The sequence below is a fragment of the Vigna unguiculata genome, chromosome 11 (assembly GCF_037176805.1).
Source record: "Vigna unguiculata cultivar grain cowpea cultivar isolate G323 ecotype 2 chromosome 11, ASM3717680v1, whole genome shotgun sequence".
Classification (NCBI taxonomy): Eukaryota; Viridiplantae; Streptophyta; class Magnoliopsida; order Fabales; family Fabaceae; genus Vigna; species Vigna unguiculata.
The window spans coordinates 7,868,070-7,940,158 of NC_140802.1; the positions used below are offsets into that span (position 1 = coordinate 7,868,070).

Consider the following 72,089-nt stretch of genomic DNA (forward strand, 5'->3'; position numbering starts at 1 on the left):
GCGGCGACAGCGTGAGCAACTCGAAGGAAAGGCGGAGACAGCGTGATCAAGTGTTTGGAAAGGTGAAGACAGCGTGAGGAAGTCGGCGGAACGGCTGAGAGAGACTGGGATAGTCGGAGGAAGTCGAGACAGAGAAGTTGTGGGCAATCATGAATTAAGAGGAAAAGAAAAATAACAACAGTACCACAATTTATGTTCCAACTGAGGCGTCAAGAATAAGTTCATGTGGAGTGGTCATGAATATTTTGGTTTTCGTTTCCCAATGTTTGTGTTCTCAAGCAATGAACACTCTGAAACTAATGAAATTTTATTTGCTGGTCAGAACGATGATCTTTAAGGGGTAGTAGAACCATCAATTACGTTACAAAGTGAGGAGTACAACTACCCCAATTGGGGAGTGCTGTTATATATTCTGGTTCACAATACCAGTTTTTATAACCATCTTAGATTTGAAAGTTTTGTTAAGCAATTAATTTTTTTTTTATTATGACCAATTCAAATTTAGAATAACAGTTTTAATAACATTTAATTTTTGGAAGGAAATAAAATGTTCTTTAAACTATCAATTACGTTACAAAGTGGGGAGTAGAAGGACCCCAATTGGGGAGTGTTGTTATATATTCTGGTTCACAGTACCAGTTTTAATAACCATCTTAAATTTCAAAGTTTTTATAAGCAATTATTTTTTTTTTATTATGACCAATTCAAATTTAAAATAATAGTTTTAATAACATTTTATTTTTGGAAGGAAATAAAATGTTCTTTAAAGTATCAATTACGTTACAAAGTGGGGACTAGAAGGACCCCAATTGGGGAGTGTTGTTATATATTCTTGTTCACAGTACCAATTTTTATAACCATCTTAAATTTGAAAGTTTTGTTAAGCAATTAAATTTTTTTTTATTATGACCAATTGAAATTTAGAATAACAGTTTTAATAACATTTTATTTTTGGAAGGAAATAAAATGTTCTTTAAACTATCAATTACGTTACAAAGTGGGGAGTAAAAGTACCCCAATTGGGGAGTGCTGTTATATATTCTGGTTCATAGTATCAGTTTTTATAACCATCTTAAATTTCTAAATTTTGTTAAGCAATTAAATTTTTTTTTATTATGACCAATTCAAATTTCGAAAAACAGTTTTATTAACAACTTTTTTTTGTAGGAAATAAAATGTTCTTTAAAGTATCAATTACGTTATCAAGTGGGGAATACAACTACCCCAATTGGGGAGTGTTGTTATATATTCTGGTTCACAGTACCAGTTTTTATAACCATCTTAAATTTCTAAATTTTGTTAAGCAATTAAATTTTTTTTTATTATGACCAATTCAAATTTCGAAAAACAGTTTTATTAACAACTTTTTTTGTAGGAAATAAAATGTTCTTTAAAGTATCAATTACGTTATCAAGTGGGGAATACAACTACCCCAATTGGGGAGTGTTGTTATATATTCTGGTTCACAGTACCAGTTTTTATAACCATCTTAAATTTCAACATTTTGGTCAACAACCCCAACCTGCTTAAGCAATGACAAACACGTGCCAACCACAAACTGCTCAAACTCAACTTCATGCAATTGAAATTACAAAATTTCATAAATGGGTCAAAACCGGGGACTACAAAACAATTTCCTAGGGACTTACGTTCAACATTGTGGTTCACAGCCCCATCATGCGTAAGCAATGACAAATACATGCCAACCCCAAACTGCTCAAAGTCAACTTCATATGGTTGATAATTCCTGGCCTCCAAAATATAATTCCCCAGTAGATTCAGTGAGGACTTCTATTACATATTTTTTATCTCACAGCAAAATGGGGAGTGAAGGGAAATTAAGTGGGGTGTTGTGTTAAATAATTTGGTTATACCACCGACAACAAACAAAAAAATATTACTGCTGCGCAAAATAAAAGCGAAACATCTAAAAACCTGCAACATACATTTTCACAACAAAAACAGATAACAGAATCATGGACAGACTTTGTCCTGTAAAATCAATCCATAACAAACATTCATAAATAACTCAAAATAAAATAGCAATGGTGTTTTCAAATTAACAACATCAACCAATTTGTAGTGATTTCAACTTCTTCTTTCCATAAACAGAATATGGTATTTTTGTGGCAACACTCTTGAACCGCATCCGAGGTTGGACCTTCATATGATCATACATATTGCTTTGTTGTGCATCATCATCTTTTTCATCACTCATTACATCATCACGTGGATCATTGAAAACATCATCACCAACTTCATCTCGGACCTCATCCTTCGGCTGTTGACCATTCCAATTTGCAACCAACTCATGATCTTCTAGTAAACGCTCAACCTCTTCCTTGTCCTTCAAATCTTGGGTTTTGTATTCAGTGCCAAATTGTTCAAATGCTTCTCTTACAATAGCATGATCAAGTTCTTCGTTTGACACCGCCACATCAACAATAGCCTATACAAGAAAACACATGTCTGACTTCAATAAAAACTTACAAATTTCAAACATAACTAATATAGTTAAACATGTCCACACCATGTCGTAATCAAACGTAGTCTTCATGACCTTGTCACGCACGCTCACATTCATCCAATACAACAATCGTGGGAACAAGTTCATCTTACACTTGAACGTTGACTGGCAAACAACCAAATGATCAAATGACCATAACTGAAAACATAAATCATTAATAAAATCAATTTATGGAAAATAAAAACCATATGTAAACAACATTAAAAAACATAAATCACTTTACCTCAAGCAAATAGGCACATCCAACCACATAGAACTCAAATCGACTTGGTTCGTTCTGCAATGCCAACGAAGCACTACACAAGCTAAACACCAAATACTCATACACTAATGTACCCCAATTATATTTTCCAATATTTTCCATGTCATCAACAATTTTAAAAATAACGGGGAAAACACAACCCTTTTTACTTGCAAGCAAGAACTCTGATATTCCTAACACAACATATAGCTTGCAAAATAATTCAACATCACCAACATCATCATCAAATTTCATCAAAAAATCATATATCAACTTAACATCAACTCTTTGACGCCCAAAAGTATTCCACGTCTCACTCTTCACAACTTCCTCATTTAAATCAATTTTTTCTCCGACCACCCTCAATCCTAACCCTAAACAAACGTCTAATAAACTAAAGTCCACCACTTCACCACCAACATCAAAACCACCCTTTCTTTCAACCCATTTAATACATAACTGAGATAAAACATTTCTACTTATCTTCAATGATTGCTTTAACATGGGAAACCACCAAAACGGGGTGCTTGCAATATACTCCTTTTGTGGCACAGTTAACTTTTCGTTCAAAGCACCAATGCACTTCGCTTTACAGCAATGACGAAAATGCATCTTTGTAAAAAATCATAATGTTACGAATTTCACAATAATTATATACATTAAATGAACAATTATTTCAACACCTCAATCAATTATTTCAACACCCAAACTGCCCTGTTCTGTACACTGATAAAAACAAAATCAGCAATACACCTAAATGGAAATTTGACTTTACTGAACCAAAAGCTCAATACATGATTCCATGATTGGGAAACCCTACAGATAAGTAAAACCGAATTCAAATCGGACAGTTTCTGCCATATAAGAGGTTATTAAAAAAATCAACGATTAACAAATACAATAAGGCCAGAAAAAGGTTTCTAACCACCGTGGTCGTTGTTGTGTGCCGGAAGTGTTGGATTTTTGGAAGCCCTAGTAGCCGTCTTCTGAAAAAAGCACTAACTCTGAAAACTACGCCGTCGATGAGTTCTGGTCAGACACCTGTTCTCCGGCAACCACAAAAGTCTTCTTCTATGGCTTTTGATCTCTCTCTTTCCCTGTTTCTCCAACAACTGGACTTTACCCACGTGTTCCTATCTCTCTGTTTGCAACGCCTTCCTCTGCCTTTGTCGCACAAACAACACTTTCTCTGCCTCTACTCCGACTTTCTATCTCACGCTAACTCCACCCTGCAAGGCCTTCCTATCGCCTTTCTCTCTCCCTGTCTCACCAACACTACCAAGTTTTCCATTACATCTTACTTTCTCTCTCCACGTCTGCTTTAGTTTTGCCAAAAAGAATTTACAGTAAAAACTTCTGCGCACGTGACCATGGGTTTAGTTTTATTTTAAAAAAATAAAAATAAAAGAAAAAAAGGGTGCCACGTCATCTATGTAAAAAATGAGTTTGAATTTTATGTTCAAATATCATTTTCGTTTTTTAAAATTAATTTTTAATAAAAAAATAAAAAACATGTTTGCTTGGGAGGTCAATAAGTAATGAAGTATTTAAATAATCGTTTTCCTTTAAAAGAATATGGGGTGTAGAAAGAAATATTCCCGACCACATGAATATTAAGTTTATTTTGTCATTTTGTTTATTATATAAAAATAAAAGAATTAAATATGTGATTATTATATATTATATTGAGGTTATGGTGCGATAAAAAAATTACGTGTATAAAATTAGACTTTCTAAACATTAATAATTTAGTTATACTTTAAATAGGAACAATTACTTTCTTTTTTTTATCGGCCAATTACTTTCTTAATCTTCTTAATCTGTGTAAAGTTTTTACCTGTTATTTCTTTTCAATATATATATATTTTTAAAATTTTTTTATAGAATATTAGTGCCCAAATTAATTTTGTATTATAACTTTAAAATAGTAAAAGAAAGAGGAATTCGTTCCCTCTGTATAAATATTTAACAAATAAAAAACGTCTATTACAAATCTTGATCAAACCAGAGGCCAAGTATCGGAATCAGGCAAGACTTTGCTATTACTGAGTTTTCCCCTTTGCACTGCCATTCGTGTCTATTATTCACAATAGTCGCAGGTATTCGTTGAATCAATTTCCACCTAAGTCAGAAGTGATGAGTGAGTAAAAACTTGAAGACGCTATTCCGTGATCGTCATTTCTTCCATGGCGGGAACGGGATTTGGCGCAGCGGCACCGACGTCGCTGGTTAGGTCATGGAGAACTGCGTTTTTGACACTGAGGGATGAAACCCTAACGATTCCTCCTCGCAATTCCAATGTGCAATTGCTCGACAATCTCATTCTCTCACACTCAAACGCTCTGGTGTCCGCCGCGGTTGAACTTCCCTCTCACGAGGTATCTTCTTCGTTTTCTCCTTTACATAAATGCTTGCGAGGTTTTAGAGTATGTTTGGAAGCGGATGACGGAAAGTAGTTCTAGCTTTCTCGTTTTTCCATATTATGGAAGTGCTTTTTCGGCTTGCAAACATGCTTTAAATTATGCACTCTCTTCTCATTTGTTATAAATGTACACCTGATTTATTGTTTAATTTCTGTTCTTCAAGGTTTTGTCCGACCTTTTGTTTATGATGGAATTGGTTGCTGCAATTTCTTCAGATGAAGAAGATTGTACTCGTATTTATGCACAGACATCACGCCTGGTAAGTGTTTTCTTAGGCCTTGTATAAACTTGTACACTGGTGACATATTCTTATAAGTGAATTTGTTGCCTGTGTTCTTATTGCAGATTCATGATATATGCCGATGTGTCTCGTTCGATTTAAATTTCAACTCTTATACCAGTGTCTTTAATTGTTTCGGGAAGGTGCTGAATCTTTTGCTTACAAACGTTGCTACTAATGGCGATATAAGTGGAATTTGCAGTACTACTACAATAATTCCTGCCATTGAGTGCTTACAGGCTGTCAGGTTTGCTCATTCTCTGAAAAAGAATTGATCCATGATGTAATCTTGCCTAGGCACTTTACATACGTCCACTTTTGGGACTGTTAGGCTGTAGTAATGCTTTTACTTGAAAAGCAAGGTAGACAACATGTTTTTGTGATCAATACAGACTCTTCTCTACTTTTTGCCTTACCTATTTGAAAATCTCGAGATTATGTATTTTATTATTTTTTATCTGATACCTTGTTGCTTTTCTATTATATATGATAAAGATAAGACATGTGACTTTTCTTTTTCTCTTCAGTAATGTTGAATTATGTACTCCTTTATTTAAAATTATAGGAGTAATTTTTGTTTTCTCCATTCTAGTTTAGATAAGTTTTGGATTGTGGTCATTGTGCTTTATTTCTTTTATTTATCCTAATAGTATATTATTATTTATTAGTTGCTAGTTATGGCCTGGGTATGCTGACAACCTAAGCTCTTGAGTGCCCATACTTTGATTTTTAGTATAGGGTTCAAATCCCCTACTACGACCACCTGGTGGTCAGGGTACCATCCTTTTTAATGGGGATTAGCTCTACACCTTAAGGGTTTGGAGACGCTTTGTGCTTGTCTCTAGAACTTATTGTAGGATTTTATTTTCTTGAAGATTTTTTCAAAGTGATAATGTGGCATTTCATAATATATTTTAAATCCTAGGAATATGCTTCTGTAGTTTGCAATTTTCCAAGTTTCTGGTGTATGTATTTTAATGCGTTTTGTCATTTTATGTTTTTAAATATGAATGAGAAAATACTGTTTATTCAATAACATATGTTGACCTCTATTGCTTGAGAGGGCTAAATGGTGTTGCTCCAACATTTGAATTTATACTATTAAAATGTTTTTTATTTTGCTGCTTTTGCTGCTAGTACTCTCAACTTTTTTGCTTTAGTAAATGATACTTTTAATTGACACTTCAAAATCTGCTCGCTCTACAGATTTATTATTATATCTCATCGAAGATGGTTGCAATCTGAAGATATTATATTGGTTAAATTTTTACTTGACGTTATCGATTGCTCTCATGGTGTGTCATTTTGGATGCCTCATTCAACTTGTAAAGAAAAAACTACTGGGATTAATATGAGATTTTCCACAGAAAGAAGTTCCAGTGAATTACAGACAGTGGCTTTTGAGATGCTCAGTGAAGCAATCTCAAGGGCTGGATCATTCTTCCCTGTTGACATTTGGAGATCAATTCTTGAGGTGTATGTTAATTCTGTGTTTCTTTTTGTAAAACTATATTAGTTGTAGAATTTTTTTTTTTGAACTAGTCTCTTTTGAAACAGGTGTTCAGGAAAACAATGGATGTCTTGGCATTGAAATCCCCTGTTGTGGAAGATAGTGTTATGTCCAGGTAACTTGTATGTTGGAGGAACTTATTAGAATTCAATGATGAAACTCATGCGTTGTTCATACTTTGGCCATATGTCATTATTTTTATATTTTTGCTGCAAGTCACATGCATCTTTTCTGTAGGTTTTATGAATCTTTTCTGTGCTGTCTACATCTTATCCTCATTGATCCAAAATGTGCAGTTTCCGATCATGTAAGTTAAGACTTTTTTATTTTAATACAAGGAATAAAGAAATGTTATACCCCTAATCATTGTGACTTGTTTTATCTAGGTGTCAGTTTTTGTTGCTGTTCTGCGGATGTTCTTAGTTTATGGCCTTTCAGGTAGAACACCAGGTACTTGTTTGCTTGTTGGTCACAAGGAGAAGGAGCTTAGTAGTATGAGTCCCAAGGCAAGCAGGGAACTCCTAAAAAAATCAGATCATGGTACATATAGGCCTCCACACTTGCGCAAAAGGGACAGCTTGAATGTGAAGCACGGTAGTGTTAGGCATTCCCAATACATGTCAGATAGCGAGTCTTCCACTATTAATGTTATGTCTTCAGATTCAGAGTTTAGTGATGGAGATGGATCAGCTAATGATAGTGGCAGAGTGCAGAACTCTAGGGTTAGAGTAGCTGCCATAACTTGCATACAGGTAAATTTGAAAAACTGTCTTGTTACTTAAATTCCAGTCTTGCGTGAAATTTAGATTGTGAAAAGTCTAGAATAAGTGAGTAACAAGTTGGTTATGATGTATTCTATGAAGAAATTAGAACCCAACTTTACCTTTTTGTCTTCAACTTCTTCATTATCTCATTGTTGTTGCTATGGTTTTGTTGGATAATTTTGAAAACCTTTGATCAGTTAAGTGTAGAGATATATATATGTTTACGTATGTTACAAATGAAGGAAAAGGATGGGAAGGGCAGAGTAGGAAAATCCACTAGGTTTATGAGAGGAAGAAGTGGAAACCCATCACTTGGGGGCCCACAAGCACACGCCCTTGATTGGGTAATAACCGAATGGTTGACGTGGTTGGAGGAAAATGGGTGGGAATCTTTTCGTTAGAGGAGAGAGATTAAAGAAGGGAAGGGAACTGTTTTGGAAGGGGGAGGTTGGAAAGGATCTGGGAACTTTTCGGAGCAAAGGGACTCATTTCTCTTAGTTTGGAGATGTTTTTCATTGTTTCATTACAAAAATACTGATTATAGAAAGTCATAATTTTCCATTACATTATTTCTATGTTATTATACGGGCATTCTTACCAAGTGGTATCAGAGCACTTGGTTTTGGGAGTGTATGGTACTAACTTGTAGTACAATGGAACAACGTATGGAGGGGCTCTAGCAATAGGTGGCTGAGTTGAAGAATCTGATCATTTTTCGTAGTAGGTCCTGAAAGGGATGACCTCGCATGCGCCGTTCACACAAGAGGAGGGAGCCTTACAATGCTGTTGATGGCGAGGTGGAGATTGAAGATGACGCTAGCTACACGACCTGAACTAGTAGTTGTGAGTCTTCCCGTTATTTCGGAGGGCGGAAGCTTAAGATTCCAATATTTAGAGGAGATGACTGGATCGTTAGGGCTGAACGATATTTCAAACTCAATCTGTGGATGATGATGAAAACTGGATACGATGGTAATAGCCTTGGAAGATAAGGCATTAAATTGGTACCAATGGTGGACAACAAAGTCAAAAAACCATATGGGAGGAGTTTAAAAGTGCGTTGATTAGACGCTTTCAACCAGGGCTGGTCCAAAATCCTTTTGGCCCTTATTGAGTCTTCAGCAGACCAGTTCAGTGATGAAATATAGGGAGAAGTTTGAACGTGAGTCCGCATTGTTGAGCAAGGAGGATAGAATAATGCTGAAGGGCATTTTCCTCAATGGATTGAAGGAAGAGATTCAAGCTGAGTTGAAATTATTCACGACGGGGTCTCTTAAGGAGATGATGGGTAGGGCTTCGTTGTTGGAAGAGATGGATAATGCTTTGCACAAAGAGGGACTGATGAATTCAGAAAAAAAATGGATGGAGAAGACAACGAGAAGGCATACTCGAGGTTTCACTAAGTGGGAGCGAGGAGGAAATAAGGAGGGAATGAGCGGCAAGATGCAGGAAATAAACCTTGGGGAGAAGTCCTTAAGTGGGGGGAAACTATCCAAGCGGAATTGAGAGAAAGAAGTAGTTCCTACTATCCAAGGTAAAGGCTTTGTTTTAAATGTGGAGAAATATGGGGTCGGGATCTTGTTTGCAAATTGATTTAAGGATCAAGGCGAAGAATCAGAAGGGAGTGAAGAAGAGGAGGATAAGGGCGAGCCTCTCATCAACAAGGTACTGCAAATTTCTCTACAAAGCAAAGAAGGCTTAACTTCTAATAGATCTTTCAAGGTGGTGGGCATGGTTAAGGGCAAAGAGGTGATAATTTTGGTAGATATGGTGCTTCAGCTAATTTCATTTCAAAGGAATTAGTTAAGCAACTTAACTTAAAAGTGAATGAGACGAAGGACTATGAGGTGGAGGTAGGAACAGGCGACGAAGTGAGGAATCAAGGAATATGCAAGCACATGGAAGTTGAAGTAAAAGGAATTCCTATTGTTCAACTTTTTTGTCATCATGGAGTTAGGAGGGACAAATTTGGTGTTAGGATGGGTTGGTTGGCTAGCTTGGGGAATGTCAAAGCTAACTTTAAACATTTGATTCTGACTTGGGGAGACAAAGGTGCGAAGAAGAGTATGCAAGGTGATCCTTCCCTATGCAAATCACAAGCATCATGGAAGACGATGGTGAAGGCTCTTAACTAACAAAGAGAAGGATATATGTTGTCCTGTCAAGCCACTATGATGTCTGATGTTAAGGAAAAGGACCCTATCAACCCCACCATGGCTGATGTAAGTGCAGCCTATGAAGATATATTCACCAAGCCTACTGTCTTGCCTCCAAAAAGGGACTGTGACCATGCCATTCATCTTAAAGGAAGCTCCAACATTCCGAATATAAGGCTTTATCAGTATCCTTACTATCGAAAGACAAACATTGAAAAGTTTGTGTAAGAAATGACGATTGGAGGGATCATTAGACCCAATAACAGTTCTTACAGTAGCACAATCATTTAAGTAAAAAAAGAAAAGATGGAGGATGGAGGTTTTGTGTGGACTATCGGGCTTTAAACAAGCTCACCATACCAGACAAGTTCCCTATACCCATCATAGACGAATTGTTGGATGAGCTGGGAGGAGCTCATATTTCTTCGATGCTGGACTTGAAATCTGGGTATCAACAAGTTCAAATGAGAGACGAAGATGTAGCAAAATTGCTTTCCGGACTCATGAGGGTCAACAAGCCTTTTCCCACTAGGTGAGGTTGGCTATGTTGATCACAAAATTCTATTTGGCATGGATAAAAACCAAGGTTTTAGGAATATTTTTTTTTTTGTTTTAAATAGTAGATTTTAGGATAGAAATATTCTCAATATATCCATAGTAATTAGGAAAAAATATCTTTGGAATCTTTCTATTCATTTTGGTATATTTTAATTTCCTTATTTATAAGGTTTTGATTATTACAAATAGAGAGGATGAAAATGCAACTTGTGTGATAGTTATCAATATAATAATTCTTTTGTTCTTACATAGTTCAAGTATTTGATTTGAGATCTCCTTTGGTGACTTCCTCAAATGTTTTGTTAGAAACCAATCATTTTAAAAATTGAAAGCATTAAAGCAACTAGAATCATAGATTTTCTCTTAAACATTATAGGTTTTCTTAGTTGGTTTTGGCCTAGTCCTCTCACTTGCATGATTGTTTTATTTGTTATTATGGTACTTGGGTGCTGCAAATGATTGTTGTTATTTGGGGTACCAACATAATTGAGATGCCAAATAACAAAGTGACACTTTAATACTTCCATTATTTAATATAGAAAATTAGAATCATTCTCGAGAGCACACTGTAATTATTTCCTTTTACATTTTCAAATGCAAGGGAACCAATTTCTAGTTCCTTAATTTTTCAAACATTTTCAGAAGGAAGAAAAAACCTATTCCAAACTTCGAGTTTTTGCTACCATTTCTTGCTCCAATAACTCAAAAGGAGGATATAAATATATGATTTTTTGTCTTTACTGTTTAACTTGCTTGGTTACCATCATCTATGACATATAAGCTTTGCTAACTTTGTGGTGATTGATTGTTCTTTTTCTTATTATTCTTTTATATGTTGGGATGGGAAGGATCTTTGTCAAGCTGATTCTAAATCTTTGTCCATGCAATGGTCCTTGCTTTTGCCAACTAGTGATACACTACAAGCAAGGTATGGCCAAACGATTCCTCCTTTTTGTGAATGCAATCAAACTTTAATCTTTCTCTCCATTTGATATTGTTTTGTAACTGTTTTTTTTAATTTGTATTTTCATAGGATGCATGATGCAACTTTAATGACAAGCTTGCTGTTTGATCCTTGTTTGAAGGTAATGACAATGGCCTTGATTCTTGTGTATAAATGTCTTGTTCTAAATTTCTATTTGAATTTTAAGGGTCACATATTTTGATATAATATTTTAGATGCAAACATGTGATATATGATGTTATTCTGGCTTGTTAGTTGTAGTTATTTTATTTAGAACTTGGAATTAGGACATAAAATTGGGTGCCTTGCTCATTACCAACTTATGAGGATTGAAAATCAAAGACAAGAAGCAAAATGAAAACAGTACTATTGAGATGAAAGTCTGAAGTGTTGAAGAAAAAAGATGAAGCAGTTCTATGCTTCTATGAGGCCTAGTCTCTCACAACTTAATCAATTGTCCACTCTTAACAAATACACCTCTCTGTTGCCTATTTTCTCACGACACTCTTCAACATTTTGCCAGCTTAGCTGCTAGTTACACTCTTGTCCCCTCTAATTTCACTTAGGTTCACCAAAGTTTATATAAATGACAACATTCCAATGATCAATACGAGGAGTCTGCACTATTACACTTTTGCCCCCTTTATTTTCACTTAGGTTCACCAAAGTTTATATAAATGACAACATTCCAATGATCAATATAAGGAGTCTGCACGAATTGACTCACACCAACTGCGAAAGGCAAATGCAGTCTAGGAATAGTAAGATTAATAAGTTTTCTAACCAATTTTCTATATCTTTCTAGATCAGAGAAAAATTCACCTTGATTTGCAATTACTTTTTGATTTGGATTCATACGACTATCTACTAGTTTATAGTCAATCGTACTTGTCTCTTTTAGAATATCTAAAGCATATTTCCTTTTGAGAAATTACAATAACTTTTTGTTAAGTTACTATAATGCCCAAACAATATGGCACTTTCAAGATCCTTGGTTTGATGATGATTGCATAAGTTCTCCTATAATGGAGAGATTCTGGTTTGTGTAATTATTATATCAAAATTTTCAAGGGAGACCACAAAGAGAACAACATAATTTACAAACAAAACTAGATTCCACCAAAGCGACAAACCCAGGGGTTGCTCTATGTAGACTTTTTTCTTTAGATCAACTTACAGAAAAACATTTCTAATATCCAATTGATAACGTGACTAATGACGAATGACTGCCATGGCAAGAAAAAGACATACCATAGTCATTTATGTTACTGGAGAGGAAGTATCACCATAATTGAGTCTATTCATGAGTGTATCCTTTGACCATCTATTGAAGCTTTGAGACAATCAACTTCACTAGTGGTCCAACTTTTATGCTATAGACCTAATGATAATCAACTATCCAGATAGAAGAAAAAATAACTTCCATATACTATTGGTTTCAAGAACTTGCATTTTTGAAGTCATGGCTTGTCTCCATCTAGGATCGTCAAGTGCTTTTGTCACATTTTTAGGAATAGTAATTGAGGATGCAGAGGAAATAAAAGAAAAATAGGAAGGAGAGCACTGTTATCAAATGTTGGCTATGGCGGTGCCATGGCAGAAAACGGTCGCGATTTCCCAACCTGCCGCCACAATAAGGTGGTGGCGAAGCAGGTTTTCCGTGGCGGTCCGTGGCGGTCCATGGCAGCCACTTTTTGCATGGCAATTGGCGGTGGTGAAATGGTGATGGCGAAAATAGTGGAATGGATAAAGATAAGCAACTACAAGTGGAAGAGATAATGCAGAAGCGGCTGGGAGAACAGATCGCAGTGCAAAAACCCTAATTGCATCTTTCAATGTTTTGTTTTCTGAGTGTTTAATGCATAAGCTTTAAAATTGGACAGGCCCATTATAACATTATTTAATCTAAACCTACAACCCCTCTCTTATTCTTTTACCTCTTATTGTCACCTCTCTTATTCTGTTACCTTAATGGTGCAGTAAAATATTATTAACCTAAACTCATACACTCAATCTCTCTTCTATTTTGCCTTTGCCCAATGTTTTGTGTTTTTTGAATGTTCAATGCATAAGCTTAAAAATTGGGCTAGACCCATTATAACATTATTTAACTTAAACCTACAACCCTCCTCTTATTCTTTTACCTCTTACTTCCACCTCTCTTATTCTTTTACCTTACTCCTTCAGTAAAGTATTATTAACCTTTAGTCATTATATCATTTCTTTTGCATTAAAATTATGTGGTAGTATTATATTGTTTTTTACCGTAATATTTCCACCATAACATGTTATAGTTTCCTTTATAACTTTATAAAGGTTTTTTGGGTCGCCGATATTGTGTTATCCGATATCGATAACAATTGGAAGGAGACAAATTGAGCGAGAGAATTGTATATAGGATGTGGATTATGAGTTAAAGGAGTATGTTTTCGATAAAATGGCTAACATGAGTCATCATTATTGGGTGCTGTGGTATTGGGTGATGATTGAGTAGGACTAGCCATTTGGTTCGTGCATTGATCGATAGTAAAAGGTGGACTAGTCATTTGGATAGGGTGGATTCCATACGAAATTTAGGGTGATAGGAGCACGAGGAACAAAAGACTTAATTATTAACATAGGCAGGATATCTTAGAGAAAAAAAGTATCCTTTTATAGGAGGGAAAATGGAGTTGTTTAAACAAAAGTTATACTAGCAAACATAAAGTATCTCTTGGTTTTATGAGAGTAACATGTGGGAATCGGTCTAAACTCGAAGACATATCATTAAAGTATACACAACCAAAACCATGAGGATAATTATACAAGGGGTTTCTTTGGAAATAGAATGGATTAAGAAACTTTATTGTAAAGTGAGGAAGTTGGTAGTTTGTTAATAAGAAAACAAGTAGTTAGGATAACATCACCCTATATTTGCACTAACCAATAAAGTGCGATCAATTTCATACATCTACTATATCGTTTTGATAAGGTGTGTGAAGGTAGGTAGACTGATGTAAAATGCTATAAGCCTAATGGTGTATAGAAATGAGAGGTAAAATATTCTTTGGCATTATCACTTCATAAAATTTTGATTACTTTGCCAAATTAATTTTGGATTTCATTAACGAAAGATATAATGATAGACAAAAGCTCACGATAGTCTTTCAATTTATTTTATATATTTATTACAATACCATTTGAGTGGATTGTCTCGGCTAATTATTTTATAGCAATATAATTAAAGTATTCACCTATTTTACGTAATATTATTATAGAGATTGTAGATGAAAATTAGTGTCAAGCTGCATAATTTGATAAGCAAACAAATTAAACATTCAAACTATGCAAACATTATTGAACAACATTATCATATTGTTGACCTACATAATTATAAGTAGTAAATAATTGTAATAAGAAATTTATATAAAATGGTATAAAGCTAATAAAAGGTTGTTGTTGGGGGGTTGCGGATCAACCCACCTTCAACCTGGCTTGAACTCGTTTAATTTGCAGGTTAAGTGAGCCGATCCAATTTGACCTACATTTAAAAAAGCTAAATTTTTTCCAACCCAATTTGGTTCGAACCCTTGGTGAGCCGGGTGGCTCACGGCCTAAAGCCCATTTTGACATCTCTAATCAATATCTAGTAAAGGGAAATATTTCTTAAGATTTTTTCCTATCAAATCATATCATATATCCCTGATTAATGTAATCTAATCATATCTCTAACATATATCTAATAATTAGAATGGTATGGCTACTTCAACAAGAGTGCCAAGAAAGTTGGATTTGGATTGAACTATCCTAGCATTGATATTGGATGAGAATTTTACCTCTATCTTTTGCTTGAATTCTAGTATGATACTAGAATTCCCTTCTCCATTCATCATATGGTAGCTATTCTAGTATTTTGGCATTCATTCAATTTTATTCTAACAAACTTTCTTTTGACATGTTTTATGTAGTATGCAGTTTTGTTCTTTTTTCAATTTCCATATGCATGTCCTTCGTATGCATGCAACTAATTAGTTTTACCCTTTACATAATACTCAACTATACCCTTCACCTCCCATGAACAAGGGTTGTGGTTTTATTGTGTTCTTGATTTCTTGGCTAAGAAAAGGTTGTTTGTGTTACTCAGGTACGTATGGCATCTGCAACCACGCTAGTAACCATGATGGATGGCCTGTCTTCGATTTTCCTACAAGTAGCTGAATATAAGGAGTCTAACAAATTTGGATCTTTTATGGCACTCTCAAGCTCCCTTGGCAAGATTTTACTTGAACTTCATAGAGGTATCTATAACATTAGTATCTGAATAGATTGTGGCCTAAAGGCATATATTATGTGCTTTTGATTTTTTTCTTGTCTCTTCATTATTTATTTTCATATTTTGCTTAATTTTGCAATTTTTGTCTCTTTTGCAATGATGTAGGTCTTCTTTACCTAATAGAGCATGAAGCTCATACTAAATTGTTGGCTTTGTTATTCAGGATTATCAAGCTTTTGATATCATCTACACCGTATGTTTCTTTGCTTATTCTATTTTTCAATTTAGTTATAATTGAAATGGTACATTTTTCCTTTGTTTCTTTTACTCTTATAAATATGTATAATATTTGTTGAATATATAGAAAATAGGATTTAAGATTAATCTCCCTTGTGTATAAACCACACATAGGGTATTTATAATAGAGGTACAACTAAAAAGAGTAACTAAAAATAAATAGAAAATAGAGGATATTGTTTGATATTGTGATTAATAATATCTAACAATATCTTAACAATATCAAACAATATCTAACACTCCCCTCAAGCTGGAGCATACAAAGTGTATGTGCCAAGCTTGTTACAAATATAATCAATTCTAGACCTCTGTAAAGACTTAGTAAAAATATTTGCTAAGTGATCACTTGAGTTAACAAACTCAGTTTTGATGTCTCCCTACATAATCTTTTCCCGAATGAAATGACAGTTAATTTCAATGTGTTTGGTCCTCTCATGAAAGACAAGATTAGATCTAATATGAAGAGCAGCCTGATTGTCACACAAGTGTCATTGTGAGAAGTTAGGTCACAAGATTGACAAGTGTTATGCATTACATGATATCAGAGCTATCGTTTAACAAAGGAAAAAAGAAAGCCTATCCTAGCAAGATTTTTTGGACATTTTTTTTCCACCCGCTATCGGGCCGCTAACGGATCACCAATTAATTTCTAGTCCCATGCACGAGATGTATATACCTCAGCGTGAGGGGTGTGTGTTGGAAGTCCCACATCGACTAGAGATAAGACAATTTTGTAGTATATAAGTGATGTGCAAACCTCACCTTACAAGCCAATTTTGTGGGGTTGAGTTAGGCTTAAAGTCCACATCCAAACAATATTCTTTTTGGTTTTGGTTATTGGTTCTCTTATAATTTCATGATCAGAGCCATAAAAGATCTTGTTAGATAATTGTAAAGGGGGACTTGAGATAGAAGTATGGAAAAAATGCTTAAGAGTGTATTTCATCTCTTAGCTCATACATCCATATATAGGAGTTCCTCTATCAAATATCTAGAAAAGCAATGATTAATCCTACCATATAGATAGATAGGAAAGCATGCATAAGTTAACTTGTTGTACAATTGTAACACCTGCTTTAGCTTGAGCAAGTAGTTTGTATGTACTGCTTTAGCTTTAACATATAAACTGAATTGATGGTCATCTCCACGACTCGAACAAAATCAATTTCTTCTACTATTAATTTTCGGTTTCTGTCCATTGGATTTTCCGCACATCTACAGTCAATTTTACTTCTTTCTTCTAGGATTTCTAAGGCATATCTTTTGAAGATTTAAAATACCTTCATTTGATTGAGTTTGTCAATAATTCGAAAGTATTTAAGATCATTGGTTTGAAAGTGATTGCATATTTTAGTGGTGTCATTACCTTTGATGATTATATCATCAACATGCACAATTAAGTATATAAATCAAATGATCAACTTAACTATGTTTTAGCCCAAAAGTTTGTACTTGAATTTTCCAAACGAGGACCAGCACAATTTATACACTAACCCACAAGAAACATAGGAGGTAATTTCATGTAGATTTTCTTCTCTAGATCTTCGTGAAGAAATACATTCTTGATATCCAACTGGTAGAGAGGCCAATGGCAAATAGTGGCCATGACAAAGAAATGTCTAATAGTGGTAATCTCGGTTACACGGGGAAATGTCACCATAGTAGTTGAGACCATATATCTAGTTGTACCCTTTGACAATTGGTCTTGCTTTACGGTGAGTTTGGATTTGATGATTTACTATTTGCAGAGACAAGCAAAGAAAGTGCGAAAATGAAGCAAAAAGTGGATGATAAACTTTCTCTCATGAAACAAGAAGATTTGCTATGGAAGTATATAAAATAATCATAAATCTTCTCTTTGTCGAACCATTTATACGTAAACAATAATAAAATATTTATTAACATAATCGATCGTATGAGTTTATGTTATCGTTTATATTAATAAATATTTTATCGTTAATTACTTTTTAAATTATAAATGGGTAACTTTTAATAATTATAGTGACACATTTTTATGAGTAAATAGTCGGTTTAGTAAAACAAGTATTGACATGTTTCGTTTTTAGTACAATAAGAGAAAAAAGTTACAGCCTTAGTACAAATATTCTATTTCCATGAATTTAGTTTGAACTCTGTAAAGTAGTTAAATATATGTTTGGTCTTTAGTAATTGTCACGTGAGTTTATTAAAGGAAACATTAATATTAATATGCAGTTATCCTTGACGGAACATTAAGGATTTTAAATTTACAAAGCAAAAAACGAAGGACAATAATAGTGATATTATTTTTGGAGACGAGAATGTTAGGAAAATACATTTGAGAGCTCTTGAAGATAACTTGTCTAATATAGGGAAGATGTAATGAACAAAACATATACACTAAAAAGCATGGGGAGACACATGAAACATGTTCATTGGAAAATAGGATAGAAAGCAAATGTTATTGTCAGAGGGAGGAAGAGGAACTCCTGTTTATGTGGAAGCAAGCTATAAGAACGGCACCTCAGTGGTGAATTGACACATTTGCTTCAAGGAATAAGGTACAAGTTGTCTCAACAAAGTGTCTATCTTTTTTCTTTGCTTTACCATTTTGCAAAGGTGTATGAGAACATATGGATTATTGTAAAATGCCATGTGCGCTTAAAAGAGTAGAGAAGCTAAATGAAAAGTTCCTTTGGCATTATCACTCCTAAAATTACTGATAACTTGGCTAAACTGATTTTTGTGTTTCATTGAGAAAAGGCCAATAAAGACAATTTTTCAGATCAATCTTTTCGTTTAGTAAACCCTAGTACAATGAGAATATTAAGCAATAAATGTAACAATTTCAAAACTAAAAAAGGTGACTTGGCTTGGCCCCAATTTTCAAAATGAATTATACAAAAGGGAAAGTTACATCTTGCAACAAGTCTCCATGCAAAGGAGGATCGAACTTGTTTGCTTAGTTGACATGTTTCACACTCTAACCCTAGTTGATGTGTGTCTGATAAGTGTAGATGCCTTAAGTGGCGGTGCAAAATTTTGGAGGAGAGGATGCAAAACAGGACATAAAAGATTTGGTTTGAAGACAATAGAGTCCTTTAGCTTCTTTTCTCTTGCCAATCAATTGACGTGTACCTTGCTCCTACATATAACAGAAGAATTGGAATGAAAGATTAATGAACAATTTAATCACATAGTTAATTGAGTTAGAGAAATAAGGTTTAAAGGACAAGTGAGGACAAGAAGAAAAATATTTCGAGTGATGGAGGAAGCAAAGGAGACTTGACCAACTCCATGGGAAGCAACTTTGGACCCATTGATTAAAGTAATAAAATGAGGAACTCTAGGAGAAGAGTTCCTAGAAATTGAGTGGTCAGGGACAGATGACATTACAAATCAAATACAGAGACGACATGAGTAAAAGAGGATCTTTCAATGTGTTTGGATCCAAACTCCAATCAGTGGGAAAGGCCGGAAAGGAGGGTGGAATGGGGAGAAGAGAGGCTGGTAAGAGCAATAGAGGCAACATGACATCATTTTGGTGCATGCACGCACCTAGGTTAGTCGCACAAAGATGTGCTAGCAGCTTGTCTAGAGGAAGGTACCTAGGTGACCAATGGTTTTATTTGTTGCTTTGAGAGGTGCTTCATATCTGGTATCGGAAAACGTATTCAGGTCTATCATTCGATTGCTGATGATGATGATGACTATAGGTTTTGCATCACTTGATGAGACTAACAAAACTAGGTGCTCAATGGAGAGAACGATGGTGGCCTGTGGCAGGCATTTGTGAACTCATCTGGCAGTGACAAAGTGAGATTGACCCTCTCTGATACCAAATGATGATAGGTTCGCTGAACTTTGTATTTTCACTTAGGAAGGATTGCATTTCTCTTCAGTTTCAATAGAGATGAGATGAGAGATAGAGAGATTAGTAGAAATAAGGGAGAAATATTGTGGAAAAGTAGTTGTGAGACCCATTAACTACTTCGTTCTCCCTTCCCAGTTCTTTCCTAGAAAACACATCAAATCGAATTCATTGCCTTTATTTCCTTTCTGTCTCCTATCAAACAAGCCGTAAGGGTGAATTTGAGGAGGCTACAAAGTTGGGCATCAATCTTATTCCTTGAGTTCTGTTCTTTTTTCTTCCTTTATACTCTCTAGTTCATATTCTTCTAGTTTTTTTATTTAATGTTTTCATTTCTGATTTTAACATAATCTTTCATTTTTTACTAGATTATTACATTCGTAATTGCTCATAGATTGATGGCCGTTTTCTATAAGCTGTGGCTTATTTAGCTATCATAAATTTCTTTAAGGTTTAGTTCTGTTTTGAGTATTCATATGTGTAGCATAATAATTGTTCAGTTTGAAATAATATAAAATTGAAGGTAGTGATGGCCCAGCTTCCTTTTGTGCATGTTTAGAGTTGGTTTCCACACGATATTTAAGATTAATATATAGTTTGTATAAAACACAGTCCTTCTTGTCCTAAGTTGTAGTGTAAAGTTAAGAAAATGTGGGAAGGAATTATTTATAACGAGGATACATTTTTTTATAGCTGCTTTTGGTGTTATTTTTTAGTTAGACTATTTTCTCGTTGAAATAAACATTTTTTTTCATTATATTTGATAAATTTCTAATTGGGAGCCACACAAGTTCTTTACATAAAAATAATATTGTAATCTAGTATAATTACTTTGCTCAGAAGTAACCAAAGGAAACGTTAAATTGTTCATAAGTGGACATAGTTCTCTCACTAACAAATCTTTCTATTTCTCCACAAAATCCTTTCAAAGCCATTCTTAGAAAATCACCTATTTTCTCAAGTGCTTTTAAAATTGTATTATTTTTGTATAATAGGAATGGAGATACACAGGTGAGAGTATTTGTGTTTCTTCTAGATAGAATAAAACAATTAATTAAAGATAATGATATTTATCAATTTAACTGTAGGCTAAATATTTAATTGCATAAATTGCACTAACACCATTTATGCTTCTTGATTCTTTAATGCATATTAGGTGTTATATTTCCTTCTCTGTTTCTGAATGTAAAGTAGGTATGTCTACTGAAATCATTGTTTTGACAGATATTCAAGAATGCCGCCAAATTTGTTGCCTATTGCTGTTACATCTATTAGGACAAGGATTGAAGAAGGATTTTGGTTGAAAAGTGAACGAAGTGGTCTGCTGGTTAGTTGTCCGATTAATTGTCTAAAGTTTTGTTTGTCCTTCTCTAACAATGACAGTATAACATTGAATTTTGATGGCAGGCAGCTGCTATTGGTTGCTTGACGTTAGCATTGGCTACCTCGCCATCTTCTGCTCAATTAAGGAGTATGCTCTGTGACGAGGTTTCTTCAGGTGACTTCTGCTACTATTGATAATAAAAGCACACGTATAAGTTATTACTTAAAATTAATGAAAGTCTAAAACTTTAACATCTATTTTTTCAAAGTTCATGGTTCTAAACGCAGATTTTATTTTATCTACATTCACTCAATAGTACTAACAAATATTTAATTACAAAATCTCTAAGAAAAAAAATAATGCAATGGTAAGATTAAACTTATTGTTATTATTATTTGTATTTACTTAATTATTTTCTTGCTGACCTAAAGCTATCTTTTAGTTGAATAAGCTTTTAATTAGGCCCTGGTCGGAGATACTTAGTAAGTTGCCCCTGTAACTTTTTTTCTTGTGTCTGATAAGTTCTTGTCTGAGTTGCTTCACTAGTGAGAACAAAAGCAATTATCATATATCTTAATCTAATTCCCTTGGGATTGCTTGTCCATTTCGATTAAGTTAAAACTTGAATTGCATTCCTGACTAACAGTGCCGGACCTGCATTTACTTTCACAAGTAAATTCTCATTGTGTGCCAAATTAAGTTAGACTAAAGATGATTAATCCTACTTAGTCATCAGAAGGCCCGAAAAAGGATGTTATCATTGTCTAACAAAAATAATATTTTATTTTGTGCCAAGTGTATGGTTTAGAGTCTAGAGTTGGTAGAATCTTAGGGAGTCGAATCTGTTTGGGACAATCAGTCACTAACTGATTGGCATGATTGATTTATGTGGATTGATATTTTGGCACTAGACATTACTGGTTGAATTGTGCATATTTGGTTGTCAGGCTACTGTTTGTTGGTTTGGCCTTATGTTTGCATTTGTTGGCTTTCCTTCAGGTCATATTGAGACTCAAAAGAAGTCTGGTGTTCTTTCTACCTTATTTGAATATTCGATGCAATCAAGTTGCCCAACCATTTGCCTTGAAGCCCTTCAGGTAATCTTTTTGGTGTAGATTGGTTACTTGTTTATTCAGTTGCACCTACAAATGGGGATGATGGTGTATATGACTTTTGGAATATAATTTTTGATGATCCTTTCATTGGCATTTCAACTCTGCTGACATCCCAAAACATGCCAATCATATGTCATCATATGAAAAATTTATTAGAAAGAGGGAAAAAAAGAATAAGAAAACATAGGGGGCTGAACCAAACCCATGTAGAAAAATACAATGCAAACTTCCTATCATAGGAAGTTGAAACCTATTATGAAACAAATCAAGAACAATTTTTGATGAGATAATCATTTATAGTGAATCTTATTATCTAAACCCAGAGAGGCTAATTTATCAGCACAATGGTTACCCTCCTTTAAATTTTGAGTATACTTAAACTCCATTTCATTACATATCTCCAAGCACTTTTTCCATCTTCCTCTAAGCTACCAAAGAACATCTTTAATATCCAAGTACGCCTTGCATAACATAGAGGAATTAGTTTCTAAAAAGCCTCCTATATCCAGCCACCTAACAATGTAACGTTCAATGGCCAAAAGCCACCATTATCTTAGCCTATAAAGACTTCTGCACTCCCAAGAAGATTAGAAACTTCGGATATATTCACCCCTATTACATCTAAACAGCCCAACACAAGTGGCATTACCTGGACACCCACAAGCTGCCCCAATCTGTGTTCACTTTATCCAACCTATATTTGGAAATTGCCAAAGAACTTGTGTAGTAGTTGTTCCTCTCCCCAGCCTAGTATTGATGTCAAAAAATTTCAGAACCAACAAGTTCTTTTTGTTGTACACTATTGTTCATAGAAATGTTTACGTATCACTTGATTGATATATTTGTCAGTTAAGACTATAGTGGATGTATGTTATTGCTATATGGTCATTGATAAACTTCTTTGTAATGCGATAGTCAATCTTTGTGCTTTGTCTTGCCGAACTAGATTGTAATTTGAACAATATTAATGATAGATTTATTATCATAAAGAAGATTGATAGGAGATGCATATTTTAAAATTGTGAGGAACCTTCATCTCTACTATAGCTTTCAAAATCCCTTGAGCTAGAGCCTCAAATTTCAATGAGACTTGGCTTCACAGCTACTTTGTTTCTTATTGATCTAGGTCCCGAGTTTCCACCCATGAACATTTAAATTCTGAAGTGGATTTTTGTGTTTATGATGCACTATGCATTGTTTACGTCATTGTATTCTTTTGCTCTTTCTTGTTTTTGATGAATAACCATTGAGCTAAGCTTACGTTCAAATACTTTTGATTGAGGAGAACAATATTTGGATAAGCTACAATGCAATATTGTAATTATTACAAGTGTGCTATTGGAAGATTCTAGAGAAATTTTTGCAATCGTTACATTACGGATAGAGTTCCCTATATATGGCTTATGTAATAAAATCTTTAGTGCAAACTGAAGATTAAGGGAAGTATTGGTGTTAACTCGAATATGCTTGATTCTGAAAGATAAATGGTACTGGAAGATCATTCGTATCTTGCCTTCGATATTTTATCATGGAAAGTTAAATAGACATTTTAATTTCTATTGATGTTTACATAATAATTTGGTGCATGTATCTATGCTAGTTTATTGATGTATTCAGATTAACTTTCTACAGGGACTGAAAGCTGCATTCCACAATTATCCTAACATAGTGACTGCTTGCTGGGAACAAGTTTCTGCTATTGTGTATCACCTCATTAGCACTGTGTGTGTTGAAACTCCTTCCAGGCAATCAAGTGAACATGTTGGTAGCCCTACTACATTTATATATGAAAAAGTTACCATCGCTGCAATTAAGGTAGCAACTTTGCTTTTTTATTTCTTTTTTTTTTTTTCTGAACTAGTCTTAATCTCATTTCTTTTAGATTAATTGGTGTTTGAATCAGTAGTCAATTCGAGTTTGAAAATGCATGTGTTGAATGCATTGAAGTTAATTGGTATGTTTGCTTTCCTTTCTACCATAAAGGATGTAGGCTTTGTTTGAATAAGTTTCTCCATAAACACTTCTTTGAAAAGAAATTAAAAAAATTTAATGAAGTTTTTTATGCGGTACAAGTAGCTTATGCATAAACTAACTTGTAGAAGCACTCTTATGTAACTTATCCAAGTTTAGACTTTTTACTTATGCATAAACTGTTTTTTGTTTATTGAGAAACATATTTCACCTTTTTCTTATTTTATTCTTGTAGAAGGGCTTATGGAGAAATTTGAACAAACAAACCTTATGTTCTTTCTATGGTCTGTTATATTTTTTCTGTTGGTCTGTTTGATTTACCTAAAAATAATGGATTAGACAACATTAAAAGTGCTTAGGGAACAACACAAAACAAGGGATAAAGTGTTGACCGAAAAACTTCACCTAGTTGACCTACGAATAACCCTTTTGGGGTTGCACATGGGGAAATAAAAAATTCCAATCTACTCCTTCACTCTCCTAAATATTGTCAATAGATGTAGACCGACTTAGTAAGATGCAGCTGACCTTTTTAAACAATGTCATCTAATTTGGCTATGTCTTGTGGAATTTTACATGCTGGGCTAATTGGGTATCAAGGTTGTCACACTTCAAAGTTTGCGTAAACTCGTGGAAGATTAGTAAACTTGAATTGTAAGCTCGAATTGTAAACTCGTGACACAAGAGTTTACTTCGGACAAAAAAAATTAAAATATTTATAAATAATATAATAATTTAATATGATATGATGTTTATATGTTTTTACTAAAATATTACTATTATTATTATTATTATTATTTTATCATATTGTATATTTTAATTATTTTTTACATGTTTCTGATATTACTTTTATAATGATTTTAGTTAATTATACGATATATTTGAGTTTTATAAAAAACTAAAGGTTATTGGACTAATCCAAATGGAATTAATGAAATAAGAAAACCTAAACTCTAGGCATGAATGAAATAAGAAAACCTAAAACTCATTAGAAAACCTATTGCAGTAGGTAGAAAATGAAATAGTTTTAAAGAGTGTCTCAACTTCTACCGCTGATCCTAAAATTTAAAATTCCATTAGAGAAAGGAAATGGGAGTAGTGATTGGAATAGTAATGACCACAATGAGCAGAACAATGACGACCACCCACGAACACGACTGCAAAAGAGACCACCAACGACAATGCGGTGACAACTAGCAACTTGTGACCACAACGAACATGAAGACGAACCCAAACATGAGTAGAAATTGGGTTGTTTTGGATTTAAAGAAAAAACCCTTTGGACTCGCCAACTCGGTTGCAGACTAACGAGTTCAACAGTTTGAGAAATAACAATACCATCTTTGTCGGATTGTACCACCTAAATATCCAAGAAATATCAGAGTTTTTCAAGATCTTTGGTTTGAAATTGATCACAAAGATGTTGTTTCATCTGAGAGATGCCATGGTTATCACTGCTAGTATAAACGATGTTATCAACATACACTATGAAGTAGACACATCCAGCACTTGAGTGACGATAAAAAATTGAATGATCTGTCTCACACCGAGTCATACCAAATTGTTGAACAACATTGCTAAATTTTCCAAACTAGGCCCTTGGAGACTGTTTTAGGCCATATTAAGATTTGTGAAGACATATCAACGCAGAAGATGCCCTCTGAGCAAAAACCCAGGAGGTTGCTCCATATAAATCTTTTATTGCAAAACGACATTGAGGAATGTGTTTCTAATGTCCAGTTGATAAAGAGGCCACTTTTGAAGAGCCGCCATGACAATAAATAAATGAACAAAAGCCATCTTCACCATTGGAGAAAAAGTATCACCATAATCCAACCCGAAGATTTAGGTGTAACCTTTGGCCACAAGACGTGCTTTGAGACGATCAATAGTACCATTAGGTCCAACTTTAATAGCAAAAATCCACCTGCAACGAACAACAGATTTCCCAAACGGTAAGTGGACAAGCTCCCAAGTTCCACCATTATGAAAAGTACTCTATTCATCGAGCATGGCATGACGCCAACTAGGATGGGCTAAGGCATCACGAACACATTTTGGAATGGTTACAGAAGAAATAGACGAAAGACAAACATAAAAAGGTGAAGACAATCTATGGTAACTTAAAGAAATATAATGAGATGGATTACGTGTAGAATGGGTACCTTTTCTGAGGGCGATTGGAAGGTCACTCGGTGGAAGGGGGAGACTCAGGTGTTGGATCCGGAGGAGACACAGTAGTTGGCACTTGAGGTGAGTCACTCGTTGGTTGTTGAGGATGATGGCGGCGACTATAAACTTGAAGAGGTGGTGGAACAGAAACTGACTGCATACAAGGCACTCGTGGAACATCACAAATCATAGGAATATTGACAGAACTAGGAAAATCGATGGTAAAGGAAGACTTATATCCTTTTATAGACTCGGTGGAAGATGGAGACTTAGTGGAATGAGAAGAACTTTTATAGTAAAAGGAAGACTCATTGAAGGTGACATGTGCACAAACAAAATAGCGGTTAAGAGAAGGAGAAAAACACTTGTATTCTTTTTGGGATCGCGTAAACCCTAAAAAAACACATTTGTCTGATTGAGGAGACAATTTATCAAGCCCAGGATTAAAATTGTGCACAAAACATGCAGACCCGAAAACCTTGAGAGGTAAGGGATGAAGAGGTTCACGAGGAAATAAAATGGAATGAGGTATTTTATTATTTAAAATCGAAGAAGGCATGCGATTAATAAGATAACAGGTAGTAAGAACAACATTGTCCCAAAAAGAATGAGGAACCTCACCATGAATTAAAAGAGTGTGAGCAATTTCAATAAGATATCTATTTTTCCGTTCAGCCACCCCATTTTCTTGAGGTATATATGCATAAGAAGTTTGATGCAGAATGCCACGCGAAGCCATAAATTGTTTAAAAAAATTGGAAAGATATTCACGACCATTAATGTGTTTGGTCATTTCATGGAAGATAGGATTAGAACTAATACGGAAAGCAACCTGATTGTCACATATAAGTATCATTTGAGTGACATTCCAAATTGCAACTTTTTTCGTAATTATTTAAGTTAAACAAGTTTGCAAGTGGCTGAGGCCACAACTCTATATTCTGCTTTTGCACTAGATCTTGCCACAACATTTATTTTTTTGCTCTTCCAAGGGATCAAGTTACCTTCAATGAAAACAGAATATCCTTAAGTAGATCTTTTATTACAAGGAGATCCTGCCATGTCAGCATTTGAATAACAAACAACTTTAGTATGGTTATGTGGACCATATGGCAAATCTTTTCCAGAAGATCCTTTATTGTACTAACCATACTAATTGCTAAGGAAATGTCAGGACAACTAAAACTAAGATGACTCAATTTTCCAATTAATCTTCTGTACTTCTGAGGATATGAGAAAGACTTGCCCTGTTTAGGTAGGAGTTTGGTATTGGGATCCATGGGTGTGTCAACAGATTTTCAATTCATTAACCTAGTTTCCTCCAAAATATTCAAAGCACACTTCCTTTGACATATAACAATACCATTTTGGGATTCTGCTTCCTCAATCCCCAAGAAATATTTGAGTTTGTCAAGATCTTTGGTCTTTGAGTTCGAGTTTCATAAGCAAGGAGAAAAGCCTCCATTTTGGTAGTGGGAGGAGTTTCAAGTTTACTTTCAATCATTGAAATGATAGCAACATAATCAGGTGGAAGACCTTCAAGAATAGCATCAACATATTTAGCAGGTTGAATTGGATAACCAATGCCAACTAGTTCATCAACAATAGATTTGATGTGTGTTAGGTAGTCATGGATGGCCTTGTTGTCAAGAGACTGATTGTGAAGATTAGTATAGAGTTGACTGGCACGAGGTTTCATTTTGGTATAAAAATATTCAAGAATACTCCCAAACATGATAGGAGTGAATGGCACCAATAACAAAAGATAAAATACCCTCAGAAGGGTAGATTGCAACCAGGCAAGCAAAATTTAGTCCTGGACTTCCCATTCTTCATTAGCAGGATTAACTATTCTAGATGCACGATCATCTTCAATATGAAAATTAGGAGGAATGACGGGATTAACAACAAACTGATGGAGTTTATGAGGCTTGACGAGGAATTACTTGCTTTCGGTGAAGATAATTAGAGTCATCCAGTTTTTCAACAATAGATGTTGGAAAAATCTAAGAGGGAGATAGAACTAGGATTGGCCATGGTGGGATCATCAACTAGCTTGTGATGGCATAGTAAAGTTTGAATGATCAAAATAATTAGTCGTGTGATTGTGTAAATGTTTTATCTTTATATTAGTTGTAAGAAGAATCATACATAACGCAATTGTGCCAGGTCGAACTTATAGAAAAGAAAAGTTACATGGTAGTAATGAGCAATTAGGGAAGCTATATGATAGAACAATTAAAACAATCAAAGAAACAATAAACATATAACATTCATATATGGAGACAACATATCAATCGAGAAGACTTCCCCTAAGCAACAAAACCTAGAAGTTGCTCCATATAAATTTCTTCCTCTAAATCTTCATTAATAAAAGCATTTTGACATTCAATTGGCAACAAGTTCATTGTTGAAGAACAACCCTGGCTATAAATAAGCGAGTAGAAGTTATCTTTGCAACTAGAGAAAAAGTATCACCATAATCCAAACAAAAAATTTGTGTGTAACCTTTGGCCATAAGATGAGTTTTGAGACGATCAATAGTATCATCAGGACCAACTATGATAGCAAAGACCCACCTACAACCAATAATGGATTTCCTAGATGGTAATGGAACGAGCTCCCAAGTTCCACTATTCTATAGAGCATTGATATCATCAAGCATTGTAATTAACAGAGTAGAAATATCTATCCGTGTTAATGGTATCTATCCTCTGGACATCAATGGACATTTCTTTCAATTTGAAATTAAAACAGTTTTGTCTTTTTCACCCAAAACAATTCTCTCAAATTTGATGTGTTCATATTTGGTGTTGAGCATAAACTTGCTTTTGATGTGATTTTATATAGATTTTTGTTTTAAGTTTAAAAAGCTTTATTGATACCATTACATTTATATGTGTCATATGTGTCTCGTAGTGGCACTTTTATATTCTTTTCATTTGCATATAAAATTATCATATTTCCTTCTATTTACCTTTTTTTTTCTCAAGTTTAGAAGAAAATAATTTGTCTCTTATATTGTCTCATTGCATATATCTAATATATATATTTCTCTCATACACACACACACACATACATACGTGCATTCATATCCCTTATTCTAGGAATCATATCCCTTAGATTGTAGGATTGATATGTTGTTAGTAATAAAACCAAGATACAACCAATACACAATCAAAACAAATAGGAATAAAATCTAAAACTTCCTAAAATATCTTGACAAAATAAAGTCTTAAACATACTAAAATATCTTGACAAAATAAAGTCTTAAACATACTAAAATATCTAACCATTAGTAATTGTCAACACTTAGATGCAACTCTTTCGAACACTAATCAACTTCTCTTTCCAATGTTTGTTCCAATTTCAAATTAAAATAGGTTTGTCTTGTTTACCCAAATCCAAATTTTCTCAATTTGATATGTTTCTCACTTATCGTTGTACACGTCAACTTGCTTCCAATATGCTTTTATATACTTTCTTTTGAGTTTAGGATATTTTGCTAAGACTGTTACATTTTTATAAAATTGTATATGTTCTAAATGTATTGTGTGTCTAATGCAGACCACACAATATGTATTTATACTATTGAATAGAATTAATTACAATAAAGACACCTAATAAGTAGGAAACAATCATCCTAATTTCCGAGATTATGTAACGGTTGGTTTCTTAGAAATCTGTTATAACCGATTATATTCTAACACATTTTTCTTGTGGTATGATGTTGTGTCTTGTACTATTACTTCTATATACATTTCGTCTTAGTTTTATCTTGATAAAACTTGATGCAATGCCCTGTGTGTTTTGGGACCCTTCAATTTGGATTGATGTTTTGCCTTGATAAGCTATGGTCACCTTTAATACAGACCTTTATTATACAGTTAGGTGAAAATCCAATTCTGATTGGAGAGCAGCAAAAGCACCTAAGGAACTGTAGCCTTATCTAAACTTTTGCCCTTTTTATTGTTATTATTTTTTACTTGAATTGGCTAGTGATATCATTTTGGGACATGATTTCTGGCATCTATTTTGAGTAATTTTTTGAATTTATTTTAATATTTAAGGTTCTAGATGAGGCTCTTCGGGCAGTCTCTGGATTTCAAGGAACAGAAGATCTTTCAGATGATAAATTAATGGATATTCCTTTTGCATCTGATTGCATTAGGACGAAGAAAGTATCATCTGCTCCGTCGTATGATGTGGAGGGAAAAGATGATGTTATAGTAAACTTTGAAGCTAGTGATTCAGGAATTCAGCAATGGTGTGAGGCAATTGAGAAGCATATGCCTCTTATCTTGTGTCACTCTTCAGCAATGGTGAGAATGTTTTATATCTTATGTCATAGTTTTGTATTTCTTATACTAAATAATCGAGTCATGTGTGCAAACTTGAATCAGTGATCTTGTTCAGATATCTTGAATCTTTTTATTTTTTAAATTACCTTTCTTACTCTCCAAATTGAATATTATGAGAACGTATTAGCAGTTTCATGCACAAATTGGCTATACCTATACAAAGTCAGCTGTTGCTTAACAGAAACAAAGAAAAGCAGAATAAAATTAGAGAGAAGCAGACCACTGGTATTGTTTATCAGCAAAAATAGACCTTAGTTCGGGACCTGTTAGAGATAGACTGACCTTTAACTTTCTATTTACCATGCACAAAATTAATTGTCTTCCCTGCTACACATCTGCTACTTTACTGAAGATACCCCTTCCAGAATTCTTATCTGCGCATATATGTAACCAACAGCCCTAAAGGTCAGGCTCCAAAGTCTACTATTTAATAGTGAGAAAAAAGTCTGTTATTAGAAGTTGGAACGTCATAAAAAGAAGGGAAGTAATAGGACAATGGGAGTATGGAAAGTTGTATAGAGCCTTAGGGTGGACAGAATATTTTTGATGACGAGCCATTGGCTGTGGAAATCGTAGAAGTTTGTTTCAATATACATATATACAATTTTGTACTTGTGTTTTCAAATATTTGTGAATCTTTTTTCTGGTTTCCTAACAGTGTACCTCTTTCTGCTTTTCCTTGAAAGGTGAGAGCTGCGTCAATTACCTGTTTTGCGGGTATGACTTCTTCGGTGTTCATGTGTTTCACTGAGGAGAAACAGGACTTTATATTGTCTTCTTTAGTAAGTATTTATGGAAATCATGTTCTAAGCTATCTAGTTGCAGTATTGTACTGAATAGATTACCATTATGCGGAAATGAATTTACTAACTAGCTAAAATTTTGTAGGTACATGCTGCTGTACGCGATAGTGTACCATCAGTGAGATCTTCTGCTTGTCGTGCTGTTGGTATCATTTCATGTTTTCCACAAGTGTGTCAGAGGTTATACTAAAACTTGTCCTGTGAATATTATGATTTCTTTTTCAAATATATGTCTGTTTCACTAGAGAAAGTCTAAAAAGATCAATAATCTCTGTAGTGCAGAGGTACTTGAGAAGTTTATCCATGCTGTTGAGATCAACACTCGAGATGCACTAATCTCAGTAAGTTCTGCTTCAGTTTCTGGCTCTATACTTTCCTACATACTTTTTTTAATTAATTAGTAATTTGCTGTTTTCCATAAAATAGGTTAGGATAACAGCTTCATGGGCATTGGCAAACATATGTGATGCTATTTGTCACTCTGATAGAATCCCCCCGTTTGGACAGCAGATGGGTGAGCTTGATTGGATGTCCATGATCAAATGGTCGACCTTTTCGTGTCAACACAAAATCTCAATGTTCTCTTTATAATCTCTTTATTTCTCTACTCTTTTTTTTTGTGTAGGTTCAATCTCCAATCCCCAGTTGATTGTATTGTTGACTGAATGTGCTTTGCATCTTACTAAGGATGGAGATAAGGTAGCTTTTATTTGTGTTCTGTATTTCCTTAAATTTGAATATTCTTTGTTGAAAAATATCATTTTTGAGGAGAGTAACTAAGTCATCACTTCATTTGTGTTTCAATGCACTCAACATACTGTATTATTATATTAATGATTATGGAGAAAATAATTGCCTAATTGGTACAATTATATAAATCCAAAAATTGCCTATTTACCATTGTTAGTGCTGTATTAAGTTGGTTATGGTTTTTGTTATAGCTGTTTTATCAACTTTTCTTTTACGTCTATTTTTCTTTTTTCTCTATATATGAAGGAAACCCTTGTTATGCTGTATGTAGCCTTTAATCTCAACAAGTTTCCTTTTCTGTTTCTCTTTTCTTGTCTCTCTAGAACTCTAATATGGTTATCAAGAGCTTAGTGATCCATGGCTTGAAAAAATAATCCTCCTACTCCACCTCCCATAACAACTTGGGCTATGGCCTTGCAAACTCACGTGTCTGCATCAGATAGTGAATCTATCATTTTGTTTCCTTTCCTTGATGATTCCAACTTCTTGGTTTGGCATCAACAAATTGGATCATGGATCAAGTGGCATCAATTTCAACATTTTGTTGTAAACCCATCTATTCCTCTTCGTTTTCTCAGTGGAAGAGATCTCAAAAATGGCTAAATTAATCCATCATATATTTTCTTGGGAAGAAGATCAAATGCAGTGGGCATGGTTATAGTTCACTTTGTCAAGTTCCTTTCTTTAGCTCTTCATCAGTTATTGAATTCACTGTCAAATACCAGGTATTGATCAATTGCTTGTTCAATGAGATGTTGGGCCAAATTGTCTCTGCTTTTTCCACCTTGAAACTTCAACCTTCTCTTTCTAAATTTTTTTGTTATTTCTGTACTCAATACTATCAATAACAATAGTATTCAATCTATTTATCATGCTAGACCACGGCATCCTAATGCCATTGCTATGAAACTCATTTTTCAACAGTTTATTATTCCTTTTTCTAATAAAGTTGTTTTTGTTTGGAAAGCATTTTGTATTTGCAAAGTTCAGAAAATTCCTTTATCCATAACTTGAGTTGTTTAAAATTATCGTCTTGAACTTGTTTATATTAACTAGGGGGGGTCCTTCTCCTATGTTATTAACAAACGAATTTTTATATTATGGAACTAGTGTTGATACCTTTTTCCTGATTTACCTACATATACCAGGTGAAAAAGAAAATACCTGATGTCTGTACTGTTTATCAACTAGGACTAAACTTCATTTTCAACTTCCTTTAAAAAGCTTTCAAATTGACTGGGTTAGTGAGTTCATATCCTTTCGTAAGTGTTCAAGTAATGAAAACTAGGTATAGGGTTAGTTCCCATTGTGTTGAAAATACACAGGATGATATATTTATAATGAAGAACGATTAAGAAAATATGGGCTAAGTCCAGATACACATAATATTGTAACTAATATATGATATTGTAACTAACAATATCTAACAATCCCCCTCAAGTTGTAGCTAGTGCATATAAATTGTATGTACCAAATTTGTTACAAATATAATCAATTCTAGGTCTTCATAAAGAACATTATCAAGGGAGGATCATTTTGGACTATTGCACCAAATCGAGAAGGATGACCATGTAAGGCATAATGCTTGTGACAATATTCACACCGCCATTTGCTCGGCTTGCGAGAGCGATTATGCTCACCGCATTGGTAACCTAAAGCAAGTGAATCATCATCAGTGGAAGCAAGTATATCAACAATCGGTTTATTTGGTACACGCAAAAGGGTGGAGCAAGTAAAAGCAAAAGTGGGCACAATAGGCGATCACAAAATCTGATCACGAACACGATAATAGTCATCAAAATGTCCATGTAAAGCCAATAACATAAAGAACTTTGACCGTTGTTCTAGTTCTTGAGAAAGAGTAGAGACAGGCAATAACTCAATCATGAATTAGAGAATGAATTTTACTCAGATATTCAGCCATTGGGCTATGACGTTTAGAAGCAACAACATCAAGAAGTTTGTGACCAACAACATAAAGACGATGATTGCCATTGGTGTATAACAATTTTGCTTGTTCCCAAACTTTTAAACATGTTTCGTAGTTAACATAATTAAGGATTGCCTAATTACTGTAAATCAAATTATCTTCAATATCTAACTAGCAAATCATTTTATAGGATTATTAGGTAAATTGTATATTGATTATTTGCCTCCAATTTGCACATTTGTCTCTGGATTCACTTATTTATTTTTTCATTTTTCCATTACCAGGTTAAATCTAATGCTGTTAGGGCTCTTGGGTATATTTCGAGAATCTTAAAATGTTCAACATCAGATTTTCAAGACACACCAATGAACCATCATAACCACTTGAATGAAGCATTTCTCAACACTACAAATCTAATGGTGTGTCAACAACACTGTGCATCGGATTGTCTACAGGATTTGAATAGGCTAGAGAGAATAGTTCATGCATTTATTTCTTGCATAACTACAGGGAACGTTAAGGTACTTTAATCTTATTTGTTTTGTTATTACCTTATTATTTTGGCTTCTTGGTATCAATGCACTCTATCCCTCTTGAAGATGGAATCTCTTTCATTAGGTCCAGTGGAATGTTTGTCATGCTCTTGGCAACCTATTCCTCAACGAGACATTAAGGCTGCAAGATATGGATTGGTACGTTAAAATGAAGCAAGTGCTTCTTATGTTTATCTCATACATTACATATCTTTATTCTTCTCCTAGTTACTGCGTGCAATTGATAGCTTATAGGAAACAATTTGTATCAGACCTAGGCATGAAAAACTCATTTTGATGATGTACTGTGAATGTGAGAAGCAGACTAGTTCTCCATAACTGGCCCCTCATAATCTAACAGTTATTCTGAAATTAATTCTCATGGTCTGCCCTTTAAAATGGTTACATAGATCCTCAACAATTATCCTAATCGATTAAATAACATAAGGGATTCCTAAATGATCCTAATTAATAAATAAAATAAAGAGATCCCTATTAAAGGGATCTTATCTAAAATTATCCTTATTAAATAGTTATATATATATATATATATAGAGAGAGAGAGAGAGAGAGACATGGGCGTAGGTGCAATACATCTAAAACTCTCTCTCAAGTTGTTTCATATAGGTCACATGCACTGAACTTGTTACAAATATAAGTAATTTTAGGTTCGCACGAAGATTTAGTGAAGACATCTACCAATCATCATTAAAGTTCACAAACTGAGTAGTATGTCTCAAATAAAATCTTTTACATAAGAAAGGACAATTTATCTCAATATATTTGTTCCGCTTGTGGAATTCAAGATTTGAGGCAATATGAAAGCCAACTTTGTTGTCACAAGCAAGAGTCATCCATCAGTGGTGACAGTGGCGATGGTGACAATGTAGGTTAAAAGATGGTTAGAACAGAGATTGCGAGGACTCCAGAAACCAGAACACCAAATATGAAGATAGATAAACTTCAAGTAACCCTTAAAAAACTGTAACTAAGGTGATAAAGAATAAGATACGAAACCAGAGTCCTTGAGACCAGGAGCTCAGCTACCAACTTAAAAAAGATTTGCCATATGAGAGGAAATAGATCTTTATTGAATTGGTTGAATATGAAATGGTGCATAAGCATATGTGTTTGTGTGTATATACAGACATATAAAGCTCTACCCCTACAGTAACGATGACATAGATCCCTAATATATAACAATACAACACTTGTAATGATTAGTAATTACAATATTTTTTGTCACTTAACAAAATATTTGTTCTTGACTCAACTGCATAGAATGGTGTGGTGATAAAAGTGACGAAAGGTATGGTGGGTACGTGTTTTTAATGTGTGGAGCACCTATTTTTATGGTGTTTTAAGGAGTTACTGCGGGCATTGTCTTCACATGAGGCTGAAATAATTGTAGCCTCAATGGGACCTTGTCAACCTTGCAGCTTTAAAATTTGATGCCAGAGATGAAGATTATGAACAGACTAGTGGACAACAAATCAACAATAAGCTTGGCTTAGGTGGTGACTTAGATTTTATGAGAGCCTCTTATGATCGAATCAATTTAGGATGGTTAGAGAGGTGATACAAGTGCAGTTTATTGCTAATTTGAATTAAGTGGAAATGTTGCAAATTATTCAGCAAGTGTTGTACGTGAGGTGGTTGGTTAGAGGGTTGTTAATTAATTGCTATCTTTTTTATAGAGCAAAAATATCACTATATAACATGCAATCCTAACTAGGTTGGAACCCAAAATAGCATTAAAAAATAGCATACACTATATAATATACACTATATCACTATATCAGTCATTTGCGGCATACCCAAAATAGCATTAAAAAATAAAAGACAAAATATATGTGGACAGATAGATATATCATGTTAATTAGGGAAACATAGCGTATATTGTTTATTAGAGAAAATAGACATTGTTTGGTAATGGTGAATATTGTTGATGTTTATTACAATATCTTCTATTTACCATATTTATGTTTGGTTGCCATATATTCTTGTATCATTCTTTATTATAAATTCATTCACCCTATGTGTATTTTGGGCACAAAGGAGATTAACCGTTTACAATTTTTTTCAATATTCAACATGTACTATACCAAAACCCACTTGAGGCATAAACCTAAGAAAAGTAAGATTAAACCTATCCTTGAAGAATTCATATCTAATGAAATCTTGGCTTAATTAAGTTTTAAGTCCCTATTAAATCTTTATGGTCTATTAAATTCTCAAAAAAGTATATTTTTCAATTAAGTTCTTATTATTTAATTTTTGACTGGGTGATATTGATGTTATCTTATCTCGTCACCTTTTGCTTAGTTGACGTCATGTGTTATTTTATAATCTGGAAAATTAGAAAACTAAAAAGCTAGAAAATTAGAATACTAGAACATTATAAAACTAGAAAACTAGGAAACTGGAAAACGTGAAAACTGGAAAACTGGACAACTGGAAAACTTATGGGGCGACAACTAAAAAGTTAACGGTGCAAGATAATAGCTTCATCACCCTGTTAACAAAAAATTTAAACGGCGGGGACTAAATTAAAAAAAATATATAATTTTTGAGTACTTAATAGACTAGAAAAATTTAATAAGAACTCAATTGAAAGTTCCCTAATTTATCATAGACCTGAAACTTAATTAAGCCTAAAATATAATAGTGTCTCACCACAACTAGTGTTCTAACCTCAAAGTTTACTAGTTTATTTGCATAACATTTATCCTTCTTTATAGTATAGATTTTCAAGCCATGAAGCTTTAATAGTGACAAGGAAGTCTCTCGTCATATTGCATCCATCGATCAATATAGATATCGATCAACTGGAAGATCTAAATACATATAGATAGTCATTTTGCGAGAAAAAAAAATGTTCGGGCAAATCATCAGTGATTTTGTTAGCTCCATCGATCAACTGCCATGTCTTTCATAAATATCGTAAGGGATCTTGAGTGCACTTAATTGTAACAAGCTTTCTACATGACATATACCCTCCATTTTGAGGGAGAGTATCAAGGGTATAATTGTCTCAATAGGAAAATTAATTTGTACAAGTATTTCACACACGACTTAAAGTTTATGGAACTGTCTTCAGTTTTGGATTCATATTTTTTCATGTCCAAAAACTTGAATATTTTGTGTTATTCTTTTATTTAATATCAGGATGAAACATTGCCTTTCATAACATGGAACAAAGGATAGATTGGTTGTTTCTGAAGTGTACAAGGCATTACATTTCTAGTATTATCCTTTAGTGTCGTATTAAGAAAGAGGTACTGTAGTTGAATTTGTTTCAGTTTCATTAGATAAATGATATTTGTTGCCCTGTTTTTGGTACTCCTGCTTTGCACAGGCACTCTTCATGAAGATGTCTTCTTCAACTTGTTACTTCTGTAACACTGAAATATAAACTACTGAACAATGCCTCATGCTGCTATTTTTCAGGTCTCCAGTTGTGTTTGGTATTCTTCTGCAACTACTACGTGATTCATCAAATTTTAAAATAAGGATACAAGCTGCAGCAGCATTAGCTGTGCCAGTGTCAGTGCTAGGTAACTGTTTTTCTTATAATGATTTTGGTTCAGACCAAAAATATACATGCTGCTGAAGTGTTCTTCACATTATCAACTTCAGATGCCCAATCAGCACCTGAAAAGGCTTGTAAAGCTAATGTAGGTGTTATTGACATTGACAAAAAATGTAATTCATTATCAGAGAAATATAAAAGTTCGTGAACTTCTTACAATGTACGTATGGACAGAAGACCATTGAATAAAGAAAGACAATTTGTAACAAAATACAACTATCAAACCACAAAGACAACAAAAGACCACCACCAATATTGACATGTGTACACATGCCTTGCCTAGAAAGCCCACTTGTTGTCCAATGAATTCCTAAAGCGACAATTGATGACTTAGCTCACCGAGGTCAATTTCTAAGATGACAAGCAATGCCTTAGCCCACCCTAGTTGGATAGTAGCCATGCTTGGTGAATATGTGCTTATAAGAATAGTTGTACTTGATATTTTGCTCTTTTGCCTACCGAGAAATCTATTTTTGGTTGTTGATGGGTCTTTACAGTCAATGTTGGCTCTACAGCCCTAATGGTTGACTCAAAGCTTGATTGGTCGCTAAAGGTTATCGTCAAATCTTCTTCCGTTATACTTAAATTAGTTTTAGCCATGGCTACATTGGAATGTTGGCACCTCTATTAGTTGGATGTCAAAAATGTCTTCTTACATGGTGATTTGTTGGAGGAAATTATATGGAATAACATCGTGGTTTTGTTGCTCAAGGGGACTTCTAGTTTGATATATCATCTTCGGATCTTTATATGGTATTAAACAATCTCCCAAGGCATGGTTTGGTATATTAAGTGCAATAGTCCAACAAATTGGGATTAATCTTTGTGAGTCTAATTATTTTTTTGTTTTATTGTCATTCAAGGTTGAGTGTTTTTACCTAGCATTGTATGTTGTTGTCATTGTTCTTACAGGTAGCAATCACCATAGCATTTTGTAAATAAAGCAAACTAAGATGCTTCTTGGAAATTGAGATAGCACAAATCCAAAATGGAATTGTAATTATTAAGAAGTGGACTTTAAGTTTAACTCAACCCTACAAAACAGTCTAGTAAGGTGAGGTTTGCACCCACTTATATATTGTAAATTAGCTTTTTCTCTACTCAATGTAAGACTTCCAACACACACCCCTCAACCCCAAGCGGGTGGAACAGTAGACCTAACAAATAACAAATTTTTCTATGATAGCTCTAACTCATGGTTCTGATACCACGTTAAAAAGTGGACTTTGAGACTAACTCGACCCTACAAAATCAGCTTGTAAGATGAGGTTTCAACCCACTTATATATTATAAATTAGTCTTATCTTTAGTCGATGTGGGATTTCCAACAGTAATATCTCAAAGGAAGTTGTTAGAATAAATAGTCTTAAATGTGATTCATTGTACTGTGTGTTGGACCTAGTACCTTGGAGCATGCTTTAGACCTAGTACCTTGGAGCATGCTTTAGACCTAGTTCCTAGGAGTATCTTCTAGAGTTCTCTTCTTCCTCTTATCAATTGTATCTAATGTATCTCAAACTACTATAAATATGGAAATCTATGAAGAGAAATCACTCTCTCGAATTCACTCTAAAATCTTCCTCACTTTAATCTCAAGTGAAGTACGTATTGCATATTTTGGAGGAGACTCGACTAATGAATTACAGGCCCCTTGACACACATATGGATCCCAATGCTAAACTTGTACTAGTTAGGGGTGCCACCCTCACCAAACTTTACTAACTCCTAGAATTGATTATGTTTATAAAAAACTTGGTACATATGATTTATATGTATGTACTAGTTTGAGGAGGGGTGTTAGATGTATTTTACTATGGCATCTCTATATATGCAATGTACATACATTCTATATATAAATTAGAAAGGATTGTTATGAAAGAAAGAAGATTTTTATTCAATTAATTGATTTGAAACTGTACATCAGCCTCTGGATATAGAGAACTCTAACCCTAAAGAAATGATTACAAATAGATCTCTATAATCTTCTAATAACTTCTAGTAGTAGACTTAATATCCTACTAATAACATATGAAATGTTCCTTGTTGGTTTCCCATCATATGACTATCATTTACTCCTACAACTTCAAAGTTGGGTTGTATTGTATTGAGAATCTGATGTGTAATATTGCTAGGAAATTCTACTTGAATCTGTAGAGTACTACTTATGAAATACGAAAACCATAGCTTTTGAAGTAATTGAACCTGTCTGTCAACTACTGGCTCATTTGACCATTTATCAGTTCTGAAGTTAACAGATTTGCTTTGCCACATTGTATTTTCCTTTTTACTTATTTTTGGTGTAAATTGTTTTGTACAAATAACTTTTCTTCATTTCCGTTAATAGCTTCATCTGAGTATAACTTGTTTTCTGATTTTTGCAGATTATGGCCAATCATTCTCAAAGATTGTGCAATCTGTTGAGCATCTACTAGAGAATATAGATGATGACCAAATTTCTGGGCCATCAAATTTCAAGTACCGGGTTTCATTAAAAAAGCAGGTAACTTTATATTCATCAGTCAATCACATGTGGAATTAATCATTTGTATTAGTAAGTAGGCATGAAACTGTGTAGTTGTGGTTTTAGCTAAGGTGCATTGTGATTCCCATTAAGCTTGCTTTTGACAACATTTAGGAGGCATCTAAAAATTCTAGAATGAACTACCTCTTGTAAATTTACAAACCATGTAATATTTCTTTATCGATAATTACAGTTGCTCTTTTTTTCTAGAAATCTTTCATTCTCTAAACCACTTCCATCTTATCTATTATAATTATAGATATTAAGAGGTAATCTTTTATAATTATTAAATATAGTGAAAATAGGTTTGGGTTAATCTCCCTTGTGTAGAGATACACATAGGGTGTTGTATTTATAATAAAAGAAGTATGGGTTCAGCCCAAAATATATGTAAAGAATAATAACAAATAAATTGAAGATAAACATAGATATAAGATATTCAATGATATATCTAACATTCCCCCTCAAGCTAATGCATACAAATCGTATGTACCAAACTTGTTACAAATATAATCAATCCTTGGTCTTCGTAAAGACTTAGTGAGAATATCTGCTAATTCATCATTTGAGTTGACGAACTTGGTCTTGATGTCTCTAAATACAATGTCTTCTCGAATTAAATGACAATCAATCTCAATGTGTGTAGTCCTCTCATGAAAGACAAGATTAGAACTAATATGAAGAGCAACTTAGTTGTCACATATAAGTGTCATTTGAGTGACATCTCCAAATTGCAATTTGTTGAATATAGAGAAAATAGGGTTTGAGATTAATCTCCCTTGTGTACCAAGCTTGTTACAAATATAACCAATTCTCGGTCCCTGTAAAGACTTAGTGAAAATATCTGCTAACTGATCACTTGAGTTAACAAACTCAGTCTTGATGTCTCCGAACATAATCTTTTTTCGAATGAAATGACAGTCAATCTCAATGTGTTTAGTCCTCTCATGAAATACAGGATTAAAACTGATATGAAGAGCAGTTTGATTGTTACATATAAGTGTCATTTGAGTGACATTTCAAAATTGTAACTTTACACAATTGCTTAAGCCAAACAAGCTCACAAGTGGTTGAAGTCATAGCTCTATATTTTTCTTCTGCACTAGGTCTTGCCACAACACTTTGTTTCTTGCTTTTCCAAGAGATCAAGTTACCACCAGTAGAGATACAATATCCGGATGTAGACCTTCTATCAGAAGGAGACCATGCCCAATCAGCATCTGAATAACAAACCACTCTTGAATGATTATTGGAACCATACAACAACCTTCTTCCAGGAGATCCTTTAATGTATTTTAATATACGAATGACTACATTCCAATGATCTTCACATGGAGAATTAAGAAATTGGCTTACCACACAGATCGCAAAGGAAACGTCAGGACGAGTAATTGTGAGATAGGATGTCTATTTTGGCACTCAACCACCCCATTTGTTAAGGTGTATACGCACAAGAAGTTTGATGTATAATGTCATGAGAAGCCATAAATTGTTTAAAAGAATGAGAAAGATATCAACGACCATTATCACTTCGCAAAATTTTAATAGGAACACCAAATTGATTTTTAATTTCATTAAAAAAAGATTGGAATATATGAAATAATCCAAAACATTTTTTCTTTAAAAATAGTACACCATGAATAATCATTAATAAAAGTAACAAAGTATTGAAAACCTAACATAGACGTAACACAATTAGGTGCCCAAATGTCAGAGTGAACTAAGGCAAAAGGGGATTAAGCACCATGTGAAATACTACGAGAAAAGAAACTACAACTATGCTTGCCTAATTGACTAACAAAAGAGTGAGTTAGACTAACAAAAGATGTTCTTGTGTGTGCAATACAAGCAGTGGAACTAGAGGGCTTATGATCTTCACACCATTTAAGAAATTCATTGATGATAGCAAATTTGTCAGCAGGAGCAGATTAAGGAGGATCCATAGCAAAGGATTGGGATGGAGGATCAATTTGAGAAACAACAGTAAATCGAGGTGGACGACCATGTAAAACATAAAAACTATCAATTTTTGTCGCCTAGCTTGCCACAATGGTCACACTTGGGACACCCTTTTCCTGGCTTGCGAGAGCGATTGCGATCATCATCTTGAGATGCCAAACAGAGGAATCATTGGTAAAAATAGGTGTAGCATTGGAAGGTTGACATGGCACATGCAAAAGGGTAGAACAAGTAGAAGTAAAATTGGGAATAACAGGAGAACCCAAAATCTGATCACGGACATTGGAATATTTATCGAAAAAGCCCGTATAAAGTCAAAACCATGAAGAACTATGACTGTTGGTCTGTTTCTTCTGCAAGAGTAAAGGTAGGAGGTAATACTTCATTAAATTCATGAAAAAGAGCATTAATGGGTGGTCCGTTAGCGGTCCAATATCGGGTGGAACAAAATGTCCAAGAAAATTCGCTAGAATAGGCTTGAACTTGGTTCTGATACCATGTTAGAAGTGGACTTTAAGCCTAACTTAACCCCACAAAACCGGCTTAGTAAGGTGAGGTTTGCGCCTCACTAACACATCGACTAGAGATAAGGCCAATTCACAATATATATATATATATATATATATATATATATATATATATATATATATATATATATATATATATATATATATATATATATATATATATATATATATATATGAGGTGCAAACCTCACCTTATAAGCCGGTTTTGTGAGGTTGAGTTAAACTTAAACTCCACTTCTAACACTTACTAATTCCTTCACGAAGTTTACTTCTTATTTTATATTAAAGTATATTTCAACAATTATGCTTAGTTTCTTGCAACACTTCCTAAGAGTTTAGATATATAATAGGTATTAAATAAATTTTAAATTTTAAATTTCTTGATAACTTAAGTGTTGTATTTTTTTTATGTAATTTTAAAATTTAATAAATCTTCTTAAAACACTAATTAAAACAATTTGTTTTTTTGAGTTTTGATCTAAAAAGTAGTTTAACCGCAAAAATAGTCTAATTCTAAGCTTTAGTTTTAGCTCGCTGAACCAAAATAGTTCAATTTAATTTGTCCAAATAATTTATGTTCAGTCTAGTTCGAGTGAAATTGTTTTAGTATTGTTAGATGATATAATATTGTGTTTAATAGTTGGGCTCAGCCCATTATGTATTTCTGGGATTTGGCCCATTATCAATATAAATAAACTGTCCTTTGTGTAGGGTTTACACAAGGGAGATTAATCCCAAAACCCTATTTCACCTTATTTTACATGGTATCTAGAGCTTAGGTTAGTTTACTACAGCCACCGTCCCGCCGCCGCTCATTGCCGCCGCTTCTGCCGTCGTCACCGTCGCCTCCGCCGCCGCCGCCGCCGCCGGAGCTGCAGTTTCGACCGACGACCAGACGGTTTTGTTCGTCTCGGCCAGGCGACTCCAACGCCGCAGAGATCGCCGCCATCGGAGCTCTCACGCGCCTCCACGCGCCGCCACCTCTCCGCCGCGCGTGACGGCGCGTCGCCGGTCGTTTTCTGCGCCGATCAACTTCGCCTGAATCGCCTTCTTGAGCTCTTTCTGAATCTTTGGTTGTTGTTTCAATCGGAGCACCTTGAATTTTTAGGGTTTCTCCCTCTATGGCTTCTTCCGCTGCCAATTCGAGTGTGTCATCTTCAAGCACTCCGCTGTCTGAACCCTCTGTTTATACCAACTACGTCAATGTGCATTTATCCATTGACAAGTTGGATGGCACAAATTACGCGACATGGGCATCCGATGTCAAACTTTGGCTCAAGAGTCAAGGATATGAAGATCATCTCACCCAGAGTGTAACTACAGTTGCTGCAGATGAAGTTTCCTGCTGGACGAAAATTGATGCCCAATTATGCATCGTCATTAAGTCCACCATTAACTCTTCGCTGAAACAAATGTTTCGTTCATATGAAACATGTTCAGACATTTGGGCACAGGCCAAGTTGTTATACACCAATGACACTCAGCGTCTTTATGGTGTTTGCCAGGATCTTTTCAAAGTTGTTGCTCCGCAGAGTCCTGGACCCATGGCTGAATATTTGGGCAAAATTCATGCCCTTCTGCATGAGTTTAATGAGTTATTGCCTCCGGCCTCCACTCCAGCTGAAGAACTTGAGCAACGGTCAAAGTTCTTTATGTTATTGGCATTACATGGTCTTTCTGATGAATATTCCCATGTTCGCGACCAGATTTTGGGATCTCCTGTTGTGCCCAACTTCACTGCTACTAGTTCTGCCCTTTTACGTGTGCCAAGAAAACAAATCATTGATACATCTACTTGTACTGATGATTCCTCAGTCTTGGTCTCTCAGCGGGATGATCGCAATCGTTCTCGCAAGCCGGGAAAGGGACGACCCAAGTGTGACCATTGTGGCAAATTAGGCCACAAGATTGACAAATGTTATGCTCTACATGGACGTCCTCCTCGGTCTGCTGCAGTAATTCACTCTGATCCTCCTCCCCGATCAGCGACTGTGGATCCTGCTTCATCTGATACCGCAGGGCACCCTGCCATTTTCAACGACTTTCTCAAATGGTATGAGGAACGTCAAAGTTCTAGTTCCACTACATCTGCCTCTGTTGCACGCACAGGTACATCATTCGTTGGCCTGACTCACTCTGATTCTCTTGGTCCTTGGGTTCTTGACTCAGGCGCCACAGACCATATTACTGGTAACAAATCTTTGTTTTCTTCTTTGTCTTGTCCGGATCATTTACCCTCAGTTACAATGGCTGATGGGTCTAGAGTCTCATCTCATGGTGTTGGTACTGTTAATATTTTTCCATCCATATCCATTGATCATGTTCTTTATGTTCCTGGGTCTCCATTCAATTTATTATCTGTCAGTCGACTAACTCGTTCTCTTGATTGTATTATTTCTTTTACCAAAGATTTTGTTTGTTTACAGGACCGGAGTTCGAGACACATGATTGGCACCGGATGTGAGTCTCATGGTCTGTATTCACATGTTGGCGCGGCTATGGAATCACCATCCCTTCTTCATGCACAATTTGGTCATCCCAGCCTTGCCAAACTGCAACAACTTGTCCCCAGCTTGTCCAAGTTATCTAGTTTGTCGTGTGAGTCTTGTCAATTAGGAAAGCATAGTCGTAGTTCGTTTCCTTGTAGTGTCTCACAACGAGCTTTGTCCCCTTTTGCATTAGTTCATTCGGACATTTGGGGACCTAGTCGTGTTAAGTCTACTTTAGGTTTTCAGTATTTTGTTGCTTTTATTGATGATTATTCAAGATGTACTTGGTTATATTTAATGAAAAATCGTTCTGAGTTGTTCTCTATTTTTCAATCATTCTTTCATGAAATTAAAACACAGTTTGGGGTTTCTATCCGAAATTTGCGGAGTGATAATGGTCGTGAATATCTCTCTCAATCCTTCAAACATTTTATGGCTTCTCAGGGCATTCTTCATCAAACATCATGCGCTTATACACCCCAACAAAATGGAGTGGCTGAGCGCAAGAATAGGCACCTTATTGAAACAACTCGCACTCTTTTAATTCATGGTGCGGTTCCTTCACATTTTTGGGGTGATGCGGTTCTTACTGCTTGTTATCTTATTAATCGCATGCCTTCTTCAGTCTTGCATAACCAAGTTCCTCATTCTATTTTATTTCCTCACGACCCTCTTCACCCTTTACCTCTTAAAGTCTTTGGGTCCACATGTTTTGTTCATAATTTTAGTCCTAGCTTGGATAAGTTGTCTCCGAGAGCCCACAAATGTGTCTTCTTAGGATTCCCCCGCTCACAAAAAGGGTATAAGTGTTTCTCTCCTTCCCTCAACCGTCATTTTATCTCCGCTGATGTCACCTTTGACGAGTCTTCTTTTTACTTCACACACCCCTCTTCTCGTTGTGAGCCACCATCTACTACTATAGATATCCCTGTTGTGTGTGATCCTCCTAGTGTGCCCACTTCCAGTGCCACCTCGGATTCTCCTCAGCCACCTCCGAGTGTACCTATTGCGGATAGACCACCTCTTCAGGTTTATAGCAGAAGACATCGTTGCCAACCACCAACTCATGACTCACATCAAGTGCCGAGTTATTTGTCTCCTCCGGTTCCAACAACTGAGTCTGATCTTCCCATTGCCCTTCGTAAAGGTATGCGTTCTACCCGTAATCATTCCCCTCATTATGCTGCTTTGAGTTATCATAGAATCTCTCCATCTTTCTATACATGCCTTTCGTCTATTTCCTCTTTGTCAATTCCAAAATCTTTAGGTGATGCATTAGCCCACCCTGGTTGGCGTCAGGCAATGCTTGATGAATTGAGTGCTCTCAGGCATAGTGGAACATGGGATCTTGTTCAATTACCATCCGGGAAATCTGTTGTTGGTTGCAGGTGGGTCTATGCTATCAAAGTTGGCCCTGATGGCACTGTTGACCGTCTCAAAGCTCGCCTTGTTGCCAAAGGTTACACACAGATCTTTGGTTTGGATTATGGTGATACTTTTTCTCCAGTGGCCAAGATGGCATCTGTTCGCTTATTCATTGCCATGGCTGCTCTTCGCCAATGGCCTCTTCACCAACTTGATGTCAAAAATGCATTCCTCAATGGCGATTTGAATGAAGAAATTTATATGGAACAACCTCCGGGTTTTGTTGCTCAGGGGGAGTCTTCTGGATTGGTTTGTCGTCTTCACAAATCTTTATATGGCCTAAAGCAGTCTCCTCGGGCCTGGTTTGGAAAATTCAGTAGTGTTGTTCAACAATTTGGCATGTCTCGCAGTGAAGTGGATCATTCAGTTTTTTATCGTCACTCCAGTGCTGGATGTATCTACTTAATAGTGTATGTTGATGACATTGTTCTCACAGGAAGCGACAACCTTGGCATCTCCCTCTTAAAGCAACATCTTTGTCGTCATTTTCAGACCAAAGATCTTGGAAAACTCAGGTATTTCTTGGGTATTGAAGTAGCACAATCCAATAGTGGTATTGTCATATCTCAGAGGAAATATGCATTGGATATTCTGGAGGAAACTGGATTAATGAATTCTAAAGCAGTAGAAACACCTATGGATACTAATATTAAACTTCTACCTAAACAGGGGGAGCCTTTCTCAGATCCTGAACAGTACAGACGGTTAGTTGGAAAGTTGAATTATCTTACTGTTACTCGTCCTGATATTTCCTTTGCTGTTAGCGTGGTGAGTCAATTCCTTAATTCCCCATGTGAAGAACATTGGAATGCAGTTATTCGCATATTAAAGTATATCAAAAGCTCTCCTGGAGAAGGTTTACTATATGATTCCAACTCTGATACAAAAGTTGTATGTTATTCAGATGCTGACTGGGCAGGATCTCCTTCCGACAGAAGATCTACTTCCGGATATTGTGTCTCAATTGGTGGTAATTTGATCTCTTGGAAGAGCAAGAAACAAAGTGTTGTGGCAAGATCTAGTGCAAAAGCAGAATATAGAGCTATGGCTTTAGCCACATGTGAACTTGTTTGGCTTAAGCAATTGCTTCAAGAATTGCAATTTGGAGATGTCACTCAAATGACACTCATATGTGACAATCAGGCTGCTCTTCATATTAGCTCTAATCCTGTCTTTCATGAGAGGACCAAACACATTGAAATTGACTGTCACTTCATTCGAGAAAAAATCCTATCCGGGGACATCAAGACCGAGTTTGTCAACTCAAGTGATCAATTAGCAGATATTTTCACTAAGTCTCTTCGAGGACCTAGAATTGATTATCTTTGTTACAAGCTTGGTACATACGATTTGTATGCACCAGCTTGAGGGGGAGTGTTAGATGATATAATATTGTGTTTAATAGTTGGGCTCAGCCCATTATGTATTTCTGGGATTTGGCCCATTATCAATATAAATAACTTGTCCTTTGTGTAGGGTTTACACAAGGGAGATTAATCCCAAAACCCTATTTCACCTTATTTTACAAGTATAGTTAAGATTATTTTACAATTTATTACAGTTCAACATTTTGAACACCCTAGTTCTGTAATCAAGTTATTATAATTTCACAAGAGATGAGGTATTCCTGTATCAGACTAAATCTTGATTCCAAAACTAGAATACTATATTTAAAGTTAAAATTTGAATGAACTTACGAGGTATTCTTATTATTTTAACTTAGTTATTGAATTAGGGAGTTGTAACATTGCTTTCTTGCTGTGCTGCTTCTGTCACTACTAAACTGAACTACCCATGTTTTGGATGCAGCTTACCTTGACAATGTTACACATTCTAAGCTTTGTCTCAAGTTCAAACGATCAACAGCTGAAAGATTTTCTTGTGATGGTATGTATTTTATCATGGAAGAAAAAATATAGCTAAGCACATGCAGATGGAATTACATTTTCAATGGCTATTACCCAAGAGCAATACATGATAACAGTTTGAAGTATATAGTTCTGTCTCTTGATTTATTCACAACCAAAAAGTAAATTATACAGCTAGCACAGCTTCTTCTTATTAATGGTTTGGGAGATTTGTGATGAAAATTAGATAGGGCAGCCTATACTTGAAATATGAGACAAAAATTAATAACTTCACAATTGCTTGTGTACAGGCTGATTACAAATATGTACATCGTGTCTCATTAATTTCTTCATAGTATATGCTATGAAAGATCGTACAATCACAATTGCAAGAAATAAAACAGAAACTAATTGTACGCAAACGTATCTGTACAAAGAAAAATAGAAACAGGTAAGTCCTTTGGAAAAGTGTTGGCCATCTTTTTGGAGAGATCTTGAAAGTTCTATGTATGAAGTTCGTATATTTGCCAGTTGACACCCAGAAAACACATGATGTTCTGAGTCAACTATCTAGTTCTTCCTTAAGGAAGTCTCTAGGTATATGTGCTTTCACCTATCATGGTGAATTGGATTATTGGCAATGCTATTGGATCTTTTCTGACAAATTGTCTATCTATGATAACTCTGCATAGTCGTTACTCTATGCATCTGTCTCTTATGACTTGGGGTAGGTGTACCTTATGTTAAAATAAATTTATTGTATATTAGTTAAACTTTTTCTAGTATAATAATCAAATTTATAAATTGTTTCAGAGGTTTATTTGGACTCAAGTTTGACTACCTCGATATTTATACTGTTTTTTTACATCTACTTCAACAAAAATCATATAATTACTAGGCTTGTCTCTGTCATGGCAATTATATCTGTTGGAGAATTATTATGAATTTCTCTTCATTGGACAAGCTGTACCTTATGTTATGTTTGTAATTTTTTATTTATGTTAGTTACCCATTTTGAAGCTTACAAGTCAAATTTATAAAAAGTTTCACTACTTCATTTGTACTCTCGAGGTTGAGGACTTAATACTTTATACTCCTTTTTTACATATAATTACAAGGCTTCTCTCAGCTATGAAAATTATATCTGTTGGAGAATTATTATATGGAACATCTCTTCATTGGGCAATATTTTTGTCAGATGGTGTTGCCGCTAATTTCTTGTTAGTCACCAAATAGCATGATTTTTAAGGTAGCTAACAGTTTTGGGTCTTCAAATCTATTTTAAAAGTGAAAATTAGAAAATTTAAGTTAAAGTTTAGTAGCTTTTTGTACTTTTTATCACAGAAGTCACTTTGGTTGTTGTTGAGTCTTAGGATTGTGTTTTCCCATTTAATGAAAATACACTCTTTTTTCATATTTTCTAAGATTGTGTTTAGTTTCTTGAGAGAAACTTCAAAATAGACGGGCCAAATAGTCTCGTGAGGTATAGAATAGCATCATCGATGGAAAAGTTAATCTTAAATCCTCATGTTTGATTATATTGTTAATTTTTCTCACTCTCACTTGCATATAAATTAGTACACAGTAATACAACATTTTGTATATAACATAGTAGTACAGATCCTATTATTTTGCACGTTTACTACGTACCTTGTACTGGAAGGTTGTCTCTCTGCTTTGTTATCATTTGATTATAGTATTGATTTGAACATTCACGCAATAATGTTTCGTACTTTAAAAATAAAACTAGACCGAAGAACTTTTGAAGAGGTAGTACATCCTAATAATCATCTATATGTTTGTTTTCTGGACTAAAGGTGATGCCTTCCTTTTTGTCACCTATCCTTCTTGTGTATATACGCTGGCATAGCAATTTCAGTTTTTTGTTTTTTTTTTTTAATGTTGTAATTTCTTGCAGATTATATGATCATGTCTTCTCTGATAATCTTTGATGGAAATTTGACTAATCAATTTTCCTTCTGCTTCATTTGTGTAATAGAAAGACTTGATTCTTGAAGACTGGTTCAAGGGATTATGCTCGTCCGGCGAGGGCATGATTGATGCTCAAGATAAGAGCATTGCAGACAGAAAAAGATTAATGGTATGTAGTGCGTTACAGTCGTTGATTGAATTATACAGAGATAAACAACAGGATGCAATAGCTGAGAAGTTTGAGAAATTGAGGAACAATATGTGAAGGAGTTGTAAAACGGCAATGGTGGAAATGATGGGCTATGGGAGCCGAACTAACCAGTCTTCTAGAGAATATTTATTCAAGGCACTCTCGGGATGTATTATAATTTTGTAGGAGAGATTGCTTTAATATGATGTTTTTTAATACGTATTTTTGTTATTTGTAATTGTCTACTATTTTGTGAAATTCTCTCAACTTTCTATGTAATTTATGAGAAAATTACGAATACCCAAGCATATAAATCATGATTTTGAGCATAAAATAATCATTTTCTAAATGTCCAAGACATTTATTAGTGCATCTGTTAAGAAAATTGATAATTGCGGTTCCATCACTGAAGTGGTGGTTCATGTTTGATTTAGGTTTTTCTTTTTCTGGTAATCTCAACGGAAGCGTTTATAGCAGCAACAATTTTTTTCTTTCTGCTAAGGTAGCTGTTTGTAAGAATGGTAATGGAGGGTGGGGATGGATTTTGCTATCTCATGTTCATTTCCGTACAAAAAAATTAGTTAAATTACTTTTTTGGTTCCTTTATTTGTTATGAAATTTTATTTTGGTTTTGACGTTTTTCGTTGTCTCAATTTGGTTCTCATTTTCTTAAAAATGATTTAATTTGGTCTTTACCGTTAACTTTGACTAGACGGTGTTAAAGTCAATACCATGTGTTAATTTCTGGTTTTTTTAATTTTTTAATATTTTTTAAAATTTTTTTAAAATTTTTTTTAATTTTTTTAATTTTAAAATTTTTATTTTAAGTTTTTTTCTTTTTGACATGTATTACTTCACAGTTATGTCACGTGTCAAAGTGACTCAATTTGGTCTTTATATTTGTTTTTAGTTTTTATTAGTCTCAATTTTTATAAAAATGAAGCAATATTGTTCTTCCTCAAATTGACACTAAATTTATTTTATATAAATTTTATGGTGATATTCTTACTAAAATTAACATTTTTATTAAATATTTGTATAAATATTTTAAATTAACTTTAAATTCTACACAAAACATGTTACTTTGATTTTGTTTTGAACTTGAAATTTAGTTCCTAAATTTATGTGTGACAAGTTATTTGATTTTTAATCTTTACCAAGTTTGTATAATATGATACACTTGATGCCTTTATATATGATGACAAAATTGTTAATTTTTGAAATTAAGTTTGGGGTTTAACTTTGTTTAATAATAAAACTAAAAAAAAATTAAAAATATTTCTATAAATATTTAATAGAAGTGTCAATTTTATTAAGAATATCATTATAAGTTATTTACAAAGATTAAATTGAGTCTCAATATAAGGAGGGACAATATTGTTTCATTTTTACAAAAATTGGAACTAAATTGAAACTAAAAACAAATATAGGAACCAAATTGAGTCACTTTGACACTGACACAACGGTGAAATTGCACGTGTCAAAAATAAAAAAAAGTTCAAAAAAAAATTCAAAAAATTCAAAAAAAATTCAAAACAATTCAAAGCATATGTGTTTGTGTGTATATACACAGACATATAAAGCTCTACCCCTACAGTAACGATGACATAGATCCCTAATATATTACAATACAACACTTGTAATGATTAGTAATTACAATATTTTTTGTCACTTAACAAAATATTTGTTCTTGACTCAACTGCATAGAATGGTGTGGTGATAAAAGTGACGAAAGGTATGGTGGGTACGTGTTTTTTATGTGTGGAGCACCTATTTTTATGGTGTTTTAAGGAGTTACTGCGGGCATTGTCTTCACATGAGGCTGAAATAATTGTAGCCTCAATGGGACCTTGTCAACCTTGCAGCTTTAAAATTTGATGCCAGCGATGAAGATTATGAACAGACTAGTGGACAACAAATCAACAATAAGCTTGGCTTAGGTGGTGACTTAGATTTTATGAGAGCCTCTTATGATCGAATCAATTTAGGATGGTTAGAGAGGTGATACAAGTGCAGTTTATTGCTAATTTGAATTAAGTGGAAATGTTGCAAATTATTCAGCAAGTGTTGTACGTGAGGTGGTTGGTTAGAGGGTTGTTAATTAATTGCTATCTTTTTTATAGAGCAAAAATATCACTATATAACATGCAATCCTAACTAGGTTGGAACCCTAAGTTATATCAGTCATTTGCGGCATACCCAAAATAGCATTAAAAAATAAAAGACAAAATATATGTGGACAGTTAGATATATCATGTTAATTAGGAAAATACAGCATATATTGTTTATTAGAGAAAATAGACATTGTTTGGTAATGGTAAATATTGTTGATGTTTATTACAATATTTTCTATTTATCATATTTATCATATTTATGTTTGGTTCCCATATATTCTTGTATCATTCTTTATTATAAATTCATTCACCCTATATGTGTATTTTGGGCACAAAATTGCTTTAACATGATGTTTTTTAATACGTATTTTTGTTATTTGTAATTTTCTATACTATTTTGTGAAATTCTCTCAACTTTCTATGTAATTTATGAGAAAATTACGAATACCCAAGCATATAAATAATGATTTTGAGCATAAAATAATCATTTTCTAAATGTCCAAGACATTTATTAGTGCATCCGTTAAGAAAATTGATAATTGCGGTTCCATCATGAAGTGGTGGTTCATGTTTGATTTAGGTTTTCTTCTGGTAATTTCAACGGAAGCATTTATAGCAGCAACAATTTCTTTTCTTTCTGCTAAGGTAGCTGTTTGTAAGGATGGCAATAGAACGAGGTGGGACGGGTCTTACTGTCTCTGTAAAAACAATTTATCATTATATCCAAACTTAATGGATATCAAACTTTGAGTAAGGGATATAATCTTGTATTCATATCCGTACCTGCTTTTTTACTATTTTAATATTAATTTTAATTAATTTTTATAAAATAATAAAAAATTACGGTAAAGGAAACATAATATTATTAAATATTCAATATTAGGAGGATGGTTGTTTCTCAAATACTTTGAAATAAATTATAATGGTTTATATTTTATATTAGAATACTAAATAAAATTTCATGAGAACCAAAACATTTATTAAATTTGGAAACATTAATGAAACCTAGTTGATAAAATTTAAAAATATTTTTTTAAAAAAATATAAAAGGAAAAAAAATTCAAATTAAAATATATTTTAAATGTTTGTTTACTTTAATTTTTTAAATTATAATGATTGTCGTTTTTATACACTAATAAAAGTTATAATACATCACTTGATCAAAATGATGCAAAGAACAAATAAAAAACATAATAAAATTTTAATATAGATATTGTATCTTTGAAATTCCAATATATGTTAAATGGTGATAAAAATTGTTCATAGCAATTATATTAAATTTTTATATTGTAGTATATAAAAATTATTTATACAATTATAGTGAAAAAATTAAAGTATGATTATAATGAGTTATAAAATAAAAAATAATTAGATAAAATATATTGAAATAATATTGAAAATAAACAAAATATAAAAATATAAAAAAATTAACAAATGTGTGTCTTATAAACAATTTGGAGACTATTAAAAGGAATCGCACAAAGAAAAACAAATGTATAATTAAGGGTATGATAAGATGAAAAATATCTTAAAGATCTAAGAAAAATTTTCAAATATCAACATATATACTCACTGGTTGAGAAATAACAAAAATTGTTTTAGCGAAACAAAAGAGTTCTTCAAATGAAACAAAAATTAATAATAATAAGTAATTTTTTTTATATTACCTAGTAAATAAAAGGTTTATGCTATTAAACACTTAAATTGAGAGTATTAAACATTCATGTGAAAGAAAAATATACAATAAATAAAAATATTAAAAAATAATAGAAATATTCAAATGTTAGAAATACAATTTTTTTTAATTAATATACATCATTTTAACATAATTACATAAAGGTTATGATAAAATAAAAAATATATTGGAGATGCGAATGAGTTTCATAACAAACAAATAATTAAAAGAAAAAAAATAAAAAGTATATATATATATATATATATATATATATATATATGATTACTTAATTAATTGTGAATATTTTAATAATTTAAACAATGATAGAGATATGGCGGGGACGGGTATTATGGCGGGGATATGTACATCCTCATTTCCATCCCCATATCCAATTGAAAAAATCAGGGATTCCCCATACCCATACCCATACCTAGTCAATGCGGGGATTCCCCGTCAAAACGGGGACGGATTCGGGCAATACCCACGGAGGCGGGTTTATTTGCCATCTCTACCTGTTTGGTTTTCATCTTCTCGCTTCCCTTTAATTTCCTTGGTTCCGATTCAAATGTGTTCGCTCGCCATTGAAAGTGGCAACACCTGTATCTATCTCTATTGCTTTATCTATTGCCATTTGAGATAAAAATCATAGAAACGACCAACGCAATGTTTATTAATTTCAGTTTTTATTCCCATAAGGATTTAGGTTGCAGTAGTGCCTACACGGTTTTTATTTTCTTCTCTTTTTCTTTCTTTAAGAAACTGTTGTTGCCACATTCGAGGCGCTAAATAGCAAATAGCAAAGGCGAGTCAAGTTTTATATTTTTCTGTGAATCCTTATCGAGAACCGAGAGTAAGGATTTAGGGTTTTAGAGGAGTGACTGTTGTTGGATATTTTATATAGGCTAAATAGGGTTTGATTAAGGGGGGGGGGGGGGGAAGGGGAAGAAGGAAGAGAGCAACGAGCCTATTATTGATGCCCTGTTATCACAATTGTTTGACTACTAAGAAATCTTTGGTTTGATTTTTATACTATGGTGATATTTTAATGGAGAAATTTCTAGTGATGCATTGTGTTATAATATAATGTGTTTGATTTGTATTTTTTGTGAATGGAGCATCTAGAAGACAATTTCTCCCAAGCCAACTTCGATACACCTATGCACCCTGATTTCAAGGTCATTCATTAACTTAAGACCGTAACTTAAAATTAATATCTTTAATTTCATCTATCAAATTCTATAACAAGGTTTTGTACTATTTTATGGTTTCTTTTTTTTTTGGTTGAATTCTTATTTTTTATATTTTAGGTGCTAACCAGAAAAGTTAACAATGCTGGAAGGACTATTATGGATACCCAAGTAGTTCAAGTGGCCATGTGCGAGGTAATGCTAAAATGCTAAAAGCAGCTCACAAACATATTGTCTAAGTAGCAAAACAAGAAAACTAGTTTTGTAAGTTGAAGATATTCTTATATGTATATATAATATCAAATTATCAACTACTGGTTTTTTGTTTTTTATTTTTATTTTTTCCAAATTCAGTGATTACTGCACTACAACACTCTCGTGGGCAAGCCCTATTCATGGAGGGGTATTAAAGGTTTCATGTGTTTCCCAAGTCAAAATTTGCCACAATGTATGCCTAAAGAAGATCATATCATGTGCAATCCACAACTCTAAAGATCAATGTGGTTGAAGTTTCTCATAGATGATATACCAACTTAGATACATTAGAAAAATGTTAGATAAGTTTTTATTTTTTCATTAAGTTGCTCATATATGATACACTATATTGTTCACTAGCTATTGGCTAAACCAACCCTATAATTTGTTGGCTAGATTTGATTGCCACTTTCTTGATATTAGTAAACTTTGTTCAATGCTTTTTGCTAAAACTATAATGATAGAAGTTTTATGGCTGAAACTATAACTATAGAAGTTTTATGGTTGAAACTATAATTATAGAAGTTTTATGGCTGAAACTATAATTATAGAAGTTTTATGGCGTGCTAGCTCATAAGTGATTACAGTATCAATGACTACATTAAGTGACTTTCTGTGTACAAGTATGTGTATTTTTCTTTGTAAGATTTTGCATACAAGGATGTCCTCATTCAATTAACAATTAACTAGTTTTGGAACTTTCTATGTACAAGTATGTGTATTTTTCTTTCTTCGATAGTATCTTCTTGTGTACAACGATTGAAATAAACGTTAAATCATACCACAAATGCACATTTGAAAGGCCATCTAATTATCACACCATCAGTTATCACATTAAGTGTCTTTTTATGTACAACTATATGTCTTTTTTATTTGTAAGATTTTGTACATATCTCGTTACCTCAATCAATCAAATAGTTTCTTCAATGGTAAATGATTATATTAATTCCCTCAATCAAGTAGTTTCCTAAACAATAAATGATTATATTAATTATCATTAATTGCTTCAGTTGAATCATAGCAGAAATGCACATTTCAAAATTGACTTTCTTTGTACAAGTATTTGCATTTTTATTTGTAAGATTTTGTACACATCTCCTTCCCCTCAGTCAATTAAGTAGTTTCCTCAACCGTAAATGATTATTTCTACTACGATATTAATTTTCATTAATTGCTTTAAGAAGTAAACATTGAATCATACCACAAATGCACATTTTAAAGGTTATCTTATTACCACACCAACAGTGATTACATTAAGTGTCTTTATATGTACTTCTATATGTCTTTTTCTTTGTAAGATTTGGTACACACTTCCTTTCCCTCTGGCCATTAAGTATATTCCTCAATAGTAAATGATTATTTTCATATGATATTAATTTTCATTAACAAATAAACGTTCATTGATAACATACATACACATGTTTAAGGCTCCTCATTACCACATTTTAAACGTCCTCATTACCTCATTATTAGTATATCACCATAGTAAATGATTTTCGTATGATATTAATTTTCATTAACAAATAAACGTTCATTGATAACATAAATGCAAATGTGATAACTCAATTTCTATACCTTCATATTGAAGCTTATTACACTCACTTACCATTTTAGTTTCCTTTATCTTTCAATCTTAACTTAAAAATGTGATATTTTAAGTTGTTTTCAGAAGCTGCAATATCGTCTGGCGGTATTTTTACCGCCCAGCGCATCTTAAAGGATCATTTTCCACTGTCACGTTCCCGCCTGGCGCTACCCTAATGCCGCCAGGCTCTGGCGGAAAAATGCTGATTTTTCAGCACTGACCTTTGCTGCTTGTTTTGATCATAACTTTCTCTACAGGTGTCCAAATGATTTGGTTCTTGTTGCGTTGGATTCTACACTAAAAGAGCTTTAATTGAAGTGGTAGAACGCAATTTTTGGAATTTTGTGCGAGATGCAGTTTACTCTGGAAGATGGCAGCAGTTACAAAGGCAAAAACCACCTTCGTTGAAAATTTGGTGCATTTAGCAAAGCCTTGAAGCAGACCCTTTCTTCACCTAATGGGCTTCTTCTCTGCACATGGAATGGCCCAAAAAGGGAGATGATGTAGGGTTGGCCATCATTGCCACATCAGCAGACAAAACAAAAGAAAATTCTGTGAGGACTAGCAGCACACACACTCAGAAAAGCAGGATCAGCTTTTGCAGCTTTTGGCAGGATTTTGTTGGAAATTTGGAGAGGCAATTGGGGAGAGTGGAAAGGGCTGGAATCTGAAAAAATAGGGGGAATAGAGAGAGCATGGGAGCTCTCGAGTTTTTCTTTGGGGTTCTATGGGATTTTCAATACAATGCTAATTTTTGCACATTTATTGCTTTAAGGGTATCATGTATTAGGAATATTTCTTCGTTAGTGGCTTGTGTTTCATCATTGCTCAACTTACTCAACTTGTTCAAACTAACATGTTTTTGATGTCCCAAATCTGCTATCATCTTTCAGTGATCAGTTTGCATCTCTAACAGCCTAGGATCCACTCATTCATGCATATCAACTTGTACTTGTGTGAAGCTTATCTTGCATTCATTTTTAGCATCATTTACGGTCCACTGTTATTGCTCAATTCTGATTTTGCAGTCATGCATTTATGTTGTTGCAAGCTCTAATTTCTCTGCTGCCATATTCTTCCAGTTTTATTTTTTTTTCCAAACAGCAGTAGCATTAGTGTTGTATGTGTAGGGGTTGCATTCTCAATGGTTTGAGCGTGGCTGCATTTAACTGAATTGTAGCTACGCATTCACGCATGCTTTATTTCATCTAGGTTCACTTTCACTCTCTTTTTAGATCTAATGCATCATTCACCATTCCCATTCAGATTCCATATCACATCATGCATTCTACATTGCATTTATTCTTGTCATGGCATACTCTTAATTCAGTTTACATTCTTGCATGTAGTTTAGTTTAGTTTGTGGAGTTAATCTTTAGTCTTGAGTTATTTCTTTTTGTTTGAATTAAATGTGTAACAGTCTAGTATTTTAAATGAATTTAGTTTTCTTAGTTTAGTACTTTTTAATTGCTTTTATTTCAATTTCATTATCTATCTTTTATGCTTTAAAAAAATCCCCCAAAAACATGTATTTAGCATTCAATCCACTCATTGTATTGGCTCCGTCTTTGGACTGACCTGAGTTGATCCTTATACTGCATTAGTAAAGGGTAATTAATTCAGTTTGTTTGAGACAGTTTAGGCGACAAAAGCTGTCAAGCAAAAGGTTTAAGGCTCCTCATTACCACATTTCAAACGTCCTCATTACCTTATTATCAGTATATCATAATAGTAAATGATTATTTTCATATGATATTAATTTTCATTAACAAATAAACGTTCTAAATGCACATGTTTAAGGCTCCTCATTACCACATTCCAAATGTCCTCCTTACCTCATTATCAGTATATCAATAATAGTAAGTATCTTTCTGTACAACTATTTATCTTTCTGTTTATTAGATTTTGTACATATGGACTTCCTCATTATCAGTAACAGGAAGTGTCTTTCTATGTACATCTATCTATCTTTCTGTTTATAAGATTTTGTACATATGGACTTCCTTATTACCATACACCTTCAGTAACAACACTAAGTGCATCTCTAAGTACAACTAACTATTTTCTTATTTTTAAGATTTTGTACACATGCAATCTTACGCGCCAGAGAGCACTCTTTTGTTGCATCCAGACTTCTTTTTGTGATGATCCGGCTCTGGTTGAAGCTGATGACTATTCAGCTGAACTCTTTGCCTCAAGAGAAGAAGCCTCTTTTGCCTCAAGAGAAGAATCCTCATGATTTGGCTTTGTGTCCATTGGATTAGAAATCAAGGTTTGAATAAAAATAAAGCAAAATAACTCCTTATTGGTTACCTATGCAAATATAACAACCCTAGTTTAATTAAAAAAAACAAAAACCATGCTACTTAATCAATAAATATCAAAAAAATACATAACTTGCATATAGTATGAAGCTTACACGGTTCCAGCCATATGTTGTATTTGAGTTTAATCAATAATCATGACAATATAACTAAACATCCATGAATAAGAAGAAAACCATATATCATGTAGGTGGAAAGGTTGTTACAATGTCGGAGCTTCATTGTCAAAATTAACAGCTGCAGCCTCTTCTTCTTCGTGGCATGAGTACTAAAGCCCAACATGTAACAAGTAAGCTGGATGTCAAAAAACATCTATAAGAGCAATAAGAGCAAGCTCATAACTAGAGTACAATATCTACTTATTCCAAATAAATTCATCCCTAAATGTCTTTGATTCTCCTTTTGCACACATCATATCTAAAACCTTCAAGAAATTTTTAATCCACAGTTTTTTATAACCCACACTTTTAATAATTTTTTTTTAGGTTTGCCTCTCTTCCTTCTTCCCCTTTACCCCTTTAATCAAACTCTATCTGGCCTATATAAAATACCCAGCCAAAGTCACTCTTCTCAAACCCTAAATCCTTAGTCTCGGTTAGGATTCGCGTAAAATATAAAACTTGGCTGGCCTTTGGTATTTCTATTTACCTCCTCGAATGTGGTAGCAACAGTTTCTTAAAGAAAGAAAACAGAAGAAAACAAAAACATGTAAGCATTACTGCAACCTAAATCCTTATGGGAATAAAAATTGAAATTAATAAACATTGTGCGTTGGCCGTTTCTGTGGTTTTTATCTCAAATGGCAGCAGAGATAGATAAAGGTGTTGCCACTTTCAATGGCGAGCGAACGAATTCGAAGTGAAACCAAGGAAATTAAATGGAAGCGAGAAGATGAAAATCAAATAGGTACCTTAGCAGAAAGAAAGAAATTGTCGCTGCCATAAACGCTTTCGTTGAGATTACCAGAGGAAGAAAAACCCAAATCAAACATGAACCGTCGCTTTAGTGATGGAACCGCTTCTCTCGTTGACGTTCTCTGTCTTTCACAAGCGCCCATCTATTTCTCCACTCCAACACGCAATTAATTTACCACATCACACAACTTCAAATTATTCAAAAACAAAAATAAAATGCCATGAGTCGGTGACACGTAGGCGAGTTAAAAAGAGGTAAAAAATACCAGGTGAAACTATCGTTATCCTTTTCTGTGATATAGCACATGCAAGCCAGCATACATACAACAAACACAACAACTTGAAACATTTCGTCCCTTTTTTTCATGTTCAATCATCTCCCACTAGTTAGCTACCTTATGGAGCATTTCTTCTTGTACCATGTAAATATGAAAATTCCTACTTTGTTATTTTGGTTTAAAGTTTGTTTTTTCAAATTTTACAGTGTGAAAATGATTTGGGTTATATAATTTAAAAGTTAAAAGTATATTGTAGGTTGCACAACATTAACTCATTTTTTGTATGAAAGAAATTTGTAGATTGTGTAATTAAAAAAAGTACTGTACCGTCCAGGGAATTGTCGACTTCAACATGCTCATTTTGATTTCGATCCGTTAAATATTTATCATAAAACAATGAGTTTCAGTCAAGGGCCGAGGTGACAAGCAAGGAACCCGAGTAGGATTTTGACCGAGCAGGAATTGGGTCGAGCAAGATTTGGGCCAAGCAGAATTTTTGCCGAGCAGGATTTTGGCCGAGCAGGACGAGCAGGAATTGGGTCGAGTAGGATTTTGGCGAGTAGGGCTTCGGCCAAGCAGGATTTTGGTCGAGCAGGATTTAGGCCGAGCAATAATGGGCCATGCAAGATTTGGGCTAAGGTGGTTAATTCGTTCCTAAAAGAAAAGAATTTAATATCTAGCGGAAAAATAGGAATCAGTTGCTGATATTTAGCCACACTAACACGTTTTCCTACAAATCAGGTAGGTAGGAGGCCTATATAAAGGAGAAGAGAGAAGAGATGGAGGACCTTTTTTGGGGAAACAGAACTACTGAACTCCAAAAAATGGAAAATGCATATCTACCGGTGTAAGAGCTAGAAAGGTAGTTTGTTCTTGGTTTTCGTTTCCCTAGGTTTCGAGACCGAAACATTGGCGCCCACCGTGGAGCCCAGTAAAATGAGGTCCCAACCACAATAACGTGAATAAATCACATTGATAAAGTAGTCCACGATGAAAGCGTCGATGGCGGAGTTGGGAAGGAAAAGAGATGATAGGTCTTTTGATGCTCGATGACGAGGGCTCGTGATAACCTTTGATGAGGTTTCAGCGGTGGCGATCTTAACGAAGCTGAACAGAGAGGTTAGCTCTAGGCCGACCTTGAAGATATAAGGGATCCGACGATGGTCATCCCTAGGTCTCCTCCACAAACACAATGTTGGGCAGAGAGGTAGGCTCTGGGCCGACCTCAAATCAGGAAGTGGCTCAACATTAATCAGCCCAAAATCTCACGAACAAGCACGAAGTTGGATGGAGATGTAGGCTCTCGACCGATCTCCACTATATCCTCTTTATAAACTTTTCAATTATGTTATTTTTCCTTATCATTAAGAGCTCGTGAATTACTAATTTTGCAAGGCAACAAAAAAAAAACTCAAACTCAACGGGAAAACAAGTTGGCCTCTGCCAAATAAAAAATGCCTAAAGTAGATCAACTCCTACAATCTACACATTCCATCTTGGTTGGAAGCGAAGCAGGCAATAACTTGTCTACACAAAAACTACCATTGTGATTTACTTGTTTGATATTGAGGGCTCAACTCGGATTCGACCTCGCTACGAGCGAGAGAATATCTCAGTACGCTGAGGACTCAACTCGGATCTGACCTCACTACAAGCGAGAGAATATCTCAATACGCTGAGAATTCAACTCGGATCTAACCTCGCTACGAGAGAGAATACCTTAGTATGTTGAGGACTCAACTCGGATCTGACCTCGCTACGAGCGAGAGAATACCTCAGTACGCTGAGGACTCAACTCGGATCTGACCTCACTACAAGCGAGAGAATATCTCAATACGCTGAGAATTCAACTCGGATCTGACCTCGCTACGAGAGAGAGAATACCTCAGTATGTTGAGGACTCAACTCGGATCCGACCTCGCTACGAGCGAGAGAATACCTCAGTACGCTGAGAACTCAACTCGGATCTGACCTCGCTACGAGCGAAAGAATACCTTAGTACGCTAAGGACTCAACTTGGATCCGACCTCGCTACGAGAGAGAGAATACCTCAGTACGCTGAGGACTCAACTCAAATCTGACCTCACTACAAGCAAGAGAATACCTCAGTATGCTGAGAACTCAACTTGGATCCGACCTCGCTACGAGCGAGAGAATACCTTAGTACATGGAGAACTCAACTTGGATCCGACCTCGCTACGAGCAAGAGAATACCTTAGTACGCTGAGGGCTCAACTAGGTCTGACCTCGCTACGAGCGAGAGAATACATAAGTTCGTTGAGGACTCAACTCGGATCCAACCTCGCTACAAGCAAGAGAATATCTCAATACGCTGAGGACTCAACTCGGATTCGACCTCGCTACGAGCGAAAGAATACCTTAGTACGCTGAGGGCTCAACTCAGATCCGACCTCGCTACGAGAGAGAGAGAGAGAGAGAGAGAGAGAGAGAAAGAGAGAGAATATCTCAGTACGCTGAGGACTCAACTCGGGTTTGACCTCGTTGCGAGCGAGAGAATACCTCAGTACGTTGAGTGCTTGAGTAGGCCGACCTCAATTTTATCATTTTTATGTCGAGGTCTCCCTCGGGCCGACCTCATGTTGATCATCTTACTTGTGTTATGTTGAGGTCTCCCTAAGGCGGACCTCAGCTAGATCAATTTACATATTACTTGTCTTATATTGAGGTCTCTCTTAGGCCGACCTCAGGTTGATGATCTTACTTATCTTATGATGAGATCTCCCTCAGGTCGACCTCAATTTTATCATTTTTACGTCGAGGTCTCCCTTGGGCCGACTTCAGGTTGATCATCTTCCTTGTGTTATGTTGAGGTCTCCCTAAGGCCAACCTCAACTAGATCAATTTATATATTACTTGTCTTATACTGAGGTCTCCCTCAGGGCGACCTCAGGTTGATGATCTTACTTATGTTATGTTGAGGTCTCCCTAAGGCCGACCTCAGCCAGATCAATTTATATATTACTTATCTTATGTTGAGGTCTCCCTAAGGCCGACCTCAGCCAGATCAATTTAAATATTACTATTCTTATGCTGAGGTCTCCCTTAGATTGATCTCAACTTAATCATTTTACTTATCTTATGTCGAGGTCTCCCTCGAGCCGACCTCATATGTTGAGATCTCCCTCAAGCCGACCTCAACTTGATCATTAGGAATTGGGTCAAGCAGGATTTTGGCCGAGCAGGATTTGGACCGAGCAGCAATTGGGCTGAGCAAGATTTGGGCCAAGGTGGTTAGTTTGTTCCTAAAAGAAAGGGATTTAATATCCAGCGGAAAAATAGGAATCAGTTGCTGATATTTAGCCACACTAACACGTTTTTCTACAAATCAGGTAGGTAGGAGGCCTATATAAAGGAGAAGAGAGGAAGAGATGGAGGACCTTTTTTGGGGAAACAGAACTACTGAACACTAGAAAATGGAAAAGTCATATCTACCTGTGTAAGAGCTAGAAAGGTAGTTTGTTCTTGGTTTTCGTCTCCTTGGATTTCGAGACCGGAACAAGTATATTTGACTTTTGAATTTAAAAGAGTGTTTTTTTTTCATTTCTAAATTACACAATTTGGATTTTTTTTTTCTTTAAAAGAACTTAGTGATTTTAGAATTCGAAAGTTGTCTGTATATTGTACAATCCGAAATAAGGATCAAGAAGGCTTATATCGGAATGCAATGTGATACTGCCTTAGAGGTAGAAAATGTAAGAGTAGGAAAAGATACTATGGGAGGAATGAAGGCAAAAGAAGAAAAGAAAGGACTAGTGGTGGTGACTTAAAAGATAAGACACGACCAAAGAAGAAAGAAAGGACCAATGGTGATGTAAAAGATAGTAGAAATTAAGGATGTTTTTGTCTTTTACGTATCCCTATGGAGGTTCAGGAACAAAAGGTGCAGGAACAAAACTGAGGATGCATGAAGAAATATCCTACCTTAGTGAAACGATGCAAAAATTGCGGTTTCTGTACCTAACGAAATTACAAAGTGTACGTAGAATGACTTATTGGTTGTGTAAATCCTTCTGGCATCAACAATGACTTATTGGTTGTGCAATTCATAAATGACTTTCAAACTTCACAATTCAAAAGCTTGTTTTTTACACACAAAAAAAAAAATACTTATGAATTGTACAGTCCCGAAGGCGCTCCCAGATTTCACAATTCAACAACTTTTTTTATAAATAAAATGACTTCTAGGTTATGCAAAAATGACTTTGAAGTTGTACGATCCAAAAGTCAGAAAAGATTTTGAATTGCACAATCCAAAGAGAAAATCTTCCAGATTGCACAATCTATAATTTACAATAACTTCCAAATTATGTAATCTGGGAACATTTTTTTCATGCAAAAATTGACTTCCCAATTGTTTTGTAAGGAAGTCTTTTTAAGTTTTTCGATTGTACAATCTAAGAATCATTTTAAAAGCATTGTTCTATGTAAAAAATGACTTACAAAAATTCACTTTTTTCCTAAACCAAATGGACAATTGGGGATTTTAATGTATGTGGATTTCTAAAAGGAATGAAGATGTAAAAGAAATTATGGAGCTGAAAAAATAAATCTCCTACCGAAATAAGTTAATAAGTTAGATGTACTAAATTTCTAAAACTAAGTCGCTCAAAAATGAACAAACATAAGTTGTGATATATTTTGCTTAAGTTATGTCACATGCATTTTATTTCTCATGGTTGTGGTAAGTCATATATTATGATATATTCAACATTTTAGATAAAACAAGTTAAATGATTTAAATTTCGTTTGAGTATAAGAACTTGTTCTTTTCTATAGAATGTTTGAGTATGCTTCTTTACGCAATATAATTTGATAAAATATATAAGCTTTGGCAAATGTTCTTAGACATCTTTTAAACGTTGAAATCTTCATGGTTTAATCCTAAGGAACTTTCATTTTCTTTGAAAATTAAAATAATAATGTCTAAATGATAACAATAACACGTTTTTTATGACAAAATTTAGGAGTAACAATACGGACTAATCTAATCTATCTTGACCTAATTCGTCATTGATATGTCAAAAATGAGTCAAGTCAGATCGGTCCGCCACAAGAAAATCAATTTTTAATTTTTTAATTTTTTAAAATTCTTATAATTATATATAGATGTATATATTAAAGATATATTGTGAATATTTTTTAAATTTTAATTAATTTATTTATATTATCGAGCAAATTAAATTAGCTGTTATCTTTACATATTAAATTATTACATTATAATTAATAATTGGAACTTAATTTATGATAATAGTTTAAATATATTTTCATCCTTTACATAATATAATATACACACAAAATTAAAAATATTTCTTTATTTTAATTTCTATCATAAAAGGGTTAGTAAGTTAAAAATTTCAATTTAGTTCGTCGAGTCAAGCTCATTTTGTCATTCATAACAAAACTAATATTATTTGTTATAGTAAAATAAACGCGATTCTTAGACTTTGAAGATTTACTCTCAATTGTCTAGTATAGTCTTTTAAGAATTAGATATCATAAATGTTTTGATCATAAACAAAAAAGTATATTCAAAGAATTTTTCAAACTCTTTACAAGATCATTTATAACAATGTGTGGTAAGAATATGGGACTACATAGACGATAAACACATTCAAGAAAAACAATAAAAGTAAGATATTATTCAAAAACAACCAGCAGACTATCTAGGGAAAATAAAGTTGACCACACATATACTAAAGACAATCTAAACATAAAGATCACCCTACAATCAAAGCATGTTGAACACATATGTTCAAATTGAATAAACTAGTTCTAGAAGGTTATGGGCGCATATGATAGGCTTGGAGACTAAGCTGGTGTTCTTTTCTTTTCAAGACATCTCCTTTAGACCTAGTTTTTAGAAGCTTAGTTTGTCTTTTTATGTGTACACCCTTTGGCTTTGTATTTTTGCTAAGAGGCTCCTCACCCTAAAGGGTTAAATGTTTTGAGAAAATACACACATTATATTCAACCATTGTGAGTGCTCTCCTTTAGGAGTGTTCTTCTCTTAAGTTTTATCTTGAGATTTGCACTCAAATGGTGGCATCCTCACTCATCTTAGCTTAGTGATCCTTTGTGCCCCTTAAGTGGCGTGCTTACCTTGAGCTCCTCATCACCTCTTTTTGTCTTCTATCTTTGTTCACCCTTTCTTTCTTTTTAGTTTCATATGCATGCTTTATTCGAACATTTTATTTCTATTGCCTTCATTTGTTTTCTTGTTTAACTAAACTTCTCCTCTTCTTTTGAGCTCCTTTAATTGCACATTCATATCTAGATAACATTGGTTATCTTAATGTCCAATGAGAATCTTCATGGAGCTTTCTTAATCAGCATAACATTATATTTTCTAACATTTAAAATGGGTCTTTATTAAAAAATAATGTCAAATGGGAAGATTTCCTTGAAGTCTTACGCAGTGTTCGTATGAGGGAATTCTACTATTGAAGCAAATTTGAGAGAGTTGATTTTGGTATTCCAAGCAAATTTGAGAGAGCCGATTTTGGTATTCCAACGCATTCGTTTGTGATTATTTGAAGGGATATGCGAGAGCGTATTTGGGGGATAGATGGATTAATCCATCCCCTCAAAACTGTGAAGATACTACATGTGGTTTGGACAGATGACGAAACTACCCTTGCTCTCATTTCCAAAAGCATCTGCCAGATTCCTTCCTCTGTCGAGATTCTTGATCAATATTTTCTGGTCAACTGAGCAAGATTTTGTCCTGCATTGCTTATTTTTCGAAGATCAATTTAAAATGGAAGTAGTAGTGTGATTGTGAATGCTGATCCGACTCGCAGTGGTGTTTTGAGAGGTGAGTTATGGTGGGTGTGTGTGTGTGTGATTGTTGAGTGCATGGAGGGGAAGAATATGAGGTGGTTTGGGGTGTGGTGGTCGAGGAAGAGGATGAAGGGGTGGCAGTGGTTGCCCGAGGTGGTGGTTGTGGTTGGACGTTGGACGTGGTGGGGTGGTGATATGCACCAGTGTTGCGGTGCTGCATTGTGTTTTGAGAAGTGGATGGCACCGACCGGTGCCTTGGTTTATAAAGGGATGACACCGGTTACGACACCTGTAACGCCCCAATTAATTAATGAGCGTAATTAAAGGAAACGTCACATAATTATAATATAACAACGCAGTTCTGGGGTTTAAACGTAAGACTTTACAAAATAAGGCACACCACGATGCCACAAGAGATAAAAGAGTATCATAAAAGTCTGCTGGAACACTAGCATATAAAGACTGACAAATACATAGGCCGTAGCCCTCAAGATATCCCAAGAAAACTAAGTTGTAGAGTCGCCTCCTCCCTGATGACCACGATGATCCCTCGCGTCTGCTCCCATCGATAAATTGATGATCATCGCAAAGATAGAAACACGACATACAAGGCAACCAGCAAGAAAAGGGTAAGCTAGAGCCAATCAACATCTTTATCATACAATTAAACATACTTTCGCCATCCAATATTAGTACCACATCCAAGCATGTTAAGACTTTCAATCAATACACTACGACTCGACTCGACTCATTCGGATACGTATAACTTAGTCGGATTCAGCGGATGCTTGCACTTGTGGTGGATACCTCTGCTCGACCCTGAGCTGCTCATCTCCGAGCTATGTGTTACAAGTGTTACGATGGATCAATTTTCCCTCACCACAAGGTTAGCCCTTAATGAATTTCAGGCCCCCTGCTACTCTCACCACAGGAGTCAGTCCACTCTAAGTGAGACTAAATGGCTCCTTAGAGTGTCAGGATGCAACCTTAACTTGAATCCTTACCTAGTTATACAGATGGGGCACCACCACGAACACCCACTAACAAGGGCCATGGAATTACGTCCCGACCAATGAAGCGCGACCCTGAAAGTCTAACCTAGAGACCCTAAGGAATTATGCACTGACACAAAAGAATACAATCATTCAATCAATAATATTCACCATGCGAAGATACCCTCGTTATGTCAACCTTTAAAACCGTTACCTTTCACATTTCCAGAGCCAACCCATTCCAACTCATCATAATCCATCCATGTACATAGGATCTAATTCATCTCATTATCATGACACTTTAACAACACCAATCTGATTTAGTTCACATGCCAATGCTCATACCAAACCCATCATTTATAATTCATGAATCATGCTACGTATACATCGCACTTCATTATAAACATGTCCCTCATCATAACATTCATACCCAACCAACACAGATAATCCAGTAATAAACAAACATTCAAACTCAGCGCTGTCTCGCCCAGCACCTTGCTCGGGCTGAGGAGTCTCGCTCAGGCGAGTCCCCCCTCCGCCTAGGCGAGGGCTCAAACAGGAACAAGAAAGCAGCGCGGGATCTCGCTTAGGCGAGACCCCTCTCGCCTGGGCGAGTTGTGTGCTCGCTCAAAAACACACTCTGGTCGGCTGGGCGACCACTCGCGCAGAAAGCTTTGGGCGAGCCTCTGCACATCTTGCTTGGGCGAGTCTATCAGTGTCTGCCACTGTTCATACCTGCACAACGCGTACACACACCCAACAGGGGTTCCAGCCAACCCAGACATTCATAGAAATGCACAAACTCGAAGAATTCACAAACCACGACAATACAAGCTAAAACACACCACACAAAAGGTTCTAGCTTCCCTTACCTGGAAGGGAAATAAGAGCTTCGGCAGCCAAGCGTGCGAACACAGCAGCCCAAGAACGAATAGAGGAGCTGAAAGGATATTGAAACAGAAGTACGAGATGGGTTACTTGGAAGCCCTAACTGAAAGAAACGAAAAGGAACAACGGAGACGAGTATTGCTAGCAACAGTACTTACGTGGAGTGGAGAACAGCTTCGAGCTAGCTTGAAGATGGCAGAAAACCTAACCCTAGCAGAGCGTTCTGTGTGGGTGGAGGGAGAGTGACAGTTGGATCTGTGAGAATGAGAGAGTGGAAGCGTTAGGTAGATTAGGGTTCAGTTTTATTATTTGGGCTAGCCCTAGGCCCACTTACAAGGGCAGCCCTTTACATTAGGGCAGAATTTCATAAACAGGATTTTCATGGGCCTTACAACATCAGTGTCGTGGTTTTTTTTGTTTTTTTTGTACTTTTTTGTACTTTTTTAAAACTTTTTTCTTAACTTTTTCTTTAAAATTTTTTAAATTTTTTTTAACTTTTTTTTTAACTTTATATAACTTTTCTTTAGAATTTAGTTGTTTAACTTTTTTTTAAAATTTAATTGTATAATTTTTTTTTACATTCATAAAAATTTATTTTTTTTTATTTTAAAATTTTATATAATTTTAATATTTTTTAATTCATATTAATTATAATTATTTTTATAACATCAAATTACAGAATCATTCTCTTTTTTCATCAAGGATATTTTGGTAACTTTCTAATTCTATCTATTTTTACAATTTATTTTATCTATCACATCAATCAAATCTTTCACTAATTTTCATAAAACTTATCTCCAAATTCACTCACTTTACCATCTAAATCCACTCAAAAAAACACAAAAATTCATCCACCCAAATCTACACAAATTCATCTTCACACTCTTCTTATATTCATCCCCCCAAAGAAACACACCTTTAATGTTCTTACTACATTTAGAATGATTATGTTTTAGACATGTAAATTTTGTTTCATTGTCACTTCTAACCATTTTAAGGTGTTTATCAAATTGTGATTCAATCGAAGAAAATAAATTCATTATTACTTGTGACAATTCTCTCTTTTCACTAAATAAGTATATCCAAATAAATCTAGAATGATAACCCATCAAAGTTTAAAAAAAAATATGATGCAATACTTGACAATGTTGTTCTATATTGACCTTATAAATCATAATGTATCAAACAAACAAAATTTTAGATGTGTCTTACATTCATTCAACATCTTAATCAAACTCTATTATTGCTTGTTGGTTAGACCAAATAGCTTACTTAGATTTGCCAAGTTCGTTGACATAGTTGGCTACATTACCGCTAACTAATTGGACTGTAATAGCATTAGAGATGTCAAAGTGGGCTAGGCCCGCCAGTCCGCCAGCCCGCCAAGAAAAGGGCCACCCGTGTTAGAGTTTCCAACAAGCCAGCCCACAAAAGCTCTACCCGCCCAGCCTGCCAGTTTGGCAGGCCAAAATGGGCCTATCCGCCTTAGCTCGCCAACCTTTTTTTTATGTTTAAAATTAAAAATGATTTAAAAATAATAATTTTTATATTATATAAATAAAAAAAAATTATAAACAAAAAAAAAGTTAATAGAAAATTTAAAAAATTGAAAAATTTAAAAAAAATAAAAAAAAGTGGTAGTCCAGCTTGTCGACCCGACAACCCATCCTAAGACGGGACGAGTTACAAAATCTAACTCGTTTGACTGGCCAACTCGACCTGACCTGTTTTTGACGAACCACGGGTGGATTAGGTCAAAACGGGCCAGACTGACCGTTTTGACACCCCTAAATAGCACCAACCACACCCTTTT

General features: G+C 34.6%; 1 protein-coding gene across 5 annotated transcripts; it reads left to right on the forward strand.

The window, feature by feature from the left end:
- The first annotated feature begins 4,750 nt into the window (after positions 1–4,750).
- Positions 4,751–51,612, forward strand: LOC114168485 (ARM repeat superfamily protein). 5 transcript variants are annotated; one of them, XM_028053323.2, is made up of 27 exons: positions 4,754–5,146; positions 5,355–5,450; positions 5,537–5,718; positions 6,678–6,945; positions 7,029–7,096; positions 7,219–7,288; positions 7,368–7,733; positions 11,308–11,387; positions 11,493–11,544; positions 15,547–15,700; positions 15,841–15,928; positions 21,047–21,149; positions 21,230–21,320; positions 22,146–22,243; positions 23,894–24,076; positions 30,475–30,726; positions 31,452–31,547; positions 31,654–31,748; positions 31,846–31,909; positions 31,995–32,082; positions 32,194–32,267; positions 34,533–34,769; positions 34,867–34,940; positions 38,232–38,338; positions 40,755–40,873; positions 49,104–49,181; positions 51,141–51,612. In XM_028053323.2, the coding sequence occupies exons 1-27, from the start codon at positions 4,955–4,957 to the stop codon at positions 51,336–51,338; spliced, it is 3,573 nt and encodes a 1,190-aa protein (XP_027909124.2). In that variant the 5' UTR covers positions 4,754–4,954; the 3' UTR covers positions 51,339–51,612. The 5 variants fall into 5 exon arrangements, 2 of the variants coding, with proteins under 2 accessions (XP_085525186.1, XP_027909124.2); XR_003600684.2 differs by lacking the exon at positions 51,141–51,612 and having other exon boundaries at positions 4,751–5,146; positions 34,848–34,940; XR_003600685.2 differs by lacking the exons at positions 49,104–49,181; positions 51,141–51,612 and adding an exon at positions 37,950–38,059 and having other exon boundaries at positions 4,751–5,146; positions 34,848–34,940; positions 40,755–40,772.
- Positions 51,613–72,089: the final 20,477 nt, after the last annotated feature.

What these genes read in the sequence shown, in the direction of transcription:
- LOC114168485 (XM_028053323.2), top strand. Translation starts at nt 4,955, where the DNA reads ATGGCGGGAACGGGATTTGGCGCAGCGGCACCGACGTCGCTGGTTAGG. An exon ending in ATGCACAGACATCACGCCTG is followed by an intron (nt 5,451 to 5,536) that starts GTAAGTGTTTTC and finishes TTCTTATTGCAG; the next exon opens with ATTCATGATATATGCCGATG. An exon ending in TTTACTTGAACTTCATAGAG is followed by an intron (nt 15,701 to 15,840) that starts GTATCTATAACA and finishes GCAATGATGTAG; the next exon opens with GTCTTCTTTACCTAATAGAG.